Here is a 72,089-nt window from a genome sequence, read left to right as displayed (position 1 = left end):
TTTCCATGTTTATACTGATAGCGGTGTAGATATTTCCAAGTTTATACAGATAGCGGTGAAGGTATTTCCATGTTTATAGAGATAACGGTGTAGATAATTCCATGTTTATACAGATGGCTGTGTAGTTATTTCCATGTGTATACAGATGGCAGTGTAGATATTTCCATGTGTATACAGATGGAGGTATAGATATTTCCATGTTTATGCAGATGACTGTGTAGATATTTCCATGTTTTTACAGATGGCGGTGTAGATATTTCCATGTTTATACAAATAGCGGTGTGGCTATTTCCATGTTAATACAGATAGTGGTGTAGATATTTCCATGTTTATACAGATGGCTGTGTAGATATTTCCATGTTTATACAGAAGGCAGTGTAGATATTTCCATGTTTATACAGATAGCAGTGTAGGTATTTCCATGTTTATACATATGACTGTGTAGGTAATTCCATGTTTATACAGATGGCGGTGTAGTTCTTTCCATGTTTAAAGAGATAGGCTTGTACTCATTTCCATGTTTATACAGATATCAGTGTAGACATTTCCATGTTTAAACAGATAGCGGTGTAGATATTTCCATGTTTATAAAGATAGCGATGTAGATATTTCCATGTTTATACAGATAGTGATGTAGATATTTCCATGTATATACAGATTGCGGTGTAGATATTTCCATGTTTAAACAGATAGCGGTGTAGATATTTCCATGTTTATACACATAATGATGTAGATATTTCCATGTTTATACAGATGGCGGTGTAGATATTTCCAAGTTTATACAGATAGCGGTGTAGTTATTTCCATGTTTATACACATAGTGGTGTAGATATTTCTATGTTTCTACAGATACTGGTGTAGGTATTTCCAAGTTTATACAGATAGCGGTTTGGCTATTTCCATGTTTATACTGATAGCAATGTAGATATTTCCATTTTTATAGAGATGGCTGTTTAGATATTTTGATGTTTATACTGATGGCCGTGAAGTTATTTCCATGTTTATACAGATAGTGGTGTAGATATTTCCATGTTTATTCAGATGATTCTGTAGGTATTTCATGTTTATGGAGATGGCGGTGTAGATATTTCCATGTTTATATAGATAGCAGTGTAGATAGTTCCATGTTTATACAGATAGCGGTGTGGCTATTTCCATGTTTATACAGATAGTGATGTAGATATTTCCATGTTTATTCAGATGGCGGTGTAGATATTTCCATGTTTATACAGATAGCGGTGTATAGATTTCCATGTTTATTCAGATAGCTGTGGAGATATTTCCATGTTTATACAGATAGCGGTGTAGATATTTAAATGTTTACGCAGATCGTTGTGTAGATATTTCCATATTTATACAGATAGCGGTGTAGATATTTCCATGTTTATACAGATAGGGCTGTACATATTTCCATGTTTACAGAGAATGCGGTGTAGATATTTCCATGTTTATACAGATAGCGGTGTAGATATTCCCAAGTTTATACAGATAGTGGTGAAGGTATTTCCATTTTCATAGAGATAGCGGGGTAGATAATTCCATGTTTATACAGATGGCTGTGTAGATATTTCCATGTGTATACAGATGGCAGTGTAGATATTTCCATGTGTATACAGATGGAGGTGTAGATATTTCCATGTTTTTGCAAATGACTGTGTAGATATTTCCATGTTTTTACAGATGGCGGTGTAGTTATTTCCATGTTTATACAGATAGCGGTGTGGCTATTTCCATGTTAATACAGATAGTGTTGTAGATATTTCCATGTCTATACAGATGGCTGTGTAGATATTTCCATGTTTATACAGAAGGCAGTGTAGATATTTCCATGTTTATACAGATAGTGGTGTAGATATTTCCATGTTTATACAGATGACTGTGTAGGTATTTCCATGTTTATACAGATGGCGGTGTAGATCTTTACATGTTAATAGAGATAGCCTTGTAGTTATTTCCATGTTTATACAGATAACGGTGTAGACATTTCCATGTTTATACAGATAGCGGTGTAGATATTTCCATGTTTATACAGATAACGGTGTAGATATTTCCATGTTTATACAGATAGCGGTGTTGCTATTTCCATGTTTATACAGATAGCGGTGTAGATATTTCCATGTGTATAGAGATAGCAGTGTAGATATTTCCATGTTTTTTCTTATGTCTGTGTAGATATTTCCATGTTTATACAGATGGCTGTGTCGATATTTCCATGTTTATACACATGGCAGTGTAGATATTTCCATGTTTATACAGATGACTGTGTAGAAATTTCCATGTTTATTCAGACGGCGGTGTAGATATTTCCATGTTTATACAGATGGTGGTGTAGATATTTCCATTTTATAGAGATAGCGGTGTAAATATTTCCATGTTTATACAAATAGCGGTGTAGATATTTCCATGTTTATACTGATGGCGGTGTAGATATTTCCCTGTTTATACTGATAGCGGTGTCAATATTTCCATCGTTATACACAGCATTGTGTAGATATTTCCATGTTCATACAGCTGCCGCCGTACATATTTCCATCTTTATACGGATGGCAGTGTAGATATTTCCATGTTTATACAGATGACTGTGTAGAAATTTCCATGTTTATTCAGATGGCAGTGTAGGTATTTCCATGTTTATACAGATGTTGGTGTAGATAATTCCATGTTCATGCAGCTGGCGTTGTACATATTTCCATCTTTATACAGATGGAGGTGTAGATATTTCCATGTTTATGCAGATGACTGTGTAGATATTTCCATGGTTTTACAGATGGCGGTGTTGATATTTCCATTTTTATACAGATAGCGGTGTGGCTATTTCCATGTTAATACAGATAGTGTTGTAGATATTTCCATGTTTATACAGATGGCTGTGTAGATATTTCCATGTTTATACAGAAGGCAGTGTAGATATTTCCATGTTTAAACAGATAGTGATATAGGTATTTCCATGTTTATACAGATGGCGGTGTATATCTTTCCATGTTAATAGAGATAGCCATGTAGTTATTTCCATGTTTATACAGATATCGGTGTAGACATTTCCATGATTATACAGATAGTGGTGTAGATATTTCCATGTTTATACAGATAGCGGTGTTGTTATTTCCATGTTTATACAGATAGCGGTGTAGATATTTCCATGTGTATAGAGATAGCAGTGTAGATATTTCCATGTTTTTTCTTATGTCTGTGTAGATATTTCCATGTTTATACAGATGGCTGTGGAGATATTTCCATGTTTATACAGATGGCAGTTTAGATATTTCCATGTTTTTACAGATGACTGTGTAGAAATTTCCATGTTTATTAGGATGGCGGTGTAGATATTTCCATGTTTATACAGATGGTGGTGTAGATATTACAATTTTATAGAGATAGCGGTGTAAATATTTCCATGTTTATACAAATAGTGGTGTAGATATTTCCATGTTTATACAGATGGTGGTGTAGATATTTCCATGTTTATAGTGATAGCGGTGTAGATTTTTGCACGTTCATGCACATCGCGGTGTAGATATTTCCATGTTTATACAGATGGCGGTGTAGATATTTCCAAGTTTATACAGATAGCGGTGTAGGTATTTCCATGTTTATACACATAGTGGTGTAGATATTTCTATGTTTCTTCAGATACTGGTGTAGGTATTTCCAAGTTTATACAGATAGCGGTTTGGGTATTTCCATGTTTATGCTGATAGCAATGTAGATATTTCCATGTTTATAGAGATGGCTGTTTAGATATTTCCATGTTTATACTGATGGCCGTGTAGGTATTTCCATGTTTATACAGATAGTGGTGTGGATATTTTCATGTTTATTCAGATGATTCTGTAGGTATTTCCATGTTTATGCAGATGGTGTTGTAGATTTTTCCATGTTTATACAGATAGCGATGTAGGTATTTCCATGTTTATATAGATTGCGGTGTGGCTATTTCCATGTTTATACAGATAGTGATGTAGATTTTTCCATGTTTATACTGATGGCGGTGTAGATATTTCCCTGTTTATACAGATAGCGGTGTATAGATTAACATGTTTATATAGATAGCGGTGGGGATATTTCCATATTTATACAGATAGCGGTGTAGGTATTAAAATGTTTATGCAGATAGTGGTGTACATATTTCCATGTTTACAGAGACTGCGGTGTAGATATTTCCATGTTTATACAGATAGTGGTGTAGATATTTCCATCTTTACACAGATAGCGTTGTACATATTTCCATGTTTACACAGATTGTATTTCCATGTTTAAACAGATATTGTTATAGATAATTCCATATTTATACAGATTGCGGTGTACATATTTCCATGTATATACAGTTAGCGGTGTAGATATTTCTATGATTATAAAGATAGCGATGTAGATATTTAAATGTTTATGCAGATCGTGCTGTAGATATTTCCATATTTATACAGCTCGCGGTGTAGATATTTCCATGTTTGTACAGATTGCACTGTAGTTATTTCCATATTTATACAGATATCAGTGTAGATATTTCTATGTTTATAGAGATAGCGGTGTATATATTTCCATGTTGATAGAAATGGCGGAGTAGCTATTGCCATGTTTATAGAGATATTGGTGTACATATTTCCATGTTTATACAGATAGCGGTGTAGATATTTCCATGTTTATACAGATAGTGGTGTTGGTATTTCCATGTTTATACAGTTAGCGGTGTAGACATTTCCATGTTTATACAGCTCGCGGTGTAGATATTTCTGTGTTAATACAGATGGCAATGTAGATAATTCCATGTTTATACTGGTAGTGGTGTAGATATTTCCATGTTTATACAGATGGCGGTGTAGATATTTCCAAGTTTATAGAGATTGCGGTGTAGATATTTTCATGTTTATTCAGATAGCATTGTAGCTATTTCCATGTTTATAGAGACAGCGGTGTAGCTTTTTGCATGTTTATACTGATGGCTGTGTAGATATTTCCATCTGTATGCAGATGGCAGTATAGATATTTCCATGTTTATAGAGATGGTGGTGTAGTTATTTCCATGTTTATACAGATGACTGTGTAGATATTTGCATGTTTTTTCAGATGGCTGTGAAGGTATTTCCATGTTTATAGAGAGAACGGTGTAGATATTTCCATATTTATACAGATAGTGATGTAGATATTTCCACGTTTATACAGATTGCGGTGTAGTTATTTCCTTGTTTATACCGATAGCGGTGTAGATATTTCCAGGTTTATACAGATAGCCGTGTAGATATTTCCACGTTTATACAGATAACGGTGTAGATATTTCCATGTTTATACAGATAGAGGTGTAGGTATTTCCATGTTTATAGAGATATCGGTGTAGATATTTCCATGTTTACACAGATGGCTGTGTAGATATTTCCAAGATTACAGGGATAGCGGTGTAGATATTTCCATATTTGCTCTCATTGCAGTGTAAATATTTCCATCTTTACACAGATAGCATTGTAAATATTTCATGTTTACACAGATAGCTGTGTACATATTTCCATGTTAATACAGATGGCGGTGTAGTTATATTCAAGTTTATACAGAGAGCGACGTAGATATTTCCATGTTTATACAGAGAGCGGTGTAGGTATTTCCATGTTTATAGAGATAGTGTTGTGGACACTTCCATGTTTATACAGACGGCTGTGTAGATATTTCTATGAGTATGCAGATGACAGTGTAGATATTTCCATGTTTATACACAGGGAGGTGTAGATATTTTCATGTTTATACAGATGTCTGTGTAGATATTTCAATGTTTTTATAGATGGCGGTGTAGATATTTCCAAGTTTATACAGATAGCGGTGGGGCTATTTCCATATTTATACAGATAGCGGTGTAGTTATTTCCATGATCATAGAGATGGCTGTGTAGATATTTCCATGTTTATACAGATGGCCGTGTAGACAGTTCCATGTTTATACCAATATTGCTGTAGATAGTTCCATGTTTATACAGATGACTGTGGACGTATTTCCATGTTTATACAGATGTCGGTGTAGATGTTTCCTTGTGTAAAGAGATAGCCATGTACATATTTCCATGTTTATACAGATAGCGGTGTAGTCATTTCCATGTTTATAGAGATAACAGTGTTGATATTTCCATATTTATACGGATAGCGGTGTAGATATTTCCACGTTTATACAGGTAGAGGTGTAGATATTTCCATGTTTATACAGATTGCGGTGTAGATAGTTTCATCTTTCTACAGATGTCAGTATGGATATTTCTATGTTTATACCCATGGCGGTGAAGATATTTCCATGTTTATACTGATGGCGGTGTAGATATTTCCATGTTTATACAGATAGCGGTGTAGATATTTCCATGTTTATACAGATGGCGGTGTACATATTTCCATGTTTATACAGATAGCGGTGTAGATATTTCCATGTTTATACAGATCGCAGTGCAGATATTTCCATGTTTAAAGAGATAACGGTGTAGATATTTCCATGTTTATACAGATAGCGGTGTAGATATTTCCATGTTTATACAGATTGCGGTGTAGTTATTTCCATATTTATAGAGATAGCGGTGTGGACAATTCCATGTTTCTACAGATGGCTTTGTAGGTATTTCCATGAGTATGCAGATGACAGTGTAGATATTTCCATGTTTATACATATGGAGGTGTAGATATATTCATGTTTATACAGATGTCTGTGCAGATATTTCCATGTTTTTATAGATGGTGGTGTAGATATTTCCAAGTTTATACAGATAGCGTTGTGGCTATTTCCATGTTTATACTGATAGCGGTGTAGATATTTCCATAATCACAGAGATGGCTGTGTGGATTTTTCCATGTTTATACAGATGGCCATGTAGATATTTCCATGTTTATAACAATATTGCTGTAGATATTTCCATTTTTATACAGATGACTTTGTACGTATTTCCATGTTTGTACAGTTGGCGGTGTAGACGTTTCCATGTGTAAAGAGATAGCCATGTAGATATTTCCAAGTTTATACAGATAGCGGTGTAGTCATTTCCATGTTTATAGAGATAGCAGTGTTGATATTTCCATATTTATACTGATAGCGATGTAGATATTTCCATGTTTATACAGGTAGAGGTGTAGATATTTCCATGTTTATACAGATAGCGGTGTAGATATTTCCATGTTTATACAGATAGCAGTGCAGATATTTCCATGTTTATACAGATAGCGGTGTAGATATTTCCATGTTTATACAGATAGCTGTGTAGTTATTTCCATGTTTTCAGAGATAGCGGTGTAGATATTTCCATAATTGCCCAGATTGCGATGTAGATATTTCCATCTTTACACGGATAACGGTGTACATATTTCCATGTTTACACAGATAGCTGTGAAGATATTTCCATCTTTACACAGATAGTGTTGAAAATATTTCCATGTTTATAAAGATAGCAGTGGAGATATTTCCATGTTACTACATATAGCGATGTAGTTATTTCCATGTTTATACAGATAGCGGTGTAGATATTTCCATGTTTATACACATAACGGTGTAGATATTTCCATGTTTATACAGATAGCGGTGTAGATATTTCCGTGTTTATACAGATAGCGGTGTAGATATTTCCATGTTTATACAGATAGCGATGGAGATATTTCCATGTTAATACAGATCGCGGTGTAGATATTTCCAAGTTTATGCAGATAGCGGCGTAGATATTTCCATGTTTATACAGATAGCGGTGTAGGTATTTCCATGTTTATAGAGATAGCGGTGTGGACATTTCCATGTTTCTACAGATGGCTGTGTAGATATATCCATGAGTATGCAGATGACAGTGTAGATATTTCCATGTTTATACATATGGAGGTGTAGATATTTTCATGTTTATACAGATGTCTGTGTAGATATTTCCATGCTTTTAAAAATGGCGGTGTAGATATTTCCAAGTTCATACACATAGCGTTGTGGCTATTTCCATGTTTATACACATAGCGGTGTAGATATTTCCATGATCATAGAGATGGCTGTGTAGATATTTTCATGTTTATACAGATGGCCGTGTAGATATTTCCATGTGTATACCAATATTGCTGTAGATATTTCCATGTTTATGCAGATGACTGTGTATGTATTTCCATGTTTATACAGATGGCGGTGAAGAAGTTTCCATGTGTAAAGAGATAGCCATGTAGATATTTCCATGTTTATACAGATAGCGGTGTAGTCATTTCCATGTTTAAAGAGATAGCAGTGTTGATATTTCCATATATATACAGATAGCAGTGTAGTTATTTCCACGTTTATACAGGTAGAGGTGTAGATATTTCCATGTTTATACAGATAGCGGTGTAGATAGTTCCAGCTTTCTACAGATGGCAGTATAGGTATTTCTATGTTTATACCCATGGCGGTGAAGATATTTCCATGTTTATACTGATGGCGGTGTAGATATTTCCATGTTTATACAGATGGCGGAGTAGATATTTCCATGTTCATACAGATAGCGGTGTAGATATTTCCATGTTTATACAGATAGCTGTGTAGGTATTTCCATGTTTATACAGATCGCAGTGTAGATATTTCTATGTTTATACAGATAGCGGTGTAGACATTTCCATGTTTATACAGATAGCTGTGTAGATATTTCCATGTTTGCAGAGATAGCGGTGTAGATATTTCCATAATTGCCCAGATTGCGATGTAGTTATTTCCATCTTTACATGGATAACGGTGTACATATTTCCATGTTTACACAGATAGCTGTGAAGATATTTCCATCTTTACACTGATAGTGTTGAAGATATTTCCATGTTTATAAAGATAGCGGTGGAGATATTTCCATGTTTCTACAGATAGCGATGTAGTTATTTCCATGTTTATACAGATAGCGGTGTAGATATTTCCATGTTTAAAGAGATAACGGTGTAGATATTTTCATGTTTATACAGATAGCGTTGTAGATATTTCCATGTTTATACAGATAGCGGTGTAGATATTTCCATGTTTATACAGAAAGCGATGTAGATATTTCCATGTTAATACAGATGGTGTAGTAGATATTTCCATGTTTATACAGATAGCGGTGTAGATATTTCCATGTTTATACAGATTGCGGTGTAGGTATTTCCTTGTTTATAGAGATAGCGGTGTGGACAATTCCATGTTTCTACAGATGAGTTTGTAGATATTTCCATGAGTATGCAGATGACAGTGTAGATATTTCCATGTTTATACATATGGAGGTGTAGATATATTCATGTTTATACAGATGTCTGTGCAGATATTTCCATGTTTTTATAGATGGTGGTGTAGATATTTCCAAGTTTATACAGATAGCGTTGTGGCTATTTCCATGTTTATACTGATAGCGGTGTAGATATTTCCATAATCACAGAGATGGCTGTGTGGATTTTTCCATGTTTATACAGATGGCCATGTAGATATTTCCATGTTTATAACAATATTGCTGTAGATATTTCCATTTTTATACAGATGACTTTGTACGTATTTCCATGTTTGTACAGTTGGCGGTGTAGACGTTTCCATGTGTAAAGAGATAGCCATGTAGATATTTCCAAGTTTATACAGATAGCGGTGTAGTCATTTCCATGTTTATAGAGATAGCAGTGTTGATATTTCCATATTTATACTGATAGCGATGTAGATATTTCCATGTTTATACAGGTAGAGGTGTAGATATTTCCATGTTTATACAGATAGCGGTGTAGATATTTCCATGTTTATACAGATAGCAGTGCAGATATTTCCATGTTTATACAGATAGCGGTGTAGATATTTCCATGTTTATACAGATAGCTGTGTAGTTATTTCCATGTTTTCAGAGATAGCGGTGTAGATATTTCCATAATTGCCCAGATTGCGATGTAGATATTTCCATCTTTACACGGATAACGGTGTACATATTTCCATGTTTACACAGATAGCTGTGAAGATATTTCCATCTTTACACAGATAGTGTTGAAAATATTTCCATGTTTATAAAGATAGCAGTGGAGATATTTCCATGTTTCTACATATAGCGATGTAGTTATTTCCATGTTTATACAGATAGCGGTGTAGATATTTCCATGTTTATACACATAACGGTGTAGATATTTCCATGTTTATACAGATAGCGGTGTAGATATTTCCGTGTTTATACAGATAGCGGTGTAGATATTTCCATGTTTATACAGATAGCGATGGAGATATTTCCATGTTAATACAGATCGCGGTGTAGATATTTCCAAGTTTATGCAGATAGCGGCGTAGATATTTCCATGTTTATACAGATAGCGGTGTAGGTATTTCCATGTTTATAGAGATAGCGGTGTGGACATTTCCATGCTTCTACAGATGGCTGTGTAGATATATCCATGAGTATGCAGATGACAGTGTAGATATTTCCATGTTTATACATATGGAGGTGTAGATATTTTCATGTTTATACAGATGTCTGTGTAGATATTTCCATGCTTTTAAAAATGGCGGTGTAGATATTTCCAAGTTCATACACATAGCGTTGTGGCTATTTCCATGTTTATACACATAGCGGTGTAGATATTTCCATGATCATAGAGATGGCTGTGTAGATATTTTCATGTTTATACAGATGGCCGTGTAGATATTTCCATGTGTATACCAATATTGCTGTAGATATTTCCATGTTTATGCAGATGACTGTGTATGTATTTCCATGTTTATACAGATGGTGGTGAAGAGGTTTCCATGTGTAAAGAGATAGCCATGTAGATATTTCCATGTTTATACAGATAGCGGTGTAGTCATTTCCATGTTTAAAGAGATAGCAGTGTTGATATTTCCATATATATACAGATAGCAGTGTAGTTATTTCCACGTTTATACAGGTAGAGGTGTAGATATTTCCATGTTTATACAGATAGCGGTGTAGATAGTTCCAGCTTTCTACAGATGGCAGTATAGGTATTTCTATGTTTATACCCATGGCGGTGAAGATATTTCCATGTTTATACTGATGGCGGTGTAGATATTTCCATGTTTATACAGATGGCGGAGTAGATATTTCCATGTTCATACAGATAGCGGTGTAGATATTTCCATGTTTATACAGATAGCTGTGTAGGTATTTCCATGTTTATACAGATCGCAGTGTAGATATTTCTATGTTTATACAGATAGCGGTGTAGACATTTCCATGTTTATACAGATAGCTGTGTAGATATTTCCATGTTTGCAGAGATAGCGGTGTAGATATTTCCATAATTGCCCAGATTGCGATGTAGTTATTTCCATCTTTACATGGATAACGGTGTACATATTTCCATGTTTACACAGATAGCTGTGAAGATATTTCCATCTTTACACTGATAGTGTTGAAGATATTTCCATGTTTATAAAGATAGCGGTGGAGATATTTCCATGTTTCTACAGATAGCGATGTAGTTATTTCCATGTTTATACAGATAGCGGTGTAGATATTTCCATGTTTAAAGAGATAACGGTGTAGATATTTTCATGTTTATACAGATAGCGTTGTAGATATTTCCATGTTTATACAGATAGCGGTGTAGATATTTCCATGTTTATACAGAAAGCGATGTAGATATTTCCATGTTAATACAGATGGTGTAGTAGATATTTCCATGTTTATACAGATAGCGGTGTAGATATTTCCATGTTTATACAGATTGCGGTGTAGGTATTTCCTTGTTTATAGAGATAGCGGTGTGGACAATTCCATGTTTCTACAGATGAGTTTGTAGATATTTCCATGAGTATGCAGATGACAGTGTAGATATTTCCATGTTTATACATATGGAGGTGTAGATATATTCATGTTTATACAGATGTCTGTGCAGATATTTCCATGTTTTTATAGATGGTGGTGTAGATATTTCCAAGTTTATACAGATAGCGTTGTGGCTATTTCCATGTTTATACCGATAGCGGTGTAGATATTTCCATAATCACAGAGATGGCAGTGTGGATTTTTCCATGTTTATACAGATGGCCATGTGGATATTTCCATGTTTACACAGATAGCGGTGTAGTCATTTCCATGTTTATAGAGATAGCAGTGTTGATATTACCATATTTATACAGATAGCGGTGTAGATATTTACATGTTTATACAGGTAGAGGTTTAGATATTTGCATGTTTATACAGATTGCGGTGTAGATATTTCCATCTTTCTACAGATGGCAGTATAGGTATTTCTATGTTTATACCGATGGCGGCGTAGATATTTCCATGTTTATACCGATGGTGGTGTAGATATTTCCATGTTTATACAGATGGCGATGTAGATATTTCCATATTTATGCAAATGGCGGTATAGCTACTTCCATGTTTATTCTGATGGCGGTGTAGATATTTCCGTGGTTATACAGATATCAGTGTTGATATTTCCATGTTTATACAGATAGCGGTGTAGATATTTCCATGTTTATACAGATAGCGGTGTAGACATTACCATGTTTACACAGAGAGCGGTGTAGATATTTCCATCTTTGCACTGATTACGGTGTAGATATTTTCATCTTTACACAGATAGCGACATAGATATTGTCATGTTTATACAGATGGTGGTGTAGATATTTCCATATTTATACAGATGTCGGTTTAGATATTGACAAGTTTATAGAGATAGCCGTGTCGATATTTCCATGTTTATACAGATAGCGGTGTAGAAATTTCCATGGTTTTAGAGATAGCGGTGTAGTTATTTCCATGTTTATAGAGATAGCGTTGTGGAAATTTCCATGTTTAAACAGATAGCGGTGTAGATATTTCCATGTTTATAAGGTCAGCGGTGTAGATATTTCCATGTTTATACAGATAGCTGTGTAGATATTTCCAAGTTTATACAGATTGCGGTGTAGATATTTCCATGTTTAAAGAGAGAGCGTTGTAGATATTTTCATGTTTATAGAGATGGCTGGGTACATATTTCCATGTTTATACAGATAGCAGTGTAAATGTTTACATGTTTACAGAGATAGTGGTGTAGACAGCTCCACGTTTACACAGAAAGCGGTGTAGGCATTTCCACGTTTATACAGTTAGCGGTGTATATATTTTCAGGCTTATATAGATAGTGGTGTAGATATTTCCACGTTTATACGGATAGCTGTGTAGATGTTTCCTCATTAATATAGAGGTATAGATATTTCCACGTTTATAGAGATAGCAGTGGAGATATTTCCGTGTTTATACAGATAGCGGTGTAGATATTTCCACGTTAATACTTATAGCGTTGTAGATATTTCCATGTTGACAGAGAGATCGGTGTAGATGTTTCCATGTTTATAGAGATAGCGGTGTTGACATTTCCACGTTTATACTGATAGCGGTGTAGATATTTCCACATTTATAGAGATAGCGGTGTAGATATTTTTACGTTTACAGAGATAGCGGTGTAAATATTTCCAATTTTATACAGATAGCGGTGGAGATATTTCCATGTTTATAGAGATAGCGGTGGAGATATTTCCATGTTTATACAGATGGCGGTGTAGATATTTCCATGTTTATGCAGATGGCAGTGTAGATATTTCCATGTCTATACAGATAGCGGTGTGGCTATTTCCATGTTAATACAGATAGTGGTGTAGATATTTCCATGTTTATACAGATGGCTGTGTAGATATTTCCATGTTTATACAGATGACTATGCAGTTATTTCCATGTTTATACAGATGGCGGTTTAGATATTTCCATGTTTATTGAGATAGCAGTGTAGATATTTCCATGTTTATACAGATAACGGTGTAGATATTTGCCTGTTTATACTGGTAGCGGTGTAGATATTTCCATGTATATACAGATCGCGGTGTAGATATTTCCATGTTTAAACAGATAGCAGTGAAGATATTTGCATGTTCATGCAGATGGCGGTGAAAATATTTCCACGTTTATAGAGATGGCGGTGTAGATATTTCTATGTTTATAGAGATAGCGGTGTAGATATTTCCATGTGTATAGAGATGGCGTAGTAGGTATTTCCTTGTTTATAGAGATGTCGGTGTAGTTATTTAAATGTGTATAGAGATGGCGGTGTAGGTATTTCCATGATTATAGAGCTAGGGGTGTAGATATTTCCATGTTTATACAGATAGCAGTGTAGATACTTCCATGTTTATTCAGATAGCGGTGTTGGCATTTCCATGTTTTCACAGAGAGCTGTGTAGATATTTCCATGTTTATATAGCTCGCGGTGTAGATATTTCCGTCTTTATAGAGATGGCTGTGTAGATATTTCCATGTTTGTGCAGACAGAGGTGTAGATATTTCCGTGTTTATTCAGATGGCGGTGTTGTTAGTTCTATGTTTATGGACATGGCGGTGTCGATATTTTCATGTTAATAGAGATGGCGGTGAATATATTTCCACGTTTATAGAGATGGCGGTGTAGATATTTCTATTTTTATAGAGATAGCGGTGTAGATATTTCCATGTGTATAGAGATGGTTGTGTAGGTATTTCCATGTTTATACAGATAGCGGTGTAGATATTTCCATGTTTATACAGATTACTGTGTAGATATTTCCATCTTTCTACAGATGGCAGTGTAGACATTTCCATGAGCATAGAGGTATTTCCATGTGCATAGAGATGGCGGTGTAGATATTTCCATGTTTATAAAGATGGCGGTGTAGATATTTCCATGTGTATACAGATTGCAGTGTAGATATTTCCATGTTTAAAGAGATGGTGGTGTAGATATTTCCATGTTTATACAGATGACTGTGTAGATATATCCATATTTATGCACATGGTGGAGTACATATTCCCATGTTTATAGAGATAGCGGTGCAGATATTTCCATATTTATGTAGATAGGGGTGTAGATATTTCCATGATTATAGAGATGGCAGTGTATACATTTCCATATTTATACAGATAGCGGTGTAGATATTTCCATGTTTATACAGAAGGCGGTGTAGGTAATTCCGTGTTTATAGAGATGGCGGTGGAGATATTTCCCTGTTTATACAGATACTGGTGGGGCTATTTACATGTTTGTAGTGATAGCGGTGTAGATATTTCCATGTTTACACAGATAGCAGTGTAGATATTTCCATCTTTGCAATGATTGCAGTGCAGATATTTCCATGTTTATAGTGATAGCGGTTTAGATATTTCCATGTTTATACAGATAGCGGTGTAGACATTTCCATGTTTATAGAAATAGCAGTGTAGATATTTCCATATTTAAAGAGATAGCGGTGTAGATATTTCCATGTTTATATTGATATCGGTGTAGATATTACCATGTTTATACAGATAGCGGTGTTGTTATTTCCATGTTTATACAGATAGCGGTATAGATATATCCATGTTTATACAGCTCACGGTGTAGATATTTACATATTTATATAGATGGCGGTGCAGATATTTCCATGATGATGAAGATGACTGCGTAGATATTTCCAAGATTATAGAGATGGTGGTGCAGTCATTTCCATGTTTATACAGATAGCAGTGTAGATATTTCCATGATTATACACATAGCGGAGTAAATTTTTCAATTTTTATACAGATAGCGTTGGAGTTGTTTAAATGTTTATACAGATATCGGTGGAGATGTTTCCATGTTTATACAGATAGCGATGTAGATTTTCCATGTTTATACAGATAGCGGTGTAGATATTTGCATGTTTATACAGATAGCGGTGTAGATATTTCCATGTTTACAGTTAGCTTTGAATATATTTTCATGTTTACACAAATGGCGGTTTAGATAGTTCCATGTTTATGGAGTTGGCGGGGTATTTTCATGTTTATAGAGATGGCAGTGTAGATATTTCCATTTTTGTAGAGATAGCAGTGTAGATTTTTCCATGTTTATACTGATAGCTGTGTGGATATGTCAATTTGTATACAGACGGCAGTGTAGATATTTCCAAGTTTATAGAGATGGTGGTGTAGATGTTTCCATGTTTACATAGATGACTGTGTAGATATTTCCATGTTTATACAGATGACGGTGTAGATATTTCCATGTTTATAGAGATAGCGGTGTAGACATTCCCTTATTTATACAGAAAGTGGTGTAGATATTTCCATGTTTATACAGATAGCGGTGTAGATATTTCCATGTTTATACTGATGGCAGTGTAGATATTTCCATGTTTATGCAGATGGCGGTGTAAACATTTCCACATGTACACAGAAGGCGGAGTAGATATTTCCATGTTTACCCAGATGGCGGTGTAGGTTTTTCCACGTTTATACAGATAGCATTGTAGATATTTCTACATTTATACAGATAGCGGTTTAGTTATTTCCATGTTTATACAGATAGCGGTGTAGACATTTCCACGTTTATACAGATATCGTTGAAGCTATTTCCATATTTATACAGATAGCGGTGTAGATATTTCCATGTTTACACAGATAGCAGTGTAGATATTTCCATGTTTATACGGATAGCGGTGTTGAGATTTCCATGTTTACAGGGATAGCGGTGTAGATATTTCCATGTTTATACAGATGGCGGTGTAGATATTTCCATGTTTATACAGGTGACGGTGAAGATATTTCCATGTTTATAGAGATAGCGGTGTAGATATTTCCATCTTTGCACAGATTGCGGTGTAGATATTTCCAAGTTTATACAGATAGCGGTGTTGGTATTTCCGTGTTTATACAGATAGCGTTGTAGATATTTCCATGTTTATACAGCTCACGGTGTAGATATTTCCATCTTTATACAGATGGCAGTGTAGATATTTCCATGTGTATACAGATGGTGGTGTAAATATTTCCATGTTTATACAGATAGCTGTATAGTTATTTCCATGTTTACTGAGATAGCGGTGCAGATATTTCCATGTTCATACAGATGGCGGTGTAGATATTTCCATATTTATGCAGATAGTGGTGTAGATATTTCCGTGTTTATACAGATAGCGGTGTAGATATTTCCATGTTTATACAGATGGCTGTGTAGATATTTCCTTGAGTATACAGATGGTTGTGTAGATATTTCCATTTTTAAAGAGATGGTTTTGAAGATATTTCCATGTTTATACAGATAGCGGTGTAGATATTTCCATGTTTATACAGATAGTGGTGAAGGTATTTCCATGTTTATACAGATGGCTGTGTATATATTTCCTTGTCTATACAGATGGCAGTGTAGATGTTTCCATGTTTAAAGAGATGGTGGTGTAGATATTTCCATGTTTATAAAGATAGCGGTGTAGATATTTCCATGTTTATAGAGATAGCGGTTTAGGTATTTCCATATTTATACAGATAGCATTGTAGATATTTCCATATTTATACAGATGGTGGTCTAGATATTTCCATGTTTATAGAGAAGGCGGTGTAGATACTTCCATGTTTACACAGATAGTGGTGTAGATATTTCCGTCTTTGCACAGATTGCGGTGTAGATATTTCCATGTTTATTCAGATAGCATTGTAGATATTTCCATGTTTATAGAGATAGCACTCTTGATATTTCCATGTTTATAGAGATAGTGGTGTAGATACTTCCTTGTTTATACAGAGAGCTGTGTAGATATTTCCATGTTTATAAAGATAGCGTTGTAGATATTTCCATGTTTATACAGAGAGCGGTGTACATATTTCCATGTTTATACACTTAGTGGGGAAGTTATTTCCGTGTTTATAGAGATAGCGGTGTGGATATTTCCATGTTTATACACTTAGTGGGGTAGTTATTTCCGTGTTTATAGAGATAGCGTTGTTGTTATTTCCATGTTCATAAAGACAGTGGTTTAGATGTTTCCATGTTTATAGAGATAGCGGTGTAGATATTTGCATGTTTATATAGATTTTGGTGTAGATATTTCCATGTTTACACAGATAGCGGTGTAGATATTTCCATGTTTATACAGATAGCAGTGTAGTTATTCCCATGTTTATACAAAGGGCGGTGTAGATATTCCCTAGTTTATAGAGATAGCGGTGCAGATATTTCCATGTTTACACAGATAGCGATGTGTATATTTCCATGTTTATACAGATTGCCGTGTAGATATTTCCATGTTTATACATATAGCGGTGTAGTTATTCCCATGTTTATACACATAGTCGTGTAGATATTTCCATGTTTATATAGATAGCGGTGTAGATATTTCCATGTTTATACAGATGACTGTGTAGGTATTTCCATGTTTATACTGATGGCAGTGTACATATTTCCATGTTTATATGGATAGCGTTGTTGATATTTCCAAGTTTATACAGATAGTGGTGTTGGTATTTCCGTGTTTATACAGATAGCGTTGCAGATATTTCCATGTTTATACAGCTCACGGTGTAGATATTTCCATCTTTATAAAGATGGCAGTGTAGATATTTCCATGTGTATACAGATGGCGGTGTAAATATTTCCATGTTTATACAGATAGCTGTATAGTTATTTCCATGTTTACTGAGATAGCGGTGCAGATATTTCCATGTTCATACAGATGGCGGTGTAGATATTTCCATATTTATGCAGATAGTGGTGTAGATATTTCCATGTTTATACAGATAGCGGTGTAGATATTTCCATGTTTATACAGATGGCTGTGTAGATATTTCCTTGTGTAAACAGATGGCAGTGTAGATGTTTCCATGTTTAAAGAGATGGTGGTGTAGATATTTCCATGTTTATAAAGATAGCGGTGTAGATATTTTCATGTTTATAGAGATAGCGGTTAAGGTATCTCCATATTTATACATATAGCTTTGTAGATATTTCCATGTGTATACAGATGGTGGTGAAGATATTTCCATGTTTATAGAGAAGGCTGTGTAGATACTTCCATGTTTACACAGATAATGGTGTAGATATTTCCATCTTTGCTCAGATTGCGGTGTAGATATTTCCATGTTTATTCAGATAGCGTTGTAGATATTTCCATGTTTATAGAGATAGAGATTTAGATATTTCCATGTTTATACAGATTACGGTGTCGGGATTTTCATGCTTATAGATATATCGGTATAGATATTTAGATATTTATGCAGATAGCGGTGTAGATAACTCCATGTTTATACAGCTCGCGGTGTAGATATTTACATCTTTATACAGATGGCCGTGTACATATTTTCCTCTTTATACAGATAGCGGTGTAGCTATTTCCGTGTTTATGGAGATGGCGGTGTAGATATTTTCATGTTTATTGAGATAGCGGTGTAGATATTTCCATTTGTATAGAGATGGCATTGTAGATATTTCCATGTTTATAGAGATGGCGGTGTAGATATTACCTTGTTTATACAGATCACGGTGTAGGTATATCCATGTTTATACAGAGAGCGGTGTAGGTATTTCCATGTTTATACAGATAGCGGTGTAGATATTTCCATGTTTATACAGATAGCGGTGTATGTATTTCCATGTTTATGCAGCTAACAGTGTAGATGTTTCCATCTTTATACAGACGCCTTTGTAGATATTTCCATGTTTATACAGATATCTGTGTAGATATTTCCAGGTTTATACAGATGGCGGTGTGTATATTTCCATGTTTATAGAGATGGCACTGTAGATATTTCCATATTTAAAGACATAGGGGTGTAGATATTTCCATGTTTATAGTGATAGCGGTGTTGATATTTCCATGTTTCCACAGATGGCAGTGTAGATGTTCCCATCTTTATACAGATGGCACTGTAGATGTTTCCATCTTTATACTGATTACGGTGTAGATATTTCCATGTTCATGCAGATGGTGGTGTAGATATTTCCATGTTTATAAAGATAGCAGTGTAGGTATTTCCCTGTTTATACACATAGCGGTGCAGACTTTCCACGTTCATAAAGATAGCGGTGGTGGTGTTTGCATGATAATATAGAGAGCAATGTAGATATATCCATGTTTATACAGATGGCTGTGTAGATATTTCCATGTTTATATAGATGGTGGTGTAGATATTTCCATATTTATGCAGATAGGGTGTAGACATTTCCGTGTTTATACAGATGGCGGTGAAGATATTCCCATGTTTATACAGATGACTGTGTAGATATTTACATGTTTTTCCAGACGGCAGTTTAGAGATTTCCATGTTTATAATGATAGCGGTGTAGGTATTTCCATGTTTATAGAGATAGCTTTGAAGCTATTTCAATGTTTATAGAGATAGTGGTGTGGATATACCCATGTTTATACAGATGGCTGTGTAGATATTTCCATGTTTATACAGATAGTAGTGTAGATATTTCCATGTTTATACAGCTTGCGGTGTAGATATTTCCATCTTTATACAGATGGCGGTGTAGATATTTCCATGTTTATACAGATAGAGGTGTAGATATTTCCATGTTGATAGAGATAGCGGTGTAGATATTTCTGTATTTATGCAGATAGAGGTGTAGACATTTCCGTGTTTATACAGATGGCGGTGTAGATATTTCCATGTATATACAGATGGCGGTGTAGATACTTCCATGTTTATACAGGTAGCAGAGTAGATATTTCCATGTTTATACAGCTCGCGGTGTAGATATTTCCATGTTTATACAAATGGCGGTGTAGATATTTCCAAGTGTATACATATTTCCATATTTATACAGATAGCTGTGTAGATATTACCATGTATAAACAGATAGCGGTGTAGATATTTCCATATTTATACAGATAGTGATGTAGATATTTCCATGTTTATAAAGATGGCGGTGTAGACATTTCCATGCTTATACAGATAGCGGTGTAGTTATTTCCATGTTTATACAGATAGCGGTGTAGATATTTCCATGTTTATACAGAGAGTGGTGTAGGTATTTCCATGTTTACAGCGATAGCGGAGTAGATATTTCCATCTTTGCAAAGATTGCGGTGTAGATATTTCCTTCTTTACACAGATAGCGGTGTAGATATTTCCATGTTTACACAGATAGCACGGTAGAAATTTCCACGTTTACACAGATAGCGATCTAGATATTTCCATGTTCATACAGATAGCGGTGTAGATATTCCATGTTTATACAGATTTCGGTGTAGATGTTTCCATGTTTATACAGATAGCGGTGGAAATATTTCCACGTTTATAGAGATAGCGGTGTAGGTATTACCATGTTTACACAGATAGCAGTGTATATATTTCCATCTTTGCTCAGTGAGAGGTGTAGGTATTTCCATCTTTGCACAGATTGAGGTGCAGATATTTACATGTTTACCCAGATAGTATTGTAGTTATTTGCATGTTTTTACAGATAGCGGTGTAGATATTTCCATGTTTATAGAGATAGCGGTGTAGATGTTTCCATGTTTATACAGTTAGCGGTGTAGATGTTTCCATTTTTCTACAGATAGCGGTGTAGATGTTTCCATGTTTTTACATATAGCGGTGTAGGTATTTCCATGTTTATAGAGATAGCGCTGTAGATATTTCAATGTTTATACAGATAGCAGTGTAGATATTTCCATGTTCATACAGATAGCGGTGTAGATATTTCCAACCTCATAGAGATAGCGGTGAAGATATTTCCATGTTCATACAGATTGCGGTGGAGATATTTCCATGTTTATACAGATGGCGGTGTAGATATTTCCATGTTTATACAGATGGCTGTGTAGTAATTTCCATGTGTATACAGATGGCAGTGCAGATATTTCCATGTTTATACAGATGGAGGTGTAGATATTTCTATAATTGAACAGATTGCGTTGTAGATATTTCCATCTTTACATGGATAGCGGTGTACATATTTCCATGTTTACACAGATAGCTGAGTAGATATTTCCACCTTTACACACATATTTTTGAAAATATTTCCATGTTTACACAAATAGCGGTGTAGTTATTTCCATGTTTATAAAGATAGCGGTGTAGATATTTCCATGTTTATACAGTTAGCGATGTAGATATTTCTATGTTTGTACAGATAGCGGTGTAGATATTTCCATGTTTATACAGATAGCTGTGGAGATATTTCGATGTTTATACAGATGGTGGTGTAGATATTTCCAAGTTTATACAGATAGCGGACTAGATATTTCCATGTTTATAGAGATAGCGGTGTAGGTATTTCCAAGTTTAAAGAGATAGCTGTGTAGACATTTCCATGTTTATACAGATGTCTGTGTAGTTATTTCCATGAGTATAGAGATGACAGTACAGATATTTCCATATATATACAGATGGACGTGTAGGTATTTCCATGTTTATACAGATGGCAGTGTAGATATTTCCAAGTATACACAGATGGACGTGTTGTTATTTGCATGTTTATACAGATAGCGGTGTGGCTATTTCCATGTTTATTCAGATAGCGATATAGATATTTCCATGTTTATACAGATAGCGATATAGATATTTCCATGTTTATAGAGATGGCTGTGTTGATATTTCCATGTTTATACAGATGGCCGTGTAGATATTTCCATGTTTATACCGATAGTGCTGTAGATATTTCCATGTTTATACAGATGACTGTGTACGTATTTCCATGTTTATACTGATGCCGGTGTAGATGTTTCCATGTGTAAAGAGATAGCCATGTAGATAATTACATGTTTATACAGATAGCGGTGTAGACATTTCCATGTTTATAGAGATAGCAGTATTGTTATTTCCATATTTATACAGATGGTTGTGTAGATATTTCCATATTTATACAGGTACATGTTTAGATATTTTCATGTCTATACAGATCGCGGTGTAGATTGATCCAACTTTCTACAGATGGCAGTATAGATATTTCTATGTTTATACCGATGGGGATTTAGATATTTCCATGTTTATACACATGGCGGTGTAGATATTTCCATATTTATGCAGATGGCTGTGTAGATAATTCCATGTTTATAGAGATGGCGATGTAGATATTTCTATGTTTATAGAGATACCGGTGTACATAATTCCATGTTTATAGAGATAGTCGTGTAGTTATTTCCATGTTTATACAGATAGCGGTGTAGATATTTCCATGTTTATACAGATATTGGTGTTGGTATTTCCATGTTTATATAGAAAGCGGTATAGATATTTCCAAGTTTATACAGCTCACGGTGTAGTTATTTCCAACTTTAAACACATGGCAGTGTAGATATTTCCATCTTTATACAGATAGTGGTGTAGATATTTCCATGTTTACAGAGATGGCTGTGTAGATAGTTCCATATTTATGGAGATGGCTGTGTAGATATTTCCCTGTGTATAAAGATGGCAGTTTAGATATGTCAATGTTTATAGAGTTGATGGTGTAGATTTTCCATGTATATACAGATGACTGTGTAGATATTTCCAAGTTTATACAGATGGCGGTGTAGATATTTACATGTTTAAAGAGATAGCGGTGTAGATATTTCCATCTTCGCACAGGTTGCGGTGTAGATATTTCCATATTTACACAGATAGCGGTATAGATATTTCCATGTTTTCACAAATAGCAGTGTAGATATTTCCGTGTTTCCACATATAGCGTTGTAGATATTTCCATGTTTATACAGATAGCGGTGTAGATGTTTCCATGTTTATACAGGTAGCAGTGTAGATATTTCCATGTTTATAGAGATGGCTGTGTAGATATTTCCATGTTTATACTGATGGCATTGTAGATATTTCCATGTTTATACAGTTAGTGGTGTAGATATTTCCATGTTTATATAGATGACTGTGTAGATAATTCCATGTTTATACAGATAACGGTGTAGATATTTCTATGTTTATACATATCGTGATATAGATATTTCTATGTTTACACAGATAGGGTTGTAGATATTTCCATGTTTACAGAGATAGCGGTGTAGGTATTTCCATATTTGCTCTGATTGCAGTGTAGAAATTTCCATCTTTACACAGACAGCGTAGTATATATTTCATGTTTACACTGATAGCAGTGTAGATATTTCCATATTTACATAGATAGTGTTATAGATATTTCCATGTTTATACAGATAGCGATGTAGATATTTCCATGTTTATAAAGATATCGGTGTAGATATTTCCATGTTTATAGAGATAGCGGTCTGGCTGTTTCCATGTTTATACAGAAAGCGGTGTAGATATTTCCATGTTTATGCAGATAGCGTTGTAGATATTTCCATGTTTAAACAGATAGCGGTGTAGGTTTTTCCATGTTTATACAGATATCGTTGGAGATATTTTCATGTTTATACTGATAGCGGTGGAGATATTTCCATGTTTATACAGATGGCATTGTAGATATTTCCAAGTTTATACAGATAGCGGTGTAGATATTACCATGTTTATACAGATAGCGGTGTAAATATTTCCTTGTTTATACGGATAGCGGTGAAGGTATTTCCATGTTTACCCAGACAGCGGTGTGGCTATTTCCATGTTTATACAGATAGCAGTGTAGATATTTCCACATTTATAGAGATAGCCGTGTAAAGATTTCCAAGTTTATGTAGACAACGGTGTAGATATTTGCATGTTTATGGATACAGCGGTGTAGATATTTCCATGTTTTTAGAGACAGCGGTGTAGGTATTTCCATATTTATACACATAGCAGTGTAGATATTTCCATGTTTATAGAGACAGCGGTGTAGATATTTGCATGTTTATACAGACAGCGATGTAGATATTTCTATGTTTATAGAGATAGTGGTGTAGATATTTTCAGGTTTATACAGACAGTGGTGTAGATATTTCCATGTTTATAGAGATAGTGGTGTAGATATATCCACGTTTATACAGATAGCAGTGTAAATATTTCCATGTTTGTACAGATAGTCGTGTAAATATTTCCATGTTTATACACATAGCGGTGTAGATATTTCCATGTTTATAGAGATAACGGTGGGGATATTTCCATGTTTATACAGAAAGCGGTGTAGATATTTCCATGTTCATGTAGATAGCGGTGTAGATATTTCCATGTTTAAACAGATATCGGTGAAGATATTTCCATGTTTATACAGATATCGTTGGAGATATTTCAATGTTTATACAGATAGCTCTGTAGATATTTCCTTGTTTATACAGATAACGGTGAAGGTATTTCCATGTTTACACAGACAGTGGTGTGGCTATTTCCATGTTTATACAGATAGCAGTGTAGATATTTCCATGTTTATAGAGATGGCTGTGTAGATATTTCCATGTTTATAGAGATAGCCATGAAGATATTTCCATGTTTACACAGATAGGGGTGTAGACATTTCCATGTTTATAGAGATAGTGGTGGAGATATTTCCATGTTTATACAGATTGCGGTGGAGATATATACATGTTTATACAGACTGTGGTGTATATATTTCCAGGTTTTACAGATAGCGGTACAGATATTTCCATTTTTATACAGATAGGGGTGGAGATATTTCCATGTTTATAGAGATAGTGGTGTAGATATTTCCATGTTTATATAGATAGCGGTGTAGATAATTCCATGTTTATACAGATAGCGGTGTTGATATTTCCATGTTTACACAGAGAGCGGTGTAGCTATTTCCATCTTTGCACAGATTGTGGTGTAGATATTTCCAGGTTTACACAGATAGTCGTGTAGATATTTCCATCTTTGCACAGATTGCGGTGTAGATATTTCCATCTTTTCATAGATAGCGGTGTAGATATTTCTATGTTTATGCAGATGGAGGTGTAGATATTTCCATGTTTATAGAGACGGCTGTGTAGATATTTCCATGATTATCCTGATGGCAGTGTAGATATTTCCATGTTTATACAGATAGTGGTGTAGATATTTCCGTGTTTATACAGATGACTGTGAAGGTATTTCCGTGTTTATACAGATGGCGGTGTAGATAATTCCATGTTTATAGCGATAGCCAAGTAGATATTTCCAAGTTTATGCAGATAACGGTGTAGACATTTCCAAGTTTATAGAGATAGCGGTGTAGATATTTCCGTATTTATGCAGATAGCGCTGTAGATATTTCCATGTTTATACAGATAGCGGTGTAAATATTTCCATGTTTATACAGATAGCGGTGTAGATATTTCCATAATTGCACAGATTGCGGTGTAGATATTTCCAACTTTACACTGATGGTGGTGTACAGATTTCCATGTTTACACAGATAGCTGTGTAGATATTTCCATGTTTACACAGATAGTGTTGTAGATAATTCCATGTTTATACAGATAGAGGTGTAGATATTCCCATGTTTATAAAGATAGCGGTGTAGATATTTCCATGTATATAGAGATAGCGGTGAAGATATTTCCAATGTTTATACAGATAGTGATGTAGATATTTCCATGTTTATACAGATAGCAGTGTAGATATTTCCATGTTTATACAGATAGCAGTGTAGATATTTCCATGTTTATACAGATAGCGGTGTAGATATTTCCATGTTTATAGAGATAGCAGTGGAGATACTTCCATGTTGATACAGATAGCGTTGTAAATATTTCCATGTTCATAGAGATAGCAGTGTAAATATTTCCATGTTTACAAAGAAAACGGTTTAAATGTTTACACATTTACAGAGATAGCGGTGTAGATATTTCCATGTTTATACAGAAATTGGAGTAGATATTTCCACGTTTACAGAGATAGCAGTGTAGATATTTCCACGTTTATACAGATAGCGGTGTAGATATGCCCACATTTATAGAGATAGCGGTGTAGATATTTCCAAGTTTATACATATAGCGGTGTATATATTTCCATGTTTACAGAGACACCGGTGTAGATATTTCCACGTTTATAGAGATAGCGGTGTAGATATTTCCATGTTTATAGAGACAGCGGTGTAGATATTTCCACATTTATAGAGAGCGCCGTGTAGAGATTTCCAAGTTTATGTAGACAACGGTGTAGATATTTGCATGTTTATAGATACAGCGGTGTAGATATTTTCATGTTTTTAGAGACAGCGGTGTAGATATTTCCATGTTTACACACATAGCAGTGTAGATATTTCCATGTTTATAGACACAGCGGTGTAGATATTTGCATGTTTATACAGATATTGCTGTAGATATTTCCATGTTTATACAGACAGCGGTGTAGATATTTCTATGTTTATAGAGATAGCGGTGAAGATATTTTCAGGTTTATACAGACAGTGGTGTAGATATTTCCATGTTTATAGAGATAGCGGTGTAGATATATCCACGTTTATACAGATATTGGTGTAAATATTTCCATGTTTATACAGAAAGTGGTGTAAATATTTCCATGTTTATACATATAGCGGTTTGGATATTTCCATGTTTATAGAGATAGCGGTGGGGATATTCCCATGTTTATACAGAAAGCGGTGTAGATATTTCCATGTTCATGTAGATAGCGGTGTAGATATTTCGATGTTTAAACAGATATCGGTGTAGATATTTCCATGTTTATACAGATATCGTTGGAGATATTTCAATGTTTATACAGATAGCTCTGTAGCTATTTCCTTGTTTATACAGATAACAGTGAAGGTATTTCCATGTTTACACAGACAGTGGTGTGGCTATTTCCATGTTTATACAGATAGCAGTGTAGATATTTCCATGTTTATAGAGATGGCTGTGTAGATATTTCCATGTTTATACAGATGGCTGTGTAGGTATTTCTATGTTTATACAGATGTCTGTGTAGATATTTCCATGTTTATAGAGATAGCCATGAAGATATTTCCATGTTTACACAGATAGCGGTGTAGACATTTCCATGTTTATAGAGATAGTGGTGGAGATATTTCCATGTTTATAAAGATAGCCATGAAGGTATTTCAATTTTAACACATATAGGGGTGAAGAAATTTCCATGTTTATAAAGATAGCCATGAAGGTATTTCAATTTTAACACATATAGGGGTGTAGACATTTCCATGTTTATAGAGATAGTGGTGGAGATATTTCCATGTTTATTCAGATAGCGCTGGAGATATATCCATGTTTATACAGACTGCGGTGTTTATATTTCCAGGTTTTACAGATAGCGGTGCAGATATTTGCATTTTTATACAGATAGCAGGGGAGATATTTCCATGTTTATAGAGATAGAGGTGTAGATATTTCCATATTTATACAGATAGCGGTGTAGATATTTACACGTTTATTCAGATGTAGGTGTAGATATTTCCCTGTTTATACAGATGGCGGCGTAGAGATTTCCATGTTTATACAGATAGCGGTGTAGATATTTCCATGTTGACACAGAGAGCGGTGTAGCTATTTCCATCTTTGCACAGATTGCGGTGTAGATATTTCCAGGTTTACACAGATAGTCGTGTAGATATTTCCATCTTTGCACAGATTGCGGTGTAGTTATTTCCATCTTTTCACAGATGGCGGTGTAGATATTTCCATGTTTATACAGATGGAGGTGTAGATATTTCCATGTTTATAGAGACGGCTGTGTAGATATTTCCATGATTATCCTGATGGCAGTGTAGATATTTCCATGTTTATACAGATAGTGGTGTAGATATTTCCGTGTTTATACAGATGACTGTGAAGGTATTTCCGTGTTTATACAGATGGCAGTGTAGATAATTCCATGTTTATAGAGATAGCCAAGTAGATATTTCCAAGTTTATGCAAATAACGGTGTAGACATTTCCAAGTTTTTAGAGATAGCGGTGTAGATATTTCCATATTTATGCCGATAGCGCTGTAGATATTTCCATGTTTATACAGATAGCGGTGTAGATATTTCCATGATTGCACAGATTGCGGTGTAGATATTTCCATCTTTACACGGATGGTGGTGTACAGATATCCATGTGTACACAGATAGCTGTGTAGGTATTTCCATGTTTACACAGATAGTGTTGTAGATAATTCCATGATTATACAGATAGAGGTGTAGAAATTCCCATGTTTATAATGATAGCGGTGTAGATATTTCCATGTTTATAGAGATAGCAGTGGAGATATTTCCATGTTTATACAGATAGCAGTGGAGATACTTAAATGTTTATACAGATAGTGGTGTTGTTATTTCCATGTTTATACAGATACCGGTGTAGATATTTCCATGTTTATACAGATAGCAGTGGAGATACTTCCATGTTTATACAGATAGCGTTGTAAATATTTCCATGTTCATAGAGATAGCAGTGTAAATATTTCCATGTTTACACAGATAACGGTTTAAATGCTTACACATTTACAGAGATAGCGGTGTAGATATTTCCATGTTTATACAGAAATTGGAGTAGATATTTCCACGTTTACAGAGATAGCAGTGTAGATATTTCCACGTTTATACAGATAGCGGGGTAGATATTCCCACGTTTATAGAGATACCGGTGTAGATATTTCCAAGTTTATACATATAGCGGTGTAGATATTTCCATGTTTACACAGACACCGGTGTAGATATTTCCACGTTTATAGAGATAGCGGTGTAGATATTTCCATGTTTATAGAGAGAGCGGTGTAGAAATTTCCACATTTATAGAGATAGCCGTGTAGAGATTTCCATGTTTATGTAGACAACGGTGTAGATATTTGCATGTTTATAGGTACAGCGGTGTAGATATTTCCATGTTTTTAGCGACAGCGGTGTAGATATTTGCATGTTTATACACATAGCAGTGTAGATATTTCCATGTTTATAGAGACAGCGGTGTAGATATTTGCATGTTTATACAGATATTGCTGTAGATATTTCCATGTTTATACAGACAGCGGTGTAGATATTTCTATGTTTATAGAGATAGCGGTGTAGATATTTTCAGGTTTATACAGACAGTGGTGTAGATATTTCCATGTATATAGAGATAGCGGTGTAGATATATCCACGTTTATACAGATAGCGGTGTAAATATTTCCATGTTTATACAGATAGTGGTGTAAATATTTCCATGTTTATACAGATAGCGGTGTAGATATTTCCATGTATATAGAGATAGCGGTGGGGATATTTCCATGTTTATACAGAAAGCGGTGTAGATATTTCCATGTTCATGTAGATAGAGGTATAGATATTTCCATGTTTAAACAGATATCGGTGTAGATAGTTCCATGTTTATACAGATATCGGTGTAGTTATTTCCAGGTTTATACAGATATCGTTGGAGATATTTCAATGTTTATACAGATAGCTCTGTAGATATTTCCTTGTTTATACAGATAATGGTGAAGGTATTTCCATGTTTACACAGACAGTGGTGTGGTTATTTCCATGTTTATACAGATAGCAGTGTAGATATTTCCATGTTTATAGAGATGGCTGTGTAGATATTTCCATGTTTATACAGATGGCTTTGTAGATATTTCCATGTTTATACAGATGACTTTGTAGGTATTTCCATGTTTATACAGATGACTGTGTAGGTATTTCCATGTTTATACAGATGTCTGTGTAGATATTTCCATGTTTATAGAGATAGCCATGAAGATATTTCCATGTTTACACAGATAGGGGTGTAGACATTTCTGTGTTTATAGAGATAGTGGTGGAGATATTTCCATGTTTATACAGATAGCGGTGGAGATATTTCCATGTTTATAGAGATAGCGGTGTAGATATTTACATGTTTATTCAGATGTAGGTGTAGATATCTCCCTGTTTACAGATGGCGGCGTAGATATTTCCATGTTTATACAGATAGCGGTGTAGATATTTCCATGTTTATACAGACAGCGGTGTAGATATTTCCATGTTTACACAGAGAGCCGTGTAGCTATTTCCATCTTTGCACAGATTGCGGTGTAGATATTTCCAGGTTTACACAAATATCGGTGTAGATATTTCCATGTTTATACAGATACCGTTGGAGATATTTCAATGTTTATACAGATAGCTCTGTAGATATTTCCTTGTTTATACAGATAACGGTGAAGGTATTTCCATGTTTACACAGACAGTGGTGTGGCTATTTCCATGTTTATACAGATAGCAGTGTAGATATTTCCATGTTTATAGCGATGGCTGTATAGATATTTCCATGTTGATACAGATGTCTGTGTAGATATTTCCATGTTTATACAGATGTCTGTGTAGATATTTCCACGTTTATAGAGATGACTGTGTAGGTATTTCCATGTTTATACCGATGTCTGTGTAGATATTTCCATGTTTACACAGATAGCTGTGTAGATGTCACCAGGTTTATAGAGATGAATGTGTAGGTATCTCCATGTTTATACAGATTGCGGTGTAGATATTTCCATGTTTTTACAGATGGCGGTGTAGATTTTTCCATGTATATACAGATAGCGGTGTTGATATTTCCATGCTTATAGAGACAGTGGTATAGATATTACCATGTTTACACAGATAGCAGTTTAGTTATTTCCATCTTTGCACAGATTGCGATGTAGATATTTCTATCCTTACAAAGATAGCGGTGTCGAAATTTCCTCTTTCACACACATTGCCGTGTAGATATTTCCATGTTTACACAGATAGTGGTGTAGATGTTTCCATGTTTATACAGATAACTGTGTAGGTATTTCCATATTTATACAGATGACAGTGTAGATATTTGTATGTTTATACAGATGGCGGTGCAGATATTTTCATGTTTGTAAAGATGGCGGTGTAGATATTTCCATGTTTATGCAGGTGGCGGTGTAGATATTTCCATGTTTATGGAGATGGCGGTGTAGATATTTCTGTGTTTATAGAGATAGCGGTGTAGATATTTCCATGTGTATAAAGATGGCGGTGTACGTATTTCCATGTTTATAGAAATAGTGGTGCAGATATTTCCATGTTTATACAGATAGCGGTGTAGAGATTTCCACGTTTATAGAGATAGTGGTGTTGGTATGTCCATTTTTATACGGATAACGTTGTAGATATTTCCAGGTTTACACAGCTCGCGGTGTAGATAATTCCATCTATATACAGATGAAAGTGTAGGTATTTACCTGTTTATGCAGATAGCCGTGTAGATATTTCCATGTTTACACAGATGGATGTGTAGATATTTCCATGTTTATACAGATGACTGTGTAGATATTTCCATGTTTTCACAGATGGTGGTGTAGATATTTCCATGTTTATACAGAGAGCAGTGCAGGTATTTACATCTTTATAGAGATAGCGGTGTAGATATTTCCATTTTTGCACAGATTGCGGTGTAGGTATTTTCATCTTTACATAGATAGCGGTGTAGATATTTCCATGTTTACACAGATAGCTGTCTGGATATTTCCATGATTACACTGATAGCTTTGTAGATATTTCCATGTTTATACAGATAGCGGTGTAGATATTTCCATTTTTATAGAGGTCGCAGTGCAGATATTTCCATGTTTATACAGATAGTGGTGGAGATATTTCCATGTTTATACAGATAGCGGTGGAGATATTTCCATCTTTATACAGATAGCAGTGTAGATATATCTATGTTTATACAGATAGCGGTTTAGATATTTCCATTTTACACAGATGGTGGTGTAGATAGTTCATTGTTTATGGAGATGGCGGTGTAGATATTTCCATGTTTATAAATGTGTCAGTGTAGATATTTCTAGGTTTATAGAGATGGCGGTGTAGATATTTCCATGTTTATAGAGATAGCTGTGTAAATATTTCCATCTGTATAGAGATAGCGGTGTAGTTATTTCCATGTTTATGCAGATGGCTGTGTACATATTCCCATGTTTATACATATGGCGGCATAGATATTTCCATGTTTATATAGATAGCGGTGTATATATTTCCATATTTATAGAAATAGCAGTGTAGATATTTCCATGTTTATTCAGAGGGCGGTATAGGTATTTCCATGTTTATACAGACAGCGGTGTATTTATTTCCATGTTTATACAGAGAGACTTGTAGATATTTGCATGTTTAAACAGATCGTGGTGTTGATATTTCCACGTTTATACAGATAGTGGTGTTGGTATTTCCATGTTTATACAGATAGCAGTGTAGATATTTCCATGTTTATACAGCTCGGGGTGCAGGTATTTCCATCTTTATACAGACGGCAGTGTAGATATTTCCATCTTTACACAGATGGCGGTGTAGATAGTTCCATGTTTATGGAGATGGCGGTGTAGATATTTTCATGTTTATAGAGATGGCAGTGTAGATATTTCCATGTTTATAGAGTTTGTGGTGTAGATATTTCCATGTTTATAGAGATTGCAGTGTAGGTATTTCCATGTGTATAGAGATAGTGGTGCAGATGTTTCCATGTTTATACTGATGGCTATGTAGACATTTCCATGTGTATACAGACGGCAGTGTAGATATTTCCATGTTTATAGAGATGGTGGTGTAGATATTTCCATGTATATACAGATGACTGTGTAGATATTTCCATGTTTACAGATGGCAGTGTAGATATTTCCATGTTTATAGAGATGGTGGTGTATATATTTCCATGTATATACAGTTGACTGTGTAGATATTTCCATTTTTATACAGATAGCGGTGTAGATATTTCCATATATAAACAGAGAGCGGTGGTGATATTTCCATGTTAATACAGAGAGCGATGTAGATATTTCCAAGTTTATACAGATTGCTTTGTATGTATTTCCATGTTTATAGACGTAGCGGTGTAGGTATTTCCATGTTTATACAGATGGCTGTGTAGATATTTCCAAGTGTATACATGGCAGTGTAGATATTTCCATGTTTACGCAGATGGAGGTGTAGATGTTTCCATGTTTATAGAGATAGCGGTGGAGATATTTCCATGTGTATAAAGATGGCGGTGTATGTATTTCCATGTTTATAGAAATAGTGGTGCAGATATTTCCATGTTTATACAGATAGCGGTGTAGAGATTTCCACGTTTATAGAGATAGTGGTGTTGGTATGTCCATTTTTATACGGATAACGTTGTAGATATTTCCAGGTTTACACAGCTCGCGGTGTAGATAATTCCATCTATATACAGATGAAAGTGTAGGTATTTACCTGTTTATGCAGATAGCCGTGTAGATATTTCCATGTTTACACAGATGGATGTGTAGATATTTCCATGTTTATACAGATGACTGTGTAGATATTTCCATGTTTTCACAGATGGTGGTGTAGATATTTCCATGTTTATACAGAGAGCAGTGCAGGTATTTACATCTTTATAGAGATAGCGGTGTAGATATTTCCATTTTTGCACAGATTGCGGTGTAGGTATTTTCATCTTTACATAGATAGCGGTGTAGATATTTCCATGTTTACACAGATAGCTGTCTGGATATTTCCATGATTACACTGATAGCTTTGTAGATATTTCCATGTTTATACAGATAGCGGTGTAGATATTTCCATTTTTATAGAGGTCGCAGTGCAGATATTTCCATGTTTATACAGATAGTGGTGGAGATATTTCCATGTTTATACAGATAGCGGTGGAGATATTTCCATCTTTATACAGATAGCAGTGTAGATATATCTATGTTTATACAGATAGCGGTTTAGATATTTCCATTTTACACAGATGGTGGTGTAGATAGTTCATTGTTTATGGAGATGGCGGTGTAGATATTTCCATGTTTATAAATGTGTCAGTGTAGATATTTCTAGGTTTATAGAGATGGCGGTGTAGATATTTCCATGTTTATAGAGATAGCTGTGTAAATATTTCCATCTGTATAGAGATAGCGGTGTAGTTATTTCCATGTTTATGCAGATGGCTGTGTACATATTCCCATGTTTATACATATGGCGGCATAGATATTTCCATGTTTATATAGATAGCGGTGTATATATTTCCATATTTATAGAAATAGCAGTGTAGATATTTCCATGTTTATTCAGAGGGCGGTATAGGTATTTCCATGTTTATACAGACAGCGGTGTATTTATTTCCATGTTTATACAGAGAGACTTGTAGATATTTGCATGTTTAAACAGATCGTGGTGTTGATATTTCCACGTTTATACAGATAGTGGTGTTGGTATTTCCATGTTTATACAGATAGCAGTGTAGATATTTCCATGTTTATACAGCTCGGGGTGCAGGTATTTCCATCTTTATACAGACGGCAGTGTAGATATTTCCATCTTTACACAGATGGCGGTGTAGATAGTTCCATGTTTATGGAGATGGCGGTGTAGATATTTTCATGTTTATAGAGATGGCAGTGTAGATATTTCCATGTTTATAGAGATGGTGGTGTATATATTTCCATGTATATACAGTTGACTGTGTAGATATTTCCATTTTTATACAGATAGCGGTGTAGATATTTCCATATATAAACAGAGAGCGGTGGTGATATTTCCATGTTAATACAGAGAGCGATGTAGATATTTCCAAGTTTATACAGATTGCTTTGTATGTATTTCCATGTTTATAGACGTAGCGGTGTAGGTATTTCCATGTTTATACAGATGGCTGTGTAGATATTTCCAAGTGTATACATGGCAGTGTAGATATTTCCATGTTTACGCAGATGGAGGTGTAGATGTTTCCATGTTTATAGAGATAGCGGTGGAGATATTTCCATGTTTATACAGATGGATGTGTAGATGTTTCCATGTGTATACACATGGCAGTGTAGATATTTCAATGTTTATAGAGATGGTAGTGTAGATATTTCCATGTTTACAGAGTTAGCAGTGTAGATATTTCCATCTTTAAAAAGATTGCGGTATATATCTTTCCATCATTACACAGATTGCGGGTTAGATATTTCCAAGTTTACACAGATAGCTGTGTAGATATTTCCATGATTACACAGATACCGTTGTAGATATTTCCACGTTTATACACAGAGCAGTGTAGATATTTCCAGGTTTATAGAGATAGCGGTGTAGATATTTCCATATTTATGGAGATGGCGGTTAAGATATTTCCATATTTTTACTGATAGTGGTGTAGATATTTTCATGTTTATACAGATAGCGATGTTGACATTTCCATGTTTATACAGATAGCGGTGAAGATATTTCCATGTTTATACAGATAGCAGAGTAGTTATGTCCATGTTTACACAGATAGCAGTGTAGATATATCCATGTTTACACAGATAGTGTTGCAGATATTTCCATGTTTATACAGATGCCTTTGTAGATATTTGGATGTTTATACAGATGGCGGAGTAGATGTTTCCATGTTTATATAGATGGTGGTGTAGATATTAACATGTTTATACAGATAGCGGTGGAGATATTTCCATGTTTATACAGATCGTGGTGAAGATATTCCATGTTTATACAGATCACGGTGTAGATATTTCCATGCTTATACAGATCGCAGTGTAGATATTACCATGTTTACACAGATAGCGGTGTAGATATTTCCATGTTTATGCAGATACAGGTGTAGATATTTCCATGTTTATACAGATGGCGGTGTAGATATTTCCATGTTTATAGTGATGGCGGTGTAGATATTTCCATGTTTATAGAGATAGCGGTGTAGATATATCCATGTTCATAGATATAGCAGTGAGGATATTTCCATGTTTATACAGATAGCGGTGTAGATATTTCCATTTTTATAGAGATAGCGGTTTAGATATTTCACATTTATACAGATAGCGGTGTAGATGTTTCCATGTTTATACAGATTGCGGTGTAGATATTTCCATGTTTATACAGATAGCGGTGTAGATATTTCCACGTTTATACAGATGGTGGTGTAGATATTTCCATTTTTATAGAGATAGCGGTTTAGATATTTCACATTTATACAGATAGCGGTGTAGATGTTTCCATGTTTATACAGATTGCGGTGTAGATATTTCCATGTTTATACAGATAGCGGTGTAGATATTTCCACGTTTATACAGATGGTGGTGTAGATATTTCCATCTTTCTACAAATGGCAGTGTAGATATTTCCATGTTTATAGAGATGGCGGTGTAGATATTTCCATGTTTATATAGATGGCTGTGTAGATATTTTCTTGTTTATGTAGATGCTGGTGTAGATATCTCCATGTTTAAAGGGATGGCGGCGTATATATTTCCAAGTTCATGGAGATAGCGGTGTAGATATTTCCATGTTTATAGAGATAGCGGTGAAGTTATTTCCATGTTTATAGAGATAGCGGTGTAGATATTTCCATGTTTCTACAGATGACTGTGTAGATATTTCCATGTTTGTACAGATGGCAGTGAAGATATTTCCATGTTTATAGAGATAGCGGTGTAGATATTTTCATGTTTATACAGATTGCGGTGGAGATATGTCCATGTTTGTAAGGATAGCAATGGGGATATTTCCACGATAATACACATAGCGGTGTAGATATTTCCATGTTTATACAGATAGCGGTGGAGATATTTCCATGTTTATACAGATGGCTGTGCCGATATTTTCATGTTTATACAGAGTTCTCTGTAGATATTTCCATGTTTATATAGATGACAGTGTAGATATTTCCAGGTTTATACAGATGAGTGTTTAGATGTTTCCATGTTAATACAGATGGCGGTGTAGATATTTCCATGTTTATAGAGATATCGGTGTAGATATTCCCATGTTTATAGAGATAGCGGTGTAAATATATCCATATTTATACAGATAGTGGTGTAGATATTTCCATGTTTATACAGATAGCCTTGTAGATATTTCCATCTTTATTCAGAGAGTGCTGTACATATTTCCATGTTTATACAGATCACTGTGTATATATTTCCATGTTTATACAGATAACGTTGTAGTTATTTCCATCTTTATACAAACAGTGGTGTAGATATTTCCATGTTCCTACAAATGACTGTGTAGTTATTTCCATGTTTATACAGATGGCTGTGTAGATATTTCCATATTTAAAGAGATAGCAGTTTAGATATTTCCAAGTTTATACAGATAGCGGTGTAGATATTTCCATGTTTATACAGATTGCGGTGTAGATATTTTCATGTTTATATAGATAGCGGTGTAGATATTTCCACGTTTATACAGATGGTGGTGTAGATATTTCCATGTTTCTACAAATGTCAGTGTAGATATTTCCATGTTTATAGAGATGGCGGTGTAGATATTTCCATGTTTATATAGATGGCAGTGTAGATATTTTCTTGTTTATGTAGATGGTGGTGTAGATATCTCCATGTTTAAAGGGATGGCAGTGTATATATTTCCAAGTTCATGGAGATAGCGGTGTAGATATTTCCATGTTTATAGAGATAGCGGTGAAGTTATTTCCATGTTTATAGAGACGGCGGTGTAGATATTTCCATGTTTCTACAGATGACTGTGTAGATATTTCCATGTTTGTACAGATGGCATTGAAGATATTTCCATGTTTATAGAGATAGCGGTGTAGATATTTTCATGTTTATACAGATTGCGGTGTAGATATTTCCATGTTTATACAGATAGTGGTGTTGTTATTTCCATGTTTATACAGATAGCGGTGTATATATTTCCATGTTTATACAGCTCACGGTGTAGATATTTCCATCTTTATACAGATGGCAGTTGAGATTTTTCCATGTTTATACTAATAGGGGTTTAGATATTTCCAAGTTTATACTGATAGCGGTGTAGCTATATTCAAGTTTATACAGATAGCGGTGTAGATATTTCCATGTTTATACAGATTGCGGTTTAGGTATTTCCATGTTTATAAAAATGGCGGTGCAGATATTTCTATGTTTATGGAGATAGCCGTGTAGATAATTCCATGTTTATAGATATGGCGGTGTTGGTGTTTCCATGATTATAGAGATAGAGGTGTAGATATTTCCATGTTTATACAGATAGCTGTGTAGATATTTCCATATGTATACTGATGGCAGTGTAGATATTTCCATGTTTATACAGATGGAGGTGTAGATATTTCCATGTTTATACAGATGACACTGTAGATATTTTCATGTTTTTAAAGATGGCGGTGTAGATATTTCCATGTTTACACCGATAGCTGTGTGGCCATTTCTATGCTTAAACAGATAGCAGTGTAGATAGTTATATCTTTATAGAAATGTCTGTGTAGGTATTTCTATGTTTATGCAGATGGCAGTGTAGATATTTCCAAGTTTATACAGATAGTGGTGTAGATATTTCCATGTTTATACAGATGACTTTGTAGGTATTTCCATGCTTATATAGACGGCAGTGTAGATATTTCCATGTTTATACATATAGCTGTGTAGATATTTCCATGTTTATACAGATCGTGGTGTAGATATTTCCATGTTTATAGAGATAGCGGTGTAAATATTGCATGTTTACAGACATAGCCATGTAGATACGTCCAAGTTTATACAGATGGTTGTGTAGATATTTCCATGGGTATACAGATGGCAGTGTAGATATTTCCATGTTTATACAGATGGACCTGTAGGTATTTCCATGTTTATACAGATGACTGTGTAGATATTTCCAAGTTTTTACAGATGGCAGTGTAGATATTTCCATGTTTATACAGATAGCGGTGTAGATATTTCCATGTTTATAGAGATGGCTTTGTAAATATTTCCAGGGTTATAGAGATGGCAGTGTAGATATTTCTATGTTTATACAGATGGCAGTGTTGATATTTCCATGTTTATACAGATAGTGCTGTAGGTATTTCCATGTTTACACAGATAGCGGTGTAGATATTTCCATGTTTATACAGATAGCGTTGTTGGTATTTCCATGTTTATACAGATAGCCGTGGCGATATCTCCATGTATATACAGATCGCAGTGTAGATATTTCCATCTTTATACAGATGGCAGTGTAGATATTTCCACGTTTCTACAGATAGAGGTCTAGATATTTCCATGTTTACACAGATGTCCTTGTAAATAGTTACATGTGTATGGAGATGGCGGTATAGATATTTTCATGTTTACAGAGATGGTTACAGAGATGGCGGCGCAGATATTTCTATGGATATGTAGATGGCGGTGTAAATATTTCCATGTTTATACCGATAGCGGTGTTGGTATTTCCACGTTTATACAGATAGCGATGAAGATATTTCCTTGTTTATACAGCTCGCGGTGCAGATATTTATATCTTTATACAGATGGCATTGTAGATATTTCCTTATTCACACAGATGGCGGTGTAGATATTTCCATGCTTATAGAGATAGCAGTGTAGGTATTTACATGTTTATACAGATGGCTGTGTGGATATTTCCATGTGTATTCAGATGGCATTGTAGATATTTCCATGTTTATACAGATGACTGTATAGGTATTTCCATGTTTTTACAGATGGCAGTGCAGATATTTCCATGTTTATAGAGATAGCGATGTAGATATTTCCATGTTTGTACAGATGGCAGTGTTGATATTTCCATCTATACACAGAGGGCCGTGTAGATATTTCCATGTTTATACAGATGGCGGCGTATATACTTCCATGGACATGCAGATGGCGGAGTAGATATTTCCATGTTTATACAGATAGCGGTGTAGATATTTCCACGTTTACACAGATGGTATTGTAGATATTTCCGTGTTTATACACATGGCGGTGTAGATACTTCCATCTTTATGGAGATGGTAGTGTAGATATTTTCATGTTTATAGAGATGGCGGTGTAGATATTTCCATATTTATAGAGATAGCGGTGTAGATATTTCCATCTTTCTACAGATGGCAGTGTAGATATTTCCATGTTTATACAGATGGCGGTGTAGACATTTCCATATTTACAGATGAGTGTGTAGATATTTCCATGTGTATACAGATGGTATTGTAGGTATTTCCATGTTTATACAGATGGTGGTGTAGATATTTCCATGTTTATTCAGATGACTGAGTAGATATTTCCATGTTTTTACAGATGGCAGTGTAGATATTACAATGTTTGTAGAGATGGTGCTGTAGATATTTCCATGTTTATACAGATAACGGTGGAGATATTTCCATGTTTATAGAGACAGCAGTGGAGATATTTCCATGTTTATACACATAGCGGTGTACATATTTCCATGTTTATAGAGACAGCGGTGTAGGTATTTCCATGCTTATACAGATAGCAGTGCAGATATTTCCATGTTTATACAGATGCCTATACAGATAACTCCATATTCATACAGGGTGCTGTGTAGATATTTCTATATTTATACAGGCGGCAGTGTAGATATTTCCATGTTCCTACACATGACTGTGTAGGTATTTCCATGTTTATACAGATGGCTTTGTAGATATTTCCATGTCTATAGAGATAGCGGTGCAGATACTTCCATGTTTATTCAGATAGCTGTGTATATATTTCCATGTTTATACAGATAGCGGTGTAGTTATTTCCATGTTTATATAGATAGCAGTGTAGATATTTCCATGTATGTACACATGACTGTGTAGATATTTCCATGTTTATACAGACGACGGTGTAGATATTTCCATGTTTAAACAGATAACTTTGTAAGTATTTCCATGTTTATACAGATGGCGGTGTAGATATTTCGATGTTTATAGAGATAGCAGTGGAGATATTTCAATGTTTATACAGATAGCGGTGTAGATATTTCCATGTTTATACAGATCGTGGTGTAGATATTTCCATCTTTGTAGAGATGGCGGTGTAGATATTTCAATGTTCATAGAGATAGCGGTGTTGATTTTTCCATGTTTAGAGAGATAGCGGTGTGGTTATTTCCATGTTTATACAGATAGCTGTGTAGATATTTCCATGTATATACAGATGGCTGTGTAGATATTTCCATGTTTATACAGATGGCTGTGTAGGTATTTCCATGTTTATTCAGATGACTTTGTAGTTATTTCCATGTTTATACAGATGGCAGTGTAGATATTTCCATGTTTATAGAGATAGCTGTGTACATATTTCCATTTTTATACAGATAGCGGTGTAGATATTTCCATGTTTATACAGATCGTGTTGTAGATATTTCCATGTTTATACAGATCGCGGTGTAGATATTTCCATGTTTATACAGATAGCGGTGTAGATATTTACATGTTTTTACAGATATCGGTGTAGATATATCCATGTGTACACAGATTGCGGTGTAGATATTTTCATCTTTCTACAGATGGCATTGTATATATTTCCATGTTTATACAAATGGCGGTGTAGATATTTCCATGTTTATACAGATCGCGGTGTAGATATTTCCATGTTTATACAGATCGCGGTGTAGATATTTCCATGTTTATACAGATAGCGGTGTAGATATTTCCATGTTTATATAGATAGCGATTTACATATTTCCATGTTTATAGAGATAGCGGTGTAGGTATTTCCATGTTTATAGAGATAGCGGTATAGGTATTTCCATGTTTATAGACATTGCGGTGTAGGTATTTCCATGCTTATATAGATGGCGTTGAAGATATTTCTATGTTTATACCGATAGCGGTGTTGGTATTTCCACGTTTATACAGATAGCGATGTAGATATTTCCATGTTTATACAGCTCACGGTGCAGATATTTATATCTTTATACAGAAGGCATTGTATTCATTTCCTTATTCACACAGATGGCGGTGTAGATGTTTCCACGTTTATACAGATGGCAGAGTAGTTAGTTCCATATTTATGGAGATGGCAGTGTAGATATTTTCATGTTTATAGAGATGGCAGTGTAGATATTTCCATGTTTATAGAGATAGCAGTGTAGATATTTACATGTTTATACAGATGGCTGTGTTGATATTTCCATGTGTATACAGAAGGCATTGTAGATATTTCCATGTTTATACAGATGACTCTATACTTATTTCCATGTTTTTTCAGATGGCAGTGCAGATATTTCCATGTTTATAGAGATAGCGGTGTAGATATTTCCATGTTTGTTCAGATGGCGGTGTTGATATTTCCATCTATACACAGATGGCCGTGTAGATATTTCCATGTTTATACAGATGGCGGCATAGATATTTCCATGGACATGCTGATGGCTGTGTAGATATTACCATGTTTATGCAGATAGCGGTGTAGATATTTCCATGTTTACACAGAGGGTGGTGTAGATATTTCCGTGTTCATACACATGGCGGAGTAGATACTTCCATCTTTACGGAGATGGCAGTGTAGATATTTTCATGTTTATAGAGATGGAGGTGTAGATATTTCCATATTTATAGAGATAGCCGTGAAGATATTTCCATCTTTCCACAGATGGCAGTGTGGTTATTTCCATGTTTATACAGATGGCGGTGTAGATATTTCCATATTTATACAGATGTCTGTGTAGATATTTCCATGTGTATACAGATGGTATTGTAGGTATCTCCATGTTTATACAGATGGTGGTGCAGATATTTCCATGTTTATTCAGATGACTGCCTAGATATTTCCATGTTTTTACAGACGGCCGTGTAGATATTTCAATGTTTATAGAGATGGCGCTGTAGATATTTCCATGTTTATACAGATAACGGTGGAGATATGTCCATGTTTATACAGACAGCAGTGGAGATATTTCCATGTTTATACACATAGCGGTGTACATATTTCCATGTTTATAGAGACAGCGGTGTAGGTATTTCCATGTTTATAAAGATAGCGGTGCAGATATTTCCATGTTTATACAGATGACTATGCAGATATTTCCATATTTATACAGAGGGCTGTGTAGATATTTCTGTGTTTATACAGATGGCAGTGTAGATATTTAAATGTTCCTACACATGACTGTGTAGGTATTTCCATGTTTATACAGATGGCTTTGTAGTTATTTCCATGTTTATAGAGGTAGCGGTGTAGACATTTCAACGTTTATACAGATAGCGATGAAGATATTTTCATATTAATAAAGATAGCGGTGTAGATATTTCCATGTTTACATAGATACCGGTGTAGATATTTCCATTTTTGCACAGATACGGTGTAGATATTTCCATATTTATACAGATGTCTGTGTAGATATTTCCATGTGTATACAAATGGTATTGTAGGTATTTCCATGTTTATACAGATGGTGGTGCAGATATTTCCATGTTTATTCAGATGAGTGCCTAGATATTTCCATGTTTTTACAGACGGCAGTGTAGATATTTCAATGTTTATAGAGATGGCGCTGTAGATATTTCCATGTTTATACAGATAACGGTGGAGATTTGTCCATGTTTATACAAACAGCAGTGGAGATATTTCCATGTTTATACACATAGCGGTGTACATATTTCCATGTTTATAGAGACAGCGGTGTAGCTATTTCCATGTTTATACAGATAGCGGTGCTGATATTTCCATGTTTATACAGATGACTATGCAGATATTTACATATTGATACAGAGGGCTGTGTAGATATTTCTGTGTTTATAAAGATGGCAGTGTAGATATTTGAATGTTCCTACACATGACTGTGTAGGTATTTCCATGTTTATACAGATGGTGGTGTGGATATTTCCATGTTTACACAGATAGCGGTGTAGATATTTCCGTGTTTATAGAGATATCTTTGTAGATATTTCCATGTGTATACTGATGGCAGTGTAGGTATTTCCATGTTTATTCAGATGGCAGTGTACATATTTCGATGTTTATAAAGAAGGCGGTGTAGTTTTTTCCATGTTTATAGAGATGGCAGTGTGGATATTTTCAAGTTTATAGAGATGGCGGTGCAGATATTTTTCTTATTTATAGAGATGGTGGTGTAGGTATTTCCATGTTTACAGAGATAGCGGTGTAGATATTTCCAAATTTATACAGATAGCGGTGTAGATATTTTTATGTTTATACAGATAGCCGTGTATATATTTACATGTTTATACAGATGGCAGTGTAGATATTTCCATGTTATACAGATCGCAGTGTAGATATTTCCATGTTTATACAGATAGCGGTGTAGATATTTCCAGGTTTTCACATAAGCAGTGTTGAAATTGCCATGTTTATACAGATGGTATTGGAGATATTTCCATGTTTATACAGATGCCAGTGTAGATATTTCCACGTTTATACAGATAACGTTGAAGATATTTCCACGTACATACACATATCGGTGTAGATATTTGCACGTTTATACAGATAGCGGTGTAGATATTTCCTTCTTTATACAGATAGCTGTGTAGATATTTCCATGTTTACATTGATAGCGTTGGAGATATTTCCATGTTCATACAGATAGCGGTGTAGATATTTAGATGTTTATTCAGATATTGGTGTAGATATTTCCATGTTTATGCAGATGGCGGTGTAGATATTTCCATGTTTATGCAGATGGCGGTGTAGATATTTCCAAGTTTATAGAAATGGCGGTGTAGATATTTCCGTGTTTATACAGATAGCGGTGTAGATATTTCAATTTTTATACGGATCGCGGGGTTTTTATTTCCATGTTTATAGGGATAGCGGTGTAGATATTTCCAAGTTTATACAGATAGCTCTGTAATTATTTCCATGTTTATACAGATAGCAGTGTAGATATTTACATGTTTATAGAGATGGTTTTGTAGATATTTCCATATTTATACAGATAGCATTGTAGATATTTCCATGTTGAAACAGACAGCATTGTAGATATTTCCATGTTTACAGAGATAGCGGTGTAGATATTTCCAGGTTTACACAGATTGCTGTGTAGATATTTCCGTGTTTACTCAGATAGCGTTGTAGATATTTCCATGTGTTTACAGATGGCGGTGTAGATATTTCCATGATTATACAGGTAGCGGTGTGGCTATTTCCGTGTTTATACAGATAGCGGTGTAGGTATTTCCATGTTTATAGATATAGCGGTGGAGATATTTCCATGTTGATACAGATGGCTGTGTAGATAATTTCATGTGTATAAAGATGGCTGTGTAGATATTTCCATGCTTATACAGATGGTAGTGTAGATATTTCCATGTTTATACAGATAGTGGTGTAGATATTTCCATGTTTATACAGATGGCTGTGTATATATTTCCATGTTTATTCAGATGATAGTGTAGATATTTCCATGTTTATACAGATAGTGGTGTAGATATTTCCATGTTTATACAGGTGACAGTGTAGGTATTTCCATGTTTATACAGTTGGCGGTCTAGATATTTCCATGTTTATAGAGATAGCCATGTAGATATTTCCATGTTTGTACAGATAGCGGTGTACACATTTCCATGTTTATAGAGATAGCAGTGTAGTTATTTCCATATTTATACAGATAGCGGTGTAGATATTTCCATGTTTATAAAGATAGCGGTGTAGAAATTTCCATGTTTGTACCGATAGCAGTGTAGATATTTCCATGTTTATACAGATCATGATGTAGATATTTCCATGTTTATACAGATAGTGGTGTAGATATTTCCATGTTTATACAGATAGCGGTGTAGATATTTCCATCTTTACTGAGATAGCGGTGTATATAGTTCCATATTTACACATATTGCGGTGTAGATATTTCCATCTTTACACAGATTGCGGTGTACATATTTCCATGTTTACACGGATAGCTGTGTATATATTTCCATGTTTACACAGAGAGTGTTATAGATATTTATATGTTTATACAGATAGCGGTGTAGATATTTCCATGTTTATAACGATAGCCGTGTAGATATTACGATGTTTACAGAGATGGCGGTGTAGATATTTCCATGTTTATACAGATAGCAGTGTAGATATTTCCATGTTTATACAGATAGCAGTGTAGATATTTCCATGTTTGTACAGATTGCGGTGTATATATTTCCATATTTATAGAGATAGCGGTGTAGATATTTCCATATTCGCAGAGATCGCAGAGTAGATATTTCCATGTTTATACAGATAGCGGTGAAGTTATTTCCATGTTTATAGAGATAGCGGTGAAGGTATTTCCATGTTTATAGAGATAGCGGTGTAGATAATTCCATGTTTATACAGATGGCTGTGTAGATATTTCCATGTGTGTAAAGATGGCAGTGTAGATATTGCCATGTGTATACAGATGGAGGTGTACATATTTCCATGTTTGTACTGATGAATGTGTAGATAATTCCATGTTTTTACAGATAGCGGTGTGGATATTTCCATGTTTATACAGATAGCGTTGTAGAGATTTCCTACTTTAGAAAGATTCCGGAGTAGATATTTCCATGTTTACACAGATAGCGTTGTAGATAATTGCATGTTTATACAGATATCGGTGTAGATATTTCCATGTTTATACAGGTAGCGGTGTAGATGTTTCCATGTTTATACAGAAACCGGTGGAGAGATTTCCATGTTTATACAGATCGTGGTGTAGATATTTCCATGTTTATACAGATACCAGTGGAGATAATTCCATGTTTATACAGATAGCTGTGGAGATATTACCATGTTTATACTGATGGCGGTGTAGTTATTTCCACGTTTTCACAGATGGCGCTGTAGAGATTTCCATGTTTATACAGATGACTCTGTTGTTATTTCCATGTTTATACAGAAGGCGGTTTAGGTATTTCCATATTTATAGAGTTAGCCTTGTAGATATTTCCATGTTTATACAGATAGTGGTGTAGACATTTCCATGTTTATAGAGATAGCGGTGTAGATATTTCCATATTTATACATATCTCGGTGTAGATATTTGCATGTTTATACAGTTAGCGGTGTAGGAATTTCCATGTTTATACAGATAGCAGTGTAGATATTTCCATTTTTATACAGATCGTGGTGTAGATGTTTCCATGATTATACAGATAGCAGTGTAGATATTTCCATGTTTATACAAGTAGCGGTGTAGATATTTCCAAGTTTATAGAGATCGCGGTGTAGACATTTCCATGTTTCCACAGATGGCAGAGTAGATATTTCTATGTTTATACAGACGGCGGCATACTTATTTCGATGTTTATACAGATGGCGGTGTAGATATTTCCATGTTTATGCATATGGCGGTGTAGATATTTCCATGTTTATAGAAATGGCGGTGTAGATATTTATATGTTTGTAGAGATACTGGTGTAGGTATTTCCATGTTTATAGAGATGGCGGTGTAGGTATTTCTTTGTTTATAGAGATACTGGTGTAGATAATTCCTTGTTTATAGAGAAGGCAGTGCAGGTATTTCCATGATTATAGAGATAGTGGTGTAGATATTTCCATGTTTATACAGATAGCGGTATAGGTATTTCCATGTTGATACAGATAGCAGTATTGGTATTTCCATGTTTATACAGATAGCGGTGTAGATATTTCCATGTTTATACTACTCGTGGTGTAGATATTTCCATCTTTATACAGATAGCAGTGTAGATATGTCCATGTTTATACAGATAGCGGTTTAGATATTTCCATTTTAAGCAGATGGTGGTGTAGATAGTTCCATGTTTATGGAGATGTCGGTGTAGATATTTCCATGTTTATAAATATGTCAGTGTAGATATTTCCAGGTTTATAGAGATGGCGGTGTAGATATTTCCATGTTTATAGAGATAGCTGTGTAATTATTTCCATCTGTATAGAGATATCGGTGTAGTTATTTCCATGTTTATGCAGATGGCTGTGTAGATATTTCCATGTTTATACAGATGGCAGCATCTGTATATCTATATCCATGTTTATAGAGACAGCAGTGTATATATTTCCATAATTATATAGATAGCAGTGTAGATATTTCCATGTTTATTCAGAGTGCGATATAGATATTTCCTTGTTTATACAGACAGTGGTGTATTTATTTCCATGTTTATACCGAGAGACTTGTAGATATTTCCATGTTTATACAGATCGTGGTTTTGATATTTCCACGTTTATACAGATAGTGGTGTTGGTATTTCCCTGTTTATACAGATAGCAGTGTAGATATTTCCATGTTTATACAGCTCGGGGTGCAGATATTTACATCTTTATACAGACGGCAATGTAGATATTTCCATGTTTTCACAGATGGCGGTGTAGATAGTTCCATGTTTATGGAGATGGTGGTGTAGATATTTCCATGTATATACAGATGAATGTGTAGATATTTCCATGTTTACTGATGGCATTGTAGATATTTCCATGTTTATAGAGATGGTGGTGTAGATATTTCCATGTATATACAGTTGACTGTGTAGATATTTCCATTTTTATACAGATAGCGGTGTAGATATTTCCATATATAAACAGATAGCGGTGGTGATATTTCCATGTTTATACAGAGAGCAATGTAGATATTTCCATGTTTATACAGATTGCTTTGTAGGTATTTCCATGTTTATAGAGGTAGCGGTGTAGATATTTCCATGTTTATACAGATGGCTGTGTAGATACTTCCAAGTGTATACAAAGCAGTGTAGATATTCCCATGATTATGCAGATGGAGGTGTAGATATTTCCATGTTTATAGAGATAGCAGTGGAGATATTTCCATGTTTATACAGATGGATGTGCAGATATTGCCATGTGTATACACATAGCAGTGTAGATATTTCAATGTTTATAGAGATGGTGGTGTACATATTTCCATATTTATACACTTGACTTTGTAGATATTTGTATGTTTATACAGATGGCAGAGTAGATATTTCCATGTTTATAGAGATAACGGTGAAGAATTTCAATGTTTATACAGATAGCAGTGTAGATATTTCCATGTTTATGGAGATAGCGGTGTAGATATTTCCATATTTACACAGATAGCGGTTTAGATATTTCCATGTTTATAAAGATCTCGGTGTAGATATTTCCATGTTTATATAGATGGCGGTGTAGATATTTCCATGTTTAAACAGATAGCGTCGTAGATATATCCATGTTTATACATATAGCGGTGTAGATATTTCCATGTTTATACAGATAGCAGTGTAGATATTTCCATGTTTACAGAGTTAGCGGTGTAGATATTTCCACGTTTATACACATAGCAGTGTAGATATTTCCAGGTTTATAGAGATAGCGGTGTAGATATTTCCATATTTATGGAAATGGCGGTGTAGATATTTCCATGTTTTTACAGATAACGATGTTGATATTTCCATGTTTATACAGATAGTAATGTTGACATTTCGATGTTTATACAGATAGCGGTGAAGATATTTCCATCTTTATACAGATAGCAGAGTAGATATTTCCATGTTTACACAGATAGCGATGTCGATATTTCCACGTTTACACAGATAGTGTTGCAGATATTTCCAAGTTTATACAGATAGCCATGTAGATATTTCCATGTTTATACAGATGGCGGTGTAGATATTTCCATGTTTATGCAGATGGCGGTGTAGATATTTCCAAGTTTATAGAGATGGCGGTGTAGATATTTCGATGTTTATAGAGATAGCTGTGTAGGTATTTCCATGTTTATAGTGATAGCAGTGTAGTTATTTCCAGGTTTATACAGATAGCGGTGTAGATATTTCCATGTTTATATGGATAGCGGTGTTGGTATTTCCATGTTTATTGGGATAGCAGTGTAGATAATTCCATGTTTATACAGATAGCGGTGTAAGTATTTCCGTGTTTATACAGATAGCGATGGAGATATTTAAATGTTTATACTGATGTCTATGTAGAGATTTCCATGTTTATACAGATGGTAGTGTAGATATTTCCATGTTTATACAGATGGTGATATAGATATTTCCATGTTTATACAGATGACGGTGTAGGTATTTCCATTTTTATACAGATGTCGGTGTCGATATTTTCATGTTTATAGGGATGCCGGTGTAGATATTTACATGTTTATACAGATAGCGGTGCAGACATTTCCATGTTTATAGAGATAGCGGTGTAGATATTTCCATGTTTACAGAGATAGCGGTGTAGATATTTCCATCTCTGCACAGATTGCGGTGTAGATATTTCCATCTTTACACAGATATCGGTGTAGATATTTCCAAGTTTACACAGATAGCTGTGTAGATATTTCCATGTTTAAACTAATAGTTTTGTAGATATTTCCATGTTTATAGAGACAGCGGAGTAGTTATTTCCATGTTTATACAGACAGCGGTATAGATAATTCCATGTTTATACAGATAACGGTGTTCGCATTTCCATGTTTATACAGACAGTGGTGGAGATATTTCCTTGTTTATACAGATCGTGGTGTAGATATTTCCATGTTTATACAGATAGCGGTGTAGATATTTCCATGTGTAGAAAGATAGCGATGTAGATATTTCCCTATTTATACAGATGGCGGTGTAGATATGTCCATATTTATACAGATGGCAGTGTAGATATTTCCATGTTTATGCAGATGGCGGTGTAAGTATTTCCATGTTTACAGAGATAGCGGTGTAGATATTTCCATGTTTATACATATAGTGGTGTAGATATTTCCATGTTTACAAATAGCGGTGTTGGTATGTGCATGTTTATACAGATAGCGGTCTAGATATTTCCATGTTTATACAGCTCGCGGTGTAGAAATTTCCATCTTTATACAGTTGCCATTGTAGATATTTCCATGTTTATTCAGATAGCGGTGTAGATATTTCCATATTTGTAGAGATGGCGATGTAGATAGTTCCATGTTTATGGAAATGACAGTTTAGATATTTTCATGTTTACAGAGATGGCGGTGTAGATATTTCCATGTTTATAGAGATAGCGGTGTAGGTATTTCCGTGTTTATTCAGATGGCGGTGTAGATATTTCCATGTTTATACAGGTAGCGGTGTAGATATTTCCATGTTTATACAGATAGCTGTGTACATATTTCCTTGTGTGTACAGATTGCAGTATAGAAATTTCTATGTTTATAGAGATGGTAGTGTAGATGTTTCAATGTTTATTCAGATGACTGTGTAATGATTTCCATCTTTATACAGACTGCGGTATAGTTCTTTCCATGTTTATGCAGAAAACGGTGTAGATATTTCGATGTTTGCAGAGATAGCGGTGTTGATATTTCCATCTTTGCCCAGAATGCGGTGTAGATATTTCCATCTTTACACAGATAGCGGTGTAGATATTTCCAAGTTTACACAGAGAGCTGTGTAGTTATTTCCATTTTTCCATAGATAGCATTTTAGTTATTTCCATGTTTACACAGATAGCGGTGGAGATATTTTCATGTTTAAACAGATAGCGATGTAGATATTTCCATGTTTATACAGATAGCGGTGTAGATATTTCCATGTTTATGGAGATAGCGGTGTAGATATTTCCATGTTTATAGAGATGGCTGTGTAGATATTTCCATGTATATACAAATGGCAGTGTAGATATTTCCATGTTTATAGAAACGGTGGTGAAGATATTTCCATGTTTATACAGATGACTGTGTAGATATTTGCATGTTAATACAGATAGCGGTGTAGATATTTTTATGTTTATACAGATAGCGGTGTAGTAATTTCCATATTTATAGAGATAGCGGTGTAGATATTTCCATGTTTATACTGATGTCCGTGTAGATATTTCCATGTGTGTACAGATGGCAGTGTAGATATTTCCATGTATATACAGATGACTGTGTAGATATTTCCAGGTTTTTACAGATGGCGGTTTAGATATTTCCATGTTTATACAGATGGCAGCGTAGGTATTTCCATGTTTATACAGATAGTTGTGTAGATATATCCATGTTTATGCAGATGACTGTGTAGGTATTTCCATGTTGATACAGACGCCGGTGTAGATATTTCCATGTTTATAGAGATAGCCATGTAGATATTTCCATGTTTATACAGCTAGCGGTGGAGACATTTCCATGTTTATAGAAATAGCCGTGTAGTTATTTCCATATTTGTACAGATAGCGGTGTAGATATTTCCATGTTTATACAGATAGCGGTGTAGATATTTCCATGTTTATGCAGACTGCGGTGTAGGCATTTCCATGTTTATAGAGAGAGCGGTGTAGATATTTCCATGTTTATACAGATGGCTGTGTAGATATTTCCATGTGTATACAGATGGCAGTGTAGATATTTCCTTGTTTATACACATGGAGGTGTAGATATTTCCATGTTTATACATACAGCGGTGTGACTATTTCCATGTTCATATAGATAGCTTTGTAGATATTTCCATGTTTATAAAAATGGCTGTGTAGATATTTCCATGTTCATAGAGATTGCTGTTAAGATATTTCCATGTTTATACAGATGGTTGTGTAGATACTTCCAAGTTTATACAGATGGCATTGTAGATATTTCCATGTTTAAACAGATAGTGGTGTAGATATTTCCACGTTTATAGACATAGCCATGTGGATATTTCCATGTATATACAGATAGCAGTGTAGATATTTTGATGTTTTTAGAGATAGTGGTGTAGATATTTCTATATTTATACAAATAGCAGTGTACATATCTCCATGTTTATACAGATAACAGTGCAGATATTTCCATGTTTATACCGATAGCTGTGTAGATATTTCCATGTGTATACAGATAGCGGTGAAGATATTTCCATGTTTACAGAGATAGCGCGGTAGATATTGCCATATTTGCACAGATTTCCGTGTAGATATTTCCATCTTCACACAGACTGCGGTGTACATATTTCCATGTTTACACAGATAGCTGTGTAGTTATTTCCATGTTTACACAGATAGTGTTGTAGACATTTCCATGTTTATACAGATAGCGGTGTAGATATTTCCATGCTTATAAACATAGCGGTGTAGATATTTCCATGTTTATAAAAATAGCGGTGGAGATATTTCCATCTTTATACAGATAGTGATGTATATATTTCCATGTTTATACAGATAGCGGTGTAGGTATTTCCATGTTTATACAGATAGCGTTGTAGATATTTCCATGTTTATACAGATATCGGTGTAGATATTTCCATGTTTATACAGATAGCGTTGGAGATATTTCCATGTTTATACAGATAGCGTTGTAGGTATTTCCATGTTTATACAGTTAGCGGTGTAGATGTTTCTTTGTTTATACTGATCGTGGTGTAGATATTTCCATGTTTATACAGATAGTGGAGTAGATATTTCCATGTTTATACAGATACCGGTGTAGATATTTCCATGTTTACAGGGATAGCGGTGTATGTATTTCCATATTTGCACAGACTGCGGTGAAGATATTCCCATCTTTACACAGATAGCGGTTTACATATTTCCATGTTTACACAGATAGCTTTGTAGATACTTCCATATTTACACAGAGAGCGTGGTAGATATTCCCATGTTTATACAGATAGCTGTGTAGATATTTCCATGTTTATAAAGATAGTGTTGTAGATATTTCCATGTTTATAGAGATAGCAGTGGAGATATTTCCATGTTTATACAGATAGCGATGTAGATATTTTCATGTTTATACAGATAACGGTGTAGATACATCCATGTTTATCCAGATCGATTTGTAGGTATTTCCATGTTTATACAGATAGCAGTGTAGATATTTCCATGTTTATACAAATAGCGGTGGAGATATTTCCATTTTTATACAGATAGTGGTGGAGAAATTTCCATGTTTATACAGATAGCGGTGTAGATATTTCCAAGTTTATATAGAGATAGCGGTGTAGATATTTCCATGTTTATACAGATAGCGGTGTAGATATTTCCATGTTTTTACAGATGGCGTTGTAGTTATTTTCATGTTTATACAGATAGCGGTGTGGCTATTACCGTGTTTATACAGATAACAGTGTAGATATTTCCATGTTTATAGAGATGGATGTGTAGATATTTCCATGTTTGTACAGATGGCTGTGTAGATATTTCCATGTTTATACAGATGGCAGTGTAGATATTTCCATGTTTATACAGATGGCAGTGTAGATATTTCCATGTTTATTCAGATGGCAGTGTTGGTATTTCCATGTTTATAAAGATAGTGGTGTAGATTTTTCCATGTTTATAAAGATGACTGTGTAGGTATTTCCATGTTTATACAGATGGCGGTGTAGATATTTCCATGTTTATGGAGATAGCCATGTAGATATTTCCATGTTTATACAGATAGCAGTGCAGGTATTTCTGTGTTTATACAGATAGCGTTGGAGATATTTCCGTGTTTATACAGATATCGTTGGAGATATTTCCATGTTTATACAGATGGCAGTGTAGATATTTCCATGTTTATACAGATAGTGGTGTAGATGTTTCCATGTTTATACAGATGACTGTGTAGTTATTTCCATGTTTATAGAGATGGCGGTGTAGATATTTCCATGTTTATAGAGATAGCCCTGTAGATATTTCCATGTTTATACAGATAGCTGTGTAGGCATTTCCATGTTTATAGAGATAGCGTTGTAGATATTGCAATATTTATAGAGATAGCGGTGTAGATATTTCCATGTTTATACAGATAGCGGTGTAGATATTTCCATGTTTATACAGATAACGGGGTAGATACTTCCATGTTTACAGAGATAGCGTAGTAGATATTTTGATATTTGTACAGATTGTGGTGTACATATTTTCATCTTTACACAGATAGTGGTGTACATATTTCCTTGTTTACACAGATAGCTTTGTAGATATTTCCATGTTTACACTGATATTGTTGTAGGCATTCCCATGTTTATACAGATTGCGGTAAAGATATTTCCATGTTTGTAAAGATAGCGGTGTAGATATTTCCATGTTTATACAGATACTGGTGTAGATATTTCCATGTTTATGCAATCGACGGTGTAGATATTTCCATGTTTATACAGATGGCGGTGTAGATATTTCCATGTTTCTAGAGATAGCCAAGTAGTTATTTCAACGTTTATACAGCTAGCGGTGTAGATATTTCCATGTTTATAGAGATAGCAGTGTAGATATTTCCATATTTTTAAAGATAGCAGTGTAGATACTTCCATGTTTATACAGATTGCGGTGTAGATGTTTCCATGTTTATACAGATTGTGGTGTGGGTATTTCCATGTTTATGGAGATAGCGGTGTAGATATTTCCATGTTTATACAGATGGCTCTGTGGATATTTCCATGTGTATACAGATGACGGTGTAGATATTTCCATGTTTATACACATGGAGATGTAGATAATTCCAAGTTTTTACAGATGATTGTGTAGATATTTCCATGTTTTTACAGACGGCGGTGTAGATATTTCCATGTTTATACAGATAGCGTTGTGGCTATTTCCATGTTTATACAGATAGCTCTGTAGATATTTAAATGTTTATGGAGATGGCTGTTTAGACATTTCCATGTTTATACAGATGGCTCTGTAGATATTTCCATGTTTATACAGATGGCATTGTAGATATTTCCATGTTTATACAGATAATGGTGTAGATTTTTCCATGTTTATACACATGACTGTGTAGGTATTTCCATGTGTATACAGATGGCGGTGTAGATATTTCCATGTTTATAGAGATAGCCTTGCAGATATTTCCACGTTTATACAGATAGCAGTGCAGATATTTCCATTTTTATACAGATAGCAGTGTAGATATTTCCATGTTTACAGAGATAGCGGTGTAGATTTTTCCATGTTTACAGATATAGCGGTGTAGATATTTCCATATTTGCGCATATTGCAGTGTAGATATTTCCATCTTTACACACATAGCGGTGTAAATATTTCCATAGTTACACAGATAGCTTTGAAGATATTCCCATGTTTACACAGATAGTGTTGTACGTATTTCCGTGTTTATACAGGTAGCGGTGTAGATATTTCCATGTTTACAATGATAACGATGTAGATATTTCCATGTTTATAGAGATAGCGCTGGGGATATTTCCATGTTTACAGATAGCGATGTAGATATTTCCATTTTTATACAGATAGTGGTGTAGATATTTCCATGTTTATACAGATAGCGGTGTTGATTTTTCCATGTTTATACAGATAACGGTGTAGATATTTTCATGTTTATACAGATGACTGTGTAGGTGTTCCCATGTTCATAAAGGTGGCGGTGTAGATATTTCCATGTTTATAGATATAGCCATGTATATATTTCCATGTTTATACAGATAGCGCTGTAGACATTTCCATGTTTATAGAGATAGCTGTGTAAATATTTCCATATTTATACAATAGCTGTGTAGGTATTTCCATTTTTATACAGGTAGAGGTGTATATATTTCATTGTTTATGCAGATCTCGGTGTAGATATTTCCATCTTTCTACAGATGGCACTGTAGATGTTTCTATGTTTACAGAGATGGCGGTGTAGATATTTCCATGTTTATAGTGACGGTGGTGTATTTATTTCCATGTTTTTGCTGATGGTGGTGTAGATATTTCCATGTTTATAGAGATGGCGTTTTAGATATTTCTATGTTTATAGTGATAGCAGTGTAGATATTTCCATGTTTATACAGAAGGCGGTGTAGGTATTTCCATGTGTATACAGATAGCGGTGTAGATATTTCCATGTTTATACAGATAGCGGTGTAAATATTTCCATGTTTATACGGATAGTGGTGTAGATATTTCCATGTTTATGCAATCGAATGTGTAGTTATTTCCATGTTTGTACAGATGGCAGTGTAGATATTTCCATGTTTCTAGAGATAGCCAAGTAGATATTTCCATGTTTATACAGCTAGCAGTGTAGATATTTCCATGTTTCTGGAGATAGCGGTGTAGATATTTCCATATTTTTACCGATAGCGGTGTAGATACTTCCATGTTTATACAGATAGTTGTGTAGATATTTCCACGTTTATACAGATTGCGGTGTAGGTATTTCCATGTTTATGGAGATAGCGTTGTAGATATTTCCGTGTTTATACAGATGGCTGTGTAGATATTTCCATGTGTATACAGATGGCAGTGTAAATATTTCCATGTTTATACACATGGAGGTGTAGATATTTCCATGTTTATACAGATGACTGTGTAGATATTTCCATGTTTTTACAGATGGCGGTGTATATATTTCCATGTTTATGCAGATAGCGGTGTGGCTATTTCCATGTTTATACAGATAGCAATGTAAATATTTCCATGTTTATAGAGATGGCTGTGTAGATATTTCCATGCTTATACAGATGGCTGTGTAGATATTTCCATGTTTATACAAATGGCAGTGTAGATATTTCCAGGTTTATACAGATAGTGGTGTAGATATTTCCATGTTTATAAAGATGACTGTGTAGGTATTTCCATGTTTATACAGATGGCGGGGTCGATATTTCCATGTTTATGGACATAGCCATGTAGATATTTCCATGTTTATGCAGATAGCAGTGCAGATATTTCCGTGTTTACACAGATAGCGGTGTAGATATTTGCATGTTTACAGAGATAGCTGTGTAGATATTTCCATAATTGCACATATTGCCGGGTAGATATTTCCATCTTTACACAGATAGCGGTGTACATATTTCCATGTTTACACAGATAGCTGTGAAGGTATTCCCATGTTTACACAGATAGTGTTGTAGATATTTCCATGTTTATACAGGTAGCGGTGTAGATATTTCCATGTTTACAAAGATAACGGTGTAGATATTTCCATGTTTATAGAGATAGCGCTGGAGTTATTTCCATGTTTATACTGATAGCGACGTAGATATTTCCAAGTTTATACAGATAGCGGTGTAGATATTTCCATGTTTATACAGATAGCGGTGGAGATAATACCATGTTTATAAAGATAGCGTTGTAGATATTTCCATGTTTATACAGATAGCGGTGTAGATATTTCCATGTTTATACAGATAACGGGGTAGATTTTTCCATGTTTAGAGAGATAGCGTGGTATATATTTTGATATTTGCACAGATTGCGGTGTACATATTTTCATCTTTACACAGATAGTGGTGTACATATTTCCATGTTTACACAGATAGCTGTGTAGATATTTCCATGTTTACACAGATATTGTTGTAGATATTCCCATGTTTTTAAAGATAGCGGTGTAGATATTTCCATGTTTATAAAGAAAGCGGTGTAGATATTTCCACGTTTATACAGATAGCGGTGTAGATATTTCCATGTTTACATAGATATTGTTGTAGATATTTCCATGTTTATACAGATAGCGTTGTAGGTATTTCAATATTTATAGAGATAGCGGTGTAGATATTTCCATGTTTATGCAGATAGTGGTGTAGGTATTTCATTGTTTATACAGAAAGCGGTGTAGACCATTCCATGTTTATACAGATCGTGGTATAAATATTTCCATGTTTCTGGAGATAGCGGTGTAGATATTTCCATATTTTTACCGATAGCGGTGTAGATACTTCCATGTTTATACAGATAGTTGTGTAGATATTTCCACGTTTATACAGATTGCGGTGTAGGTATTTCCATGTTTATGGAGATAGCGTTGTAGATATTTCCGTGTTTATACAGATGGCTGTGTAGATATTTCCATGTGTATACAGATGGCAGTGTAGATATTTCCATGTTTATACACATGGAGGTGTAGATATTTCCATGTTTATACAGATGACTGTGTAGATATTTCCATGTTTTTACAGATGGCGGTGTATATATTTCCATGTTTATGCAGATAGCGGTGTGGCTATTTCCATGTTTATACAGATAGCAATGTAAATATTTCCATGTTTATAGAGATGGCTGTGTAGATATTTCCATGCTTATACAGATGGCTGTGTAGATATTTCCATGTTTATACAAATGGCAGTGTAGATATTTCCAGGTTTATACAGATAGTGGTGTAGATATTTCCATGTTTATAAAGATGACTGTGTATGTATTTCCATGTTTATACAGATGGCGGGGTCGATATTTCCATGTTTATGGACATAGCCATGTAGATATTTCCATGTTTATGCAGATAGCAGTGCAGATATTTCCGTGTTTACACAGATAGCGGTGTAGATATTTGCATGTTTACAGAGATAGCTGTGTAGATATTTCCATAATTGCGCATATTGCCGGGTAGATATTTCCATCTTTACACAGATAGCGGTGTACATATTTCCATGTTTACACAGATAGCTGTGAAGGTATTCCCATGTTTACACAGATAGTGTTGTAGATATTTCCATGTTTATACAGGTAGCGGTGTAGATATTTCCATGTTTACAAAGATAACGGTGTAGATATTTCCATGTTTATAGAGATAGCGCTGGAGTTATTTCCATGTTTATACTGATAGCGACGTAGATATTTCCAAGTTTATACAGATAGCGGTGTAGATATTTCCATGTTTATACAGATAGCGGTGGAGATAATACCATGTTTATACAGATAGCGTTGTAGATATTTCCATGTTTATACAGATAGCGGTGTAGATATTTTCATGTTTATACAGATAACGGGGTAGATTTTTCCATGTTTAGAGAGATAGCGTGGTATATATTTTGATATTTGCACAGATTGCGGTGTACATATTTTCATCTTTACACAGATAGTGGTGTACATATTTCCATGTTTACACAGATAGCTGTGTAGATATTTCCATGTTTACACAGATATTGTTGTAGATATTCCCATGTTTTTAAAGATAGCGGTGTAGATATTTCCATGTTTATAAAGAAAGCGGTGTAGATATTTCCACGTTTATACAGATAGCGGTGTAGATATTTCCATGTTTACATAGATATTGTTGTAGATATTTCCATGTTTATACAGATAGCGTTGTAGGTATTTCAATATTTATAGAGATAGCGGTGTAGATATTTCCATGTTTATGCAGATAGTGGTGTAGGTATTTCATTGTTTATACAGAAAGCGGTGTAGACCATTCCATGTTTATACAGATCGTGGTATAAATATTTCCATGTTTCTGGAGATAGCGGTGTAGATATTTCCATATTTTTACCGATAGCGGTGTAGATACTTCCATGTTTATACAGATAGTTGTGTAGATATTTCCACGTTTATACAGATTGCGGTGTAGGTATTTCCATGTTTATGGAGATAGCGTTGTAGATATTTCCGTGTTTATACAGATGGCTGTGTAGATATTTCCATGTGTATACAGATGGCAGTGTAGATATTTCCATGTTTATACACATGGAGGTGTAGATATTTCCATGTTTATACAGATGACTGTGTAGATATTTCCATGTTTTTACAGATGGCGGTGTATATATTTCCATGTTTATGCAGATAGCGGTGTGGCTATTTCCATGTTTATACAGATAGCAATGTAAATATTTCCATGTTTATAGAGATGGCTGTGTAGATATTTCCATGCTTATACAGATGGCTGTGTAGATATTTCCATGTTTATACAAATGGCAGTGTAGATATTTCCAGGTTTATACAGATAGTGGTGTAGATATTTCCATGTTTATAAAGACGACTGTGTAGGTATTTCCATGTTTATACAGATGGCGGGGTCGATATTTCCATGTTTATGGACATAGCCATGTAGATATTTCCATGTTTATGCAGATAGCAGTGCAGATATTTCCGTGTTTTCACAGATAGCGGTGTAGATATTTGCATGTTTACAGAGATAGCTGTGTAGATATTTCCATAATTGCGCATATTGCCGGGTAGATATTTCCATCTTTACACAGATAGCGGTGTACATATTTCCATGTTTACACAGATAGCTGTGAAGGTATTCCCATGTTTACACAGATAGTGTTGTAGATATTTCCATGTTTATACAGGTAGCGGTGTAGATATTTCCATGTTTACAAAGATAACGGTGTAGATATTTCCATGTTTATAGAGATAGCGCTGGAGTTATTTCCATGTTTATACTGATAGCGACGTAGATATTTCCAAGTTTATACAGATAGCGGTGTAGATATTTCCATGTTTATACAGATAGCGGTGGAGATAATACCATGTTTATACAGATAGCGTTGTAGATATTTCCATGTTTATACAGATAGCGGTGTAGATATTTCCATGTTTATACAGATAACGGGGTAGATTTTTCCATGTTTAGAGAGATAGCGTGGTATATATTTTGATATTTGCACAGATTGCGGTGTACATATTTTCATCTTTACACAGATAGTGGTGTACATATTTCCATGTTTACACAGATAGCTGTGTAGATATTTCCATGTTTACACAGATATTGTTGTAGATATTCCCATGTTTTTAAAGATAGCGGTGTAGATATTTCCATGTTTATAAAGAAAGCGGTGTAGATATTTCCACGTTTATACAGATAGCGGTGTAGATATTTCCATGTTTACATAGATATTGTTGTAGATATTTCCATGTTTATACAGATAGCGTTGTAGGTATTTCAATATTTATAGAGATAGCGGTGTAGATATTTCCATGTTTATGCAGATAGTGGTGTAGGTATTTCATTGTTTATACAGAAAGCGGTGTAGACCATTCCATGTTTATACAGATCGTGGTATAAATATTTCCATGTTTATAGAGATAGCGGTGTAGATATTTCCATGTTTATGAAGATAACGGGGTAGATATTTCCATGTTTACAGAGATAGCGGTGTAGATATTTTGATATTTGCACAGATTGGGGTGTACATATTTTCATCTTTACACAGATAGCGTTGTATATATTTCCATGTCTACCCAAATAGCTTTGTAGATATTTCCATGTTTACACAGATATTGTTGTAGATATTTCCACGTTTAAATAGATAGCGGTGTAGATATTTCCACGTTTTACAGATAGCGGTGTAGATATTTACATGTGTATGCAGATAGCGGTGTAGATATTTCCATCTTTGCACAGATTGCGGTGTGGATATTTCCATCTTTACACAGATAGCTGTGTAGATATTTCCAAGTTTACACAGATAGCTGTGTAGGTATTTCCATGTTTACACAGATAGCATTGTAGATATTTCCATGTTTATACAGATAGCGGTGTTGGTATTTCCATGTTTTTACAGAGAGCGGTGTAGATATTTCCAAGTTTATACAGCTCGCGGTGTAGGTATTTCCATCTTTATACAGATTGCGGTGTAGATATTTCCATCTTTATGCAGATAGTGGTGCAGATATTTCCATGTTTACAGAGATAGCGGTGTAGATATTTGCAACATTCCACAGATTGTAGTATAGATATTTCCATCTTTACACAGATAGTTATGTATATATTTCCAAGTTTACACAGATAGCTGTGTAGATATTTCCATGTTTACACAGATAGCGTTGTAGACATTTCCATGTTTATAGAGATAGCGGTGTGGATATTTCCATATTTATTCAGATAGCGGTGTAGATATCTCCATGTTCATACAGGAAGAGGTGTAGATATCTCCATTTTTATACACATCAAGGTGTAGATATTTCCATTTTTCTACAGATGGCAGTGTAGATATTTCTACGTTTATACAGATGGCGGTGTAGATATTTCCATCTTTACACAGATCGCGGTGTAGATATTTCCAAGCTTATGCAGATGGCGGTGTAGATATTTCCATGATTACTGAGATTGCGTTGTAGATATTTCTGTGTTTATAGAGATAGTGGTGTAGATATTTCCATGTTTATAGAGATGGCGGTGTAGGTATTTCCATGTTTATAGAGATAGTGGGGTAGATATTTCCATGTTTACAGTCAGCGCTGTAGATATTTCCATGATTATACAGATAGTGGTGTTGGTGTTTCCATGTTTATACACATAGCTTTGTAGATATTTCCATGTTTATACAGCTCGCGGTGTAGATATTTCCATCTTTATACAGATGGCAGTGTAGTTATTTCCATGTTTCTACAGATGGTGTTGTAGATATTTCCATGATTATAGAGATGGTTTTGTAGATACTTCCATGTCTATAGAGATGGTGTTGTAGATATTTCCATGTATATACAGATGACTGTGCAGATATGTCCATGTTTCCACAGATCGCGGTTTAGATATTTCCATGATTATAGAGATAGTGGTGTAGATATTTCCATGTTTATACAGATAGCGGTGCAGATATTTCCATGTTTCTAGAGATAGCGTTGTATATATTTCCATCTTTGCACAGATTGTGGTGAAGATATTTCCATGTTTACACAGATAACGGTGTAGATATTCCCATGTTTACACAGATAGCGTTGTAGACATTTCCATGTTTAAACAGATAGCGGTGTAGATAATTCCATGTTTATAGATATAGCTGTGTAGATGTTTCAATGTTTATACAGATAGCGGTGGAGTTATTTCCTTGTTTATACAGATAGCGGTGTAGATATTTCCATGCTTATAGAGATACCGGTGTAGATATATCCATGTTTATAGTGTTAGCGGTGTAGATATTTCCATGTTTATTTAGATGGTGGTGTAGATATTTCCACGTTTTTACAGTTGGCGGTGTAGATATTTCCATGTTTATACAGATAGCAGTGTAGATATTTCCATGTTTATACAGAGAGTGGTGTAGATATTACCATGTTTACACAGAGAGCGGTGTAGATATTTCCATCTTTGCAGAGATTGCGGTGTAGATATTTCCTACTTTACAAAGATAGCGGTGTAGGTATTTCCACCTTTGCACAGATTGCAGTGTAGATATTTCCATCTTTACACAGATAGCAGTGTAGATATTTCAATGTTTACACAGATAGCGGTGTAGATATTTCCATGTTTACACAGATAGCGTTGTAGATATTTGCATGTTTATACAGATAGCGGTGTAGATATTTCCATGTTTAAGAAGATAGCTGTGTAGATGTTTCTATGTTTATACAGAAAGCGGTGGAGATATTTCCATGTTTATACAGATCGTGGTGCAGATTTTCCATGATTATACAGATAGCAGTGGAGATAATTCCATGTTTATTCAGATAGCGGTGGAGATATTAGCATGTTTCTACAGATGGCGTTGTAGATATTTCCATGTTTTCACAGATGGCGCTGTAGATATTTCCATGTGTATACAGATGACTGTGTTGTTTTTTCCATGTTTTTACAGAAGGCGGTTTAGGTATTTCCATATTTATAGAGTTAGCCTTGTAGATATTTCCATGTTTAAACAGATACCGGTATAGACATTTCCGTGTTTATAGAGATAGCGGTGTAGACATTTCCATATTTATACAGATCTCGGTGTAGTTATTTCCAAGTTTATACAGTTAGCGGTGTAGATATTTCCATGTTTATAAAGATAGCAATGTAGATATTTCCATTTTTATACAGATCGTGGTGTAGTTGTTTCCATGTTTATATAGATAGCGGTGTAGATATTTCCATGTTTATACAAGTAGCGGTGTACATATTTCCAAGTTTATACAGATCGCGGTGTAGGCATTTCCATGTTTATACAGATGGCGGTTTAGATATTTCCATGTTTATAGAGATGGCGGTGTAGGTATTTATATGTTTATAGAGATAGTGGTGTACATATTTCCATGTTTATAGAGATGGCGGCATGGGTATTTCTATGTTTATAGAGATAATGGTGTAGATAATTCCATGTTTATAGAGATGGCAGTGCAGATATTTCCATGTTTATAGAGATAGTGGTGTAGATATTTCCATGTTTATACAGATAGTGGTTTAGATATTTCCATGTTGATACAGATAGCAGTGTTGGCATTTCCATGTTTATACAGATAGCGGTGTAGATATTTCCATGTTTATACTGCTCGCAGTGTAGATATTTCCATCTTTATACAGATGGCAGTGTAGATATGTCCATGTTTATACAGATAGCGGTTTATATATTTCCATTTTTGCACAGATGGTGGTGCAGATAGTTCCATGTTTATGGAGATGGCGGTGTAGATATTTTCATGTTTATAAATATGTCAGTATAGATATTTCCAGGTTTATAGAGATGGCGGTGTTGATATTTCCATGTTTATAGAGATAGCTGTGTAATTATTTCCATCTGTATAGAGATAGCGGTGTAGTTATTTCCTTGTTTATGCAGATGGCTCTGTATATATTTCCATGTTTAAACAGATGGCAGTCTAGGTATTTCCATGTTTATAGAGATGGTGGTGCAGATATTTCCATGTTTACACAGATGACTGTGTAGATATTTCCATGTCTATACAGATGGCGGCATAGAAATTTCCATGTTTATAGAGATAGCTGTGTATATATTTCCATATTGATAGAGATAGCAGTTTAGATATTTCCATGTTTATTCAGAGGGCGGTATAGATATTTCCATGTTTATACAGATAGCGGTGTATTTATTTCCATGTTTATACAGAGAGACTTGCAGATATTTCCATGTTTATACAGCTCGGGATGCAGATATTTCCATCTTTATACAGACGGCAGTGTAGATATTTCCATGTTTATACAGATAGTGGTGTAGATAGTTCCATGTTTATGGAGATGGCGGTGTAGATATTTTCATGTTTATAGAGATGGCGGTGTAGATATTTCCATGTTTATTCAGAGGGCGGTATAGATATTTCCATGTTTATACAGATAGCGGTGTATTTATTTCCATGTTTATACAGAGAGACTTGTAGATATTTCCATGTTTATACAGCTCGGGATGCAGATATTTCCATCTTTATACAGACGGCAGTGTAGATATTTCCATGTTTATACAGATAGTGGTGGAGATATTTCCCTGTTTATACAGATGGCGATGTAGATATTTCCATGTTTATAGAGATAGCGGTGTAGATATTTCCATGTTTATACAGATGGCTGTGTAGATATTTCCATGTGTGTACCGATGGCAGTGTAGATATTTCCATGTTTATACAGATGGCGCTGTAGATATTTCCATGTTTATACAGATGGCAGTGAAGATATTTCCATGTTTATACAGATGGCAGTGTAGATATTTCCATGTTTATACAGATAGCGGTGTAGATATTTCCATGTTTACAGAGATAGCGGTGTAGATATTTCCATCTTTGCACAGATTGCGGTGTAAGTATTGCCAAATTTACACAGATGGCGGTGTAGATATTTCCAAGTTTACACAGATAGCTGTGTAGATATTTCCATGTTTACAGAGATACCATTGTAGATATTTCCATGTTTATACAGATTGCGGTGTAGTTATTTCCATGTTGATAGAGATAGCGGTGTAGATATTTCCATGTTTATACAGCTAGTGGTGTACAAATTCCCATGTTTATTCAGATCGCTTTGTAGACATTTCCATTTTTCTACAGATGTCAGTGTAGATATTTCCAAGTTTATATAGATGGCAGTGTAGATATTTCCATCTTTATACAGATGTCTGTGTAGATATTTCCACGTTTATGCAGATGGCGGTGTAGATATTTCCATGTTTATACAGATGGCGGTGTAGATATTTCCATGTTTATACAGATGGCAGTGAAGATATTTCCATATTTATACAGATAGTGGTGTAGTTATTTCCATGTTTATACAGATTGCGGTGTAGATACATCCATGTTTCTGAATATGGCGGTGTAGATATTTTCATGTTTATAGAGATGGAGGTGTAGATATTTCCATGTATATAGAGATAGCAGTGTAGATATTTTCATGTTTATAGAGAATGCGGTGTAGGTATTTCGATGTTTATACAGATGGCAGTGTAGATATTTCCATGTTTATACAGATATCGGTGTAGATATTTCCATGTTTATAGAGATAGCGGTGTAGGCATTTCCATCTTTGCACAGATTGCGGTGTAGTTATTGCCAAACTTACACAGAGAGCGGTGTAGATATTTCCAAGTTTACACAGATAGCTGTGTAGATATTTCCATGTTTACGGAGATAGCCTTGTAGATATTTCCATGTTTATACAGATTGCGGTGTAGTTATTTCCATGTTGATACAGATAGCGGTGTAGATATTTCCATGTTTATACAAGTAGCGGTGTAGAAATTCCCATGTTTATACAGATCGCTTTGTAGACATATCCATCTTTCTACAGATGTCAGTGTAGATATTTCCAAGTTTATACAGATGGCAGTGTAGATATTTCCATGTTTATACAGATGTCTGTGTAGATATTTACATGTTTATGCAGATGGCGGTGTAGATATTTCCATGTTTACAGAGATGGCGGTGTAGTTATTTCTATGTTTATAGAGATAGCGGTGTAAATATCTCCATGTTTATAGACATGGTGGTGTAAGTATTTTCATGTTTATAGAGATAGCGCTGTAGATATTTTCATGTTTATACAGATAACGGTGTTGGTATTTCCATGTTTATACAGATAGCGGTGTAGATATTTCCATGTTTATACAGCTCGCGGTGTAGATATTTCCATCTTTATACAGATGGCAGTGTAGATATTTCAATGTTTATACAGATAGCGGTGTAGATATTTCCATGTCTATAGATATAGCGGTGTAGGTATTTCCATATTTATACAGATTGCGGTGTAGATATTTCCATATTTATACAGATGGCGTTGTAGATATTTCCATGTTTTTACAGATGGCAGTGAAGATATTTCCATGTTTATACAGATAGTGGTGTAGATATTTCCATGTTTATACAGATGGCGGTGTAGATACATCCATGTTTCTGAAGACGGCGTTGTAGATATTTTCATGTTTATAGAGATGGCGGTGTTGATATTTCCATGTTTATACAGATGTCTGTGTAGATAATTCCATGTTTATGCAGATAGAGGTGTAGATATTTCCATGTTTATAGAGATGGCGGTCTAGTTATTTCTAAGTTTATAGAGATTGCGGTGTAAATATTTCCATGTTTATAGAGATGGTGGTGTAAGTATTTTCATGTTTATAGAGATAGCGGTGTAGGTATTTCCATATATATACAGATAGCGGTGTTGGTATTTCCATGTTTATACAGATAGCGGTGTAGATATTTCAATGTTTATACAGCTCGCTATGTAGATATTTCCATCTTTATACAGATGGCGGTGTAGATACATCCATGTTTCTGAAGATGGCGGTGTAGATATTTTCATGTTTATAGAGATGGAGGTGTAGATATTTCCATGTATATACAGATAGCAATGTAGTTATTTTCATGTTTATAGAGAAAGCGTAGTAGGTATTAACATGTTTATAGAGACAGCGGTGTAGATATTTCCATATTTATACAGATAGCCGTGTTGGTATTTCCATGTTTATACAGATGGCAGTGTAGATATTTCCTTGTTTACACAGACAGTGGTGTAGATATTTCCATGTTTATACAGTTACCGGTGTAGATATTTCCATGTTTACAGAGATAGCGGTGTAAATATTTCCATCATTGCACAGATTGCAGTGTAGGTATTTCCATGTTTACGCAGATAGCTGTGTAGATATTTCCAAGTTTACACAGATAGCTGTGTAGATATTTCCATGTTTACACACATAGCGTGGTAGATATTTAAATGTTTATACAGATAGCGGTGTAGATTTTTTCATGTTTATACAGATAGCGGTGGAGATATTTCCATGTTTATAGAGACTGCGGTATAGACATTTCCATATTTATACAGATAGCGGTGTAGATATTTCCATGTTTATAGAGATAGCTGTGTAGATATTTCCATCTTTGCACAGATTGCTGTGTAGATATTTCCATTTTTACACAGATAGCTGGGTAGATATTTCCAAGTTTACACAGATAGCTGTGTAGATATTTCCATGTTTACACAGATAGCATTGTATATATTTACATGTTTATACAGATAGCATTGTTTCCTTATTCATACAGATTGTGGTGTAGATATTTCCATCTTTATACAGATTGCGGTGTAGATATTTCCCTGTTTATACAGATGGCAGTGAAGATATTTCCATGTTTATACAGATAGTGGTGTAGATATTTCCATGTTTATACAGATTTCGGTGTAGATACATCCATGTTGCTGAAGATGGCGTTGTAGGTATTTTCATGTTTATAGAGATGGCGGTGTAGATATTTCCATGTTTATACAGATGTCTGTGTAGATATTTCCATGTAAATAGAGATAGCAGTGTAGCTATTTTCATGTTTATACAGAAAGCGGTGTAGGTATTTCCATGTTTATACAGATGGCAGTGTAGATATTTCCATGTTTATACAGATATCGGTGCAGATATTTCCATGTTTACAGAGATAGCCGTGTAGGTATTTCCATCGTTGCACAGATTGCAGTGTAGGTATTGCCAAATTTACACAGATAGCGGTGTAGATATTTCCAAGTTTACACAGACATGTGAGTAGATATTTCCATGTTTACAGAGATAGCATTGTAGATACTTCCATGTTTATACAGATTGCGGTGTAGTTATTTCCATGTTGATACAGATAGCACTATAGATATTTCCATGTTTATACAGGTAGCGGTGTAGAAATTCCCATGTTTATACAGATCGCTTTGTAGACATTTCCATCATTCTACAGATGTCAGTGTAGATATTTCCAAGTTTATACAGATGGCCGTGTAGATATTTCCATGTTTATACAGATATCTGTGTAGATATTTCCATGCTGATTCAGATGGCGGTGTAGATATTTCCATGTTTATAGAGATGGCTGTGTAGTTATTTCTATGTTTATAGCGATAGCGGTGTAAATATCTTCATGTTTATAGAGATGGTGTTGTAAGTATTTTCATGTTTATAGAGATAGCGTTTTAGATATTTCCATGTTTATACAGATAACGGTGTTGGTATTTCCATGTTTATACAGATAGCGGTGTAGTTATTTCCATGTTTATACAGCTCGCGGTGTAGATATTTCCATCTTTATACAGATGGCAGGGTAGATATTTCCATGTTTATACTGATAGCGGTGTAGATATTTCCATGTCTATCGAGATAGTGGTGTAGGTATTTCCATATTTATACAGATTGCGGTGTAGATATTTCCATCTTTATACAGATGGCGGTGTAGATATTTCCATGTTTATACAGATGGCAGTGAAGATATTTCCATGTTTATACAGATAGTGGTGTAGATATTTCCATGTTTATACAGATGGCGGTGTAGATACATCCATGTTTCTGAAGATGGCGGTGTAGGTATTTTCATGTTTATAGAGATGGCGGTATATATATTTCCATGTTTATACAGACGTCTGTGTAGATATTTCCAGGTTTATGCAGATAGCGGTGTAGTTATTTCCATGTTTATAGAGATGGCGGTCTAGTAATTTTTAAGTTTATAGAGATAGCGGTGTAAATATTTCTATGTTTATAGAGATGCTGGTGTAAGTATTTTCATGTTTATAGAGATAGCGGTGTAGATATTTACATGTTTATACAGATAGCGGTGTTGGTATTTCCATGTTTATACAGATAGCGGTGTAGATATTTCCATGTTTATACAGCTCGCGGTGTAGATATTTCCATCTTTATACACATGGCAGTGTAGATATTTCCATGTTTATACAGATAGCGGTGTAGATATTTCCATGTCTATAGAGATAGCGGTGTAGTTATTTCCATATTTATACAGATTGTGGTGTAGATATTTCCATCTTTATACAGATGGCGGTGTATATATTTCCATGTTTATACAGATGGCAGTGAAGATATTTCCATGTTTATACAGATCGTGGTGTAGATATTTCCATGTTTATATAGATAGCGGTGTAGATACATCCATGTTTCTGAAGATGGCGGTGTAGATATTTTCATGTTTATAGAGATTGAGGTGTAGATATTTCCATGTATATAGAGATAGCTGTGTAGGTATTTTCATGTTTATAGAGAAAGCGGTGTAGTTATTTCCATGTTTATAGAGATAGCGGTGTAGATATTTCCATATTTATACAGATAGCGCTGTAGGTATTTCCATGTTTATACAGATTGCGGTGTAGTTATTTTCATGTTGATACAGATAGCGGTGTAGATATTTCCATGTTTATACAAGTAGCGGTGTAGAAATTCCCATGTTTATACAGATCGCATTGTAGACATATCCATCTTTCTACAGATGTCAGTGTAGATATTTCCAAATTTATACAGATGGCAGTGTAGATATTTCCTTGTTTATACAGATGTCTGTGTAGATATTTCCATGTTCATGCAGATGGCGGTGTAGATATTTCCATGTTTACAGAGATGGCGGTGTAGTTATTTCTATGTTTATAGAGATAGCGGTGTAAATATCTCCATGTTTATAGAGATGGTGGTGTAATTATTTTCATGTTTATAGAGATAGCGCTGTAGATATTTCCATGTTTATACAGATAACGGTGTTGGTATTTCCATGTTTATACAGATAGCGGTGTAGATATTTCCATGTTTATACAGCTCACGGTGTAGGTATTTCCAACTTTATACAGATGGCAGTGTAGATATTTCCATGTTTATACAGATAGCGGTGTAGATATTTCCATGTCTATAGAGATAGCGGAGTAGGTATTTCCATATTTATACAGATTGCGGTTTAGATATTTCCATCTTTATACAGATGGCGGTGTAGATATTTCCATGTTTATACAGATGGCAGTGAAGATATTTCCATGTTTATACAGATAGTCGTGTAGATATTTCCATGTTTATACATATGGCGGTGTAGATATATCCATGTTTCTGAAGATGACGGTGTAGATATTTTCATGTTTATAGAGATGGCGGTGTAGATATTTCCATGTTTCTACAGATGTCTGTGTAGGTAATTCCATGTTTATGCAGATAGCGGTGAAGATATTTCCATGTTTATAGAGATGGCGGTCTAGTTATTTCTAAGTTTATAGAGATAGCGGTGTAAATATTTCCATGTTTATAGAGATGGTGGTGTAAGTATTTTCATGTTTATAGAGATAGCGGTGTAGATATTTCCATATTTATACAGATAGCGGTTTCGGTATTTCCATGTTTATACAGATAGCGGTGTAGATATTTCTATGTTTATACAGCTCGCGGCGTAGATATTTCCATCTTTATACAGATGGCAGTGTAGATATTTTCATGTTTATACAGATAGCGGTGTAGATATTTCCTTGTCTATAGAGATAGCGGGGTAGTTATTTC

This window comes from Pan paniscus, chromosome 6 (genome assembly GCF_029289425.2).
Source record: "Pan paniscus chromosome 6, NHGRI_mPanPan1-v2.0_pri, whole genome shotgun sequence".
Classification (NCBI taxonomy): domain Eukaryota; kingdom Metazoa; phylum Chordata; class Mammalia; order Primates; family Hominidae; genus Pan; species Pan paniscus.
Note: the sequence above shows the minus strand (reverse complement) of the source record.